The sequence below is a fragment of the Bufo gargarizans genome, chromosome 3 (genome assembly GCF_014858855.1).
Source record: "Bufo gargarizans isolate SCDJY-AF-19 chromosome 3, ASM1485885v1, whole genome shotgun sequence".
In the NCBI taxonomy this organism is placed as follows: Eukaryota; Metazoa; Chordata; class Amphibia; order Anura; family Bufonidae; genus Bufo; species Bufo gargarizans.
The window spans coordinates 450,876,246-450,948,334 of NC_058082.1; the positions used below are offsets into that span (position 1 = coordinate 450,876,246).

Genomic DNA, 72,089 nt, shown 5'->3' on the forward strand with positions numbered 1-72,089 from the left:
TGGAAGCCCTCGTGAAATCCTGACACCAGGAACTGTACAAACCCTGGGTTGTGGTGACCTTGCAAGTGTTTTTGTAGACGGCTAATATTGACCACACTCATGTAGTTTTTTACCGATTTTAATGAGCATGCTACTCGGGGGTGGGCCCTAAAACAATTGGTACAGATATGCAACAACCGGCATTGCCCAAAATTACAAGACGCGTAATTAAAGTTGTTGCATATCTGTGCCCTCCCTAGCTGAACGATGGGTCGGCCCAGCTTGTCTACTGAGTTGGGGGGTCTGAAGACTTCGAGTTGACCAGCTGCAGAGCTGGAAGGGTAGGACGTCGTGCTGACGGCGGACTTATCGCACCACTCGACAGAGTGGAAGATAGACTGACAGGCGGAACAGGAGGGAGCTTTCAGGCCTGCAAAGTGTCTGCAGAAAAGCTCAGTGTCCAGGTTGGACCAGTCAGTAACGTGTTGGAATTGGGAGAGAGCCGCTGCCGCCTTAGCTGCAAATGAACAGTGGTAGTCATAGAACGCGGTTCCTCCATACCTATGACCCAATTCTGTGACCCTAAAGAGATATAGGTCTAGTTCCTCCCTCCTGTCCGGCCTGGCAGTGCAAATGACATCCCTAAAAAGGCTAAACGCCATGAGGAACTCCGGGATGGACAATTTGCGGTTGAGCCGGTGGTCGCGGCTTCTCAGTACCACTGACACTTCCCCGCAAGCTATGACCTTATTGTCAGATAGGTCCCTGGAGGCTATCAGTAGAGATGCAAGATTGACATCCCTACCCTCTAAGATGTCTTTCCTGATGTTGACCGGGACATAGTGGGAGGGAGTCACGTTGGGGACGGACTGGACAGAACGAATGTCTGCTATGGCAGAGGTGGAGGCGACCGGAACCTCGAGGGAGGAAACTGGTAAGACTGCGCTGCGAGCCTCGATAAACTCCAATCTCGCCTGCATGGACGTGACGGCCGACATCAGACTGTTTAGCATGACGTGTATCTGAGTCAGTGATGTTTGCATCGTGGTTGCAGGGGGATCATTGGCACTGGGTACCAGGGAGTCTCTCCACAGCCGATATAGCTCCGCTTTTCTGGCGGTTGCCGGGAAAGGAACGCCCCGCTTTGTCAGCTCCGCCATAAGCCTGGGAATGGTCCAAGCACGTAGGGACGGTGTACTGCCCCTCTCGGATGTCTCTGCTACGATCTCGTCCACTGACGCTTCGACAATGTCTGATGCGCGTGACATTGCAGCTGTGAAAACAGTAACGTAATATGACCGACTAGCCTGGATGACCACTGGTATCCGTGCAGCTGTCTAACCACGTAATGAAAGGGTGAACAATCCCCGTGAGGTATGCACACTAACACCAGAAGAGCCGTGAAGGAGTGGCCAGGAACCGCCACCCGGAAGACCATGCAAGGACCTGACGTACTTACCAACTGAGAATCCCTATACTCTGACTTCCACGGAAGTATTTAATGAAAATAGAACAACCTGTACGTAAAAAAAAACATGAGACACAAGCCTGAAGGCAGCAACTTCCCGTCCCCCAACGTGTACCCCCACTACCTTGGTTGACAAGGAAAATCAATTGAGATCCAACCAACTTTTCTCTGACTAACAACTGTTTGAACCTGGAAAACAACAACAGAACAACACAAAAGAACCAGTCAATGCGTGAGGCTCAATTACCAGGACGTGGTCGTGAGTGGAGGTATGGTCGACTGGTGAGAGTGGGTGTTTTGATTGACGTTGACCACTACCTAACGTTGGTGATGAAAACCCCTACCTATCTAGGCGGCACGGCGGCCCGTGCCAGACTTTAATGTGGGCGAGGAGCAGGCCGTTGCGTGCCCCACCGTGCTCCACGGTAACCGCGTGGGGAACGCGGAGTTCCCTGGCACCATGAACCAAGTGGGGATGGATTTTTAGGCAACGGCTGACACCCCCCGCAAACATGAAACGGGTGCCACGTGGAGAGCTAACGCGTGTCCCTGACAGGGTGCTCAGTGCGGGGGCCCCCTCCGTCCCAGGGTAGCGCCGTCCGCCGGCTGAGCACTTCTGCCGTGTGGGGAGCAGCGCAGCCCTCTGGCATAAGGTCGACATAGGGGGGCCCCCGGCGACGAGGGCCCTATCTTGCCGAAACTAGAAATGCCACGTGGGGGGCCTCACCGGTCCCTGATGGAGTGCTCAGTGCGGGGGTGCCCCCCTTCTCCATGAGGGGCCGACCCACCGCCGGCTGGGCATCTCCACCACGTGGGGAAACGGCGCTGCCCCCTGGCATAGGGGGAGGCTTTACCAGACATAGCCTCCCCCCTCCTTGTATGAGAACGTGCCACGTGGGGGGCCCACCGCTCCCTGATGGAGTGCTCAGTGCGGGGGTGCCCCCCTACTCCGTGAGGGGCCGACCCACCGCCGGCTGAGCACCTCCACCGCGTGGGGAAAACGGTGTTGCCCCCTGGCAAACTCGAGATAGCGGGGGAGCCTGTGTCGCTGTCCCCTACTCTGCTGCGTGATGGGCGGAGCCGCGTGACGCCGTCCCGCTCCCCGGCAGGGCGCCCGTCACCGGGGTGCCCCCCCTAGCTAGGGGGCCGACCCACAGCTGACTGCGCAGCCCACCAGGTGAGGGAGCGGGCCAGCGCTGGCTGTGTCTGGGCAAAAAGGGGCGGAAGCGGGCGGGGAAGCGGGCGGGGAAGCGGGCGGGGAGGCGGGCGGGTCGGGTCTTCTAGTGACCACTGCCCCCGCCCCCCACCGGAGAGAGATGCCGTGCGCGGACCTGGGCGGCGGAGGAGGGGAGTGCCGTATCCGTGGGCTCCATCCCCCCCCCCTCCCCGGCGGCTGAAGAGGTGCCGCCGTTTGAGCAGGCAGGAGGGGTCCCCGTACTGTGGAGCCCCGTCCCCTGCTGTCTGCTGGTAACGCAGTGACCCGGCGTATGGCGGCACCTACTCACCAAAGGGCCGACCACCGCACGCACGCACATCCACTTACCTAATCTGCCGAATGGACTGCCAGGTACGAGCGCACGCTTCCTGCGGAACTCTGCACGTCGTACGCATGTGGGAGGGCGCCGGCCGTTGAAGTAGGTGGCCAAGCCCCTCCCACAAATACAGGCCAATGAATCTGCCTTTACACTTATCACTGTTGCTCAGGCTGGATGGTAAATGTGGTGCATGGCTAGACTCTTTAGTCTAACACTATACCAAGTATTGGCTGCCTTAGTTTGACACAGAGTTTCAGGTCAAAATTGTAGTGCAATTTTTGCGCTAAATGTTGCATATTAGTTTATGTCCCTTTCACAGTGAACCCACTCCCCCTTACCATTAAGCCAGACCTCCTTGTGGGGCTAAGCACAGATATTTCCTCAGCACATAAATGCGCTAATATTCCCCACATTGTGGTGAAATTTCCACCAAAATATAGGTGTACTCACATTAGTAAATGTGGGTCAATTTATCAAAACAGGTGCAAAGGCTAAATGACTTAATTGCCCCTACCAAGCAATTAGATTAATTCTATCATTTTCCCCCAAAAACTGTTTTGATAAATCTCCACCAATGTTTGTAAGGGAAGGATGAGGCAGAGGCGAAGTCAAACAGGCAATAGGTAAGAGCAGGCGGCACAGGTACAGGTCAGGCAATCCGGATCGGCAATAGGAGAGTGAAGGCAAACAGGCAGGGATCAAACAGGTAGCAGAGTCCAAGAATACAAGTACAAGTCAGGAACACAAGCGGATATCAGGAACCTTAGCAGAACAAAAGGACCTTGACACTGAGGCATCTGGGAAGGGGTCTGAGCCACTTATATATGTGCTGGAGGGCTAGCTATAGGGTAAGCAGATGTAACAGTTGCACCCAGGCTTGTGTTCCCCAGGAAGGGGGGGGGGGGCAAAAAGGACTCTCTGACACCAGTATTATACATAATATATGTCCTGTTATGGTGGTCCCATATAAAGACCAGTATCTATGAGCCACAGTATAAGCATATCATCATAGGAAATATCTGTCTGGTTTTCTCCATTAATATCACCAAGTGGTCTGTCTGGTGTCTTTTGAGAGTTATCTATTATGAGGTAGTACCTTTAAAGGGATTTTCTGAGATTTTTTTAACTGATGACCTATGCTCTGTATAGGTCATCAATATCTGATTAGTGAGGATCTGACACTCAGGACCCCCGCTGATCATCTGTTTGAGAGGGCCACAGCACTCCGTTGAGTGCCATGGTCTTCTTGCAGCTTTTCCTAGGTCAGTGACGTCACGTTCATTGGTCACATGATGGCCTAGGCGCAGCTCAGTCCCATTGAAGAGAATGGGGATGATCTGCGATACCAAGCACAGCCACTATACAATGTGCGGCGCTGTGCTTGTTGAGCGGAGAGAAGGATGTGGCGCTTACAGGAGTGTAACAGCTGATCATTCTGGGTGTCAGACCCCCCGCCCCCAGAGGATAAGTCATGAGTTCTAAAATCTTGGAAAAACCTTTTAATTATCACTGGGTATTTCCTTATGTATATTCATTAAAGCGTATTGCAAATGACTCCTTTATTCTCCCTTAAGAAAAATCTGGATAGACACACGAGCTGACTTCAAAAATGAACTGTCAACAGTAAAATGAGGACACAATCATTATATATTTAAAAGAAGCGGGACTGAAACCTCTACAAGTCTCACCAAACAAGCTGTGCCGAGAACAGAGGCATTTGTCATACCCAATGACTGTTATATAAAAAAAGACAGATCTTCCTTAAAAAAGCCTCATTCATCTTGCGTGTGTACAGAAAGAAGACATTTCTATATGTATTACTGAAATTGTGCATCAAAAAGCACAGTCATTAAAATGTGACTTATCCTTCTCCATAAAGCTGCTAATTAATAAACAGAGGCATAATACAGTAAAAATGCATGTACATAATTCATAATGATAATACATTGATTTGCATACAAGCAGCACAGTAGAACCGCTCCATGGGCTGACTCGGGGGGAGACAGCTGCCAACGTCTACAATAAAGAGATGTCGAAAGAATGAAATTGATCCTGAGGGGTAGACATAATGAAAATGCTAATTCCCTTTGTTGGGAAATTATTAGCATTTTGTTTCTTGCACACAAAAAATTTGCCCCATTTCCTGTAGTCTGACCGGATAATTAATTCCAGGAAAATACTACTACTTACTGGCCAAGATTTACTAATGTTTCTGCTCCGAATTTTGGTGCAGTGTAGCACAAATAGGGTTTCTACACTTTTTTCACCGTCTAGCTGGGAAAGGGGTGGAGCTTATTGGAAAGTTGCCGGGCTTCACAGGAAAGGGGCATAGCCTCACAATTCTGTCTCAGAGTATGCCAACCAACACGTGCTCTCATAGAGTTAAGGCGGGTTTGTCGGGATGGAAGTGTTCCTTCCGAACAGTCCGCTGCTTGTTCAGTGAAGGAGACCGCTAAAATTACACGCAGCAGTCTCCTTCACATTATGCGGATGAGGGATCGCTATTGCCATTGTTCATCCGCACACAGAATAATTATTTCTGCTGACCAGAAGACATGATTGGTGGTGTCTGCACGAACGACAGGATCACCCGATAAATGAGCGTTTTGCTCGTTCATCGAGTGATCAGCGGCACATTTATACTGGCAGATTGTCGGAAATGGGCGTTTGCAGGAAAGGTTATTCCCGATAATCTGCCCGAAAATCGGACAGTCTAAGTCTATCTTTAGACAAAAGTATCTATCTGTGCACCAAATTTATCATCCAGTCTGAGGCACAGTAATAAATCTGGTGCAAGTCTACACAGCCTATCTAGGTATAGTTATACTGCCTGACTGAACAGGAAATTATCAGGAACGGACCCTTCCTTCCTGATAACTGCCTGCTCATAAGTGGAGTTAAAGGTACATTTATATGCAACCATTACCTCCACTGTATGGGGACAAGAGAAGGCTACTGCCATTGCTAGTCCTCATACAGATTCACTGGCACATGATTGAGAGGCATCTATGGGGGGCACTTCTTACTGGCACATGATTGGGGGATACTTGTTACTGGCACATGATTGAGAGGCATCTATGGGGGGCACTTCTTACTGGCACATGATTGGGGGATACTTGTTACTGGCACATGATTGGGGGGCATCTATGGGGGCACATTTTACTAGCACATTATTGGGGGGCACTGTGGGGTATCTATGGGGGCACATCTTACTGGCACATTTTTGGGGGGCACTGTGGGGGCATCTATGGGGGCACTTTTTACTGGCACATTATTGGGTGGAACTATGGGGGCACTTCTTACTGGCGTAATCACTGAGTCTACATATATAGAAAGGGACCCTTGGTATCATAAGTTATAAATCAGTGAAGGCAACTTATATATCACTGAAGAAAACTTAACTTTTATTATAGTACTTCATATCAAATTGATAAAAAAAACTTGGATTGAAACATCCTACTTAGTGTGAAGAAAGCTATCAACGGTTATTACTAAGCGGTGGGAAGTAGTGATGTCGCAAACATAAAATTTTCCGCAAATGTTCGCGAACCGGGCGAACCGCAATAGACATCAATAGGAAGGCTAATTTGAAAACACACAGGTACTCTTTGTGGCCACGATAGTGATGGAAAAGTTGTTTCAAGGGGACTAACACCTGGACTGTGGCATGTCGGAGGGGGATTCATGGCAAAACACCCATGGAAAATTACGTAGTTGACGCAGAGTGTGGTAAGTTGAAATCGCAATTCGATTTATAGAACTTGAATTAATCGCATTGCGATTTAAACTTTCTCAAATCCGACAGTACATTCTAGCATGGAGTCGTTCCCATGGTGATGGGGACACTCCATGAGCACAGAAGTCAGCAGAAGTTCAGTTAAAATCGCAATGCGATTTATAGAACTTGAATTAATCGCATTGCGATTTCAACTTTCTCAAATCCGACAGTACATTCTAGCATGGAGTCGTTACCATGGTGATGGGGACGCTCCATGAGCACGTAAGTCAGCAGAAGTTCTGTTGAAATCGCAATGCGATTTATAGAACTTGAATTAATCGCATTGCAATTTCAACTTAGAGCTTCTGCCGACTTCCTTGCTCATGGAGCGTCCCCATCACCATGGGAACAGCTCCATGCTAGAATGTACTGTCGGATTTGAAAAAGTTGTAATCGCAATGCGATTAATGCAGGTTATATTAATCGCATTGCGAATTCAACTTAGAGCTGCTGGGTTCCTAATGGTTGTATTGCTAGAATATAACGAAGATTGAGAATGTAGTGCTATATTCGTTATATTCGTCAATTCTAGCAATGCAACCATTAGGAACTTAGCTTGCATTCGCTAGCTTGAATTCGCAATGCGATTAATATAACCTGCATTAATCGCATTGCGATTACAACTTTCTCAAATCCGACAGTACATTCTAGCATGGAGCCGTTCCCATGGTGATGGGGACGCTCCATGAGCAAGGAAGTCAGCAGAAGCTCTAAGTTCAAATCGCAATGCGATTAATTCAAGTTCTATAAATCGCATTGCGATTACAACTTAGATCTGAGTTCCTAATGGTTGTATTGCTAGAATTGACTACGAATATAACAGTATATTCTCAATCTTCGTTACATTCTATCAATATAACCATTAGGAACCCAGCTCTAAGTTGTAATCGCAATGCTATTAATATAACCTGTATTAATCGCATTGCAATTACAACTTTGTGACACTGCAGCTTCAGAATTAATCTAAGATGGATGCTGTCCCTAAGATGGATGCTGTCCTTGCTTTTTGATAGGAGGTGGGAGGGTCTGGGAGGGAGGGTCTGCTGCTGATTGGCTGGAATGTGTCTGCTGACTGTGAGGTACAGGGTCAAAGTTTGCTCAATGATGACGTATAGGAGGCGGACCGAACATCGCATATGTTCGCCTGCAGCGGCGAACAAGCTATGTTCGCCGGGAACTATTCACCGGCGAATAGTTTGGGACATCTCTAGTGGGAAGCTGAGATATTGGGATACTGGGTAGGGAATTATCTGTCCCTATTTTTACCCTCCACAATCTGCTCAGCCCAGAGCAAAATTAGTCAGTGCCGTACGCAGCCCTGCAGGGTGAGCGATGGTGAGGTCACAGGGGCAGTTAACAAACCAAGGGTTGCTATTGTTACTCACAGTTTTTATATACCCTCGGCAGGCGTACATCAGTGATGGAGAGGCTGGCACATGGATCCTCTGGGGCACTCTCTGTGTATAGGGACCAGGCCGGGTGGTAGGTGAGGTGCCCTGGATGTTGGAGGTTTAGTGTGCCGGTGGAAAGATCCCTTTGAGTTCGTGACACCAGTGCCGGTAACGGTGGCACACTGATTTATTGCAGGAATAATTGAGGAACACAATTTGCAGTGAACCAGAACTTCCTTTACTGAACAGTTTAACTATTTACAGTCTTTAGTCATTTCCACATGTAACAGGTTGTGACAGGCAGGCTTATATATAACCGGCAGGCAAAGTCCTTGCAAGATACTCAGAGGGATCGACACTTACAGATCAGGCTGTATTTTCCTCAGTTCCTGTCTGGCTTTCTCCAAGGCCCGTATGCCCTATTGCTGGCTTTATCCTTGGGTAGGGAAACCTTCCTCTGGTATATGTCTCCTTGCTGTAGAATATCCTTCTGCCCTTCAGCTCACTATTTGGCTGGATAAAACCTGGATCTGCACTGTACTTTTATAGGAACTTCAGGAGGCAAACTCTTCCCCTGGATGCACCCTTTGAGCTTACTTTTGCTCAGGAAACTCAGGCAGGCTAGACTGCACTAACTAGCCTCCTGGACTAAACTGCTCTGACTCTTTCCTGTCTGGGCCTAACTATATATACTAGGGGTTCCTTAGCTCCCTCTACTGTCTAGGAGGAGGAACTACCTCTAACAGGCCTGATACAGGAGATAACAGGAAAAACACATAAAAACATCATATAAAATACAATGACCATGTTCCACAGGAGGTGGAGATTAATGTGGCCATATTGACCCTTGTGTAGTGCCCACATTTACCTAGTGGGACACTACTTAAGCACATTGATATATGGGAAAAAACACACTGAAACATGGAACCACTGGTACACACATATACTACTGGGATACAGAGTGTAACAATAATGGTTCAGACAGCAGAATGGTAATTTGCGAAACAATGATCACAATCACTTGATAATAATAATAAGGATCAGTGTTGGGCCAGATATTACCTGCACCACAGCGACCAGTGTTGTCTCCATTAGATAATAAGTAAATCCTTACATACCAATCTGCTTGATGTGAGGATATTGCTGATACAAACTCACAGTCTGCCGGTTGTGTGACCAGAAAAGCGTTCCTGGGGGTCCCACACCGATCAGACACTGATGACCTATCCAGAGGATAGGTAATCAGTATATACTGTATGTCTTAAAAACTATTTTAAATGACTGGAATAGGTATTATCTTCTATACCAGTCAATGTAGATGGTTTTCTGCAGTATTATACAGTTAGCACCCGCTACATTAAGGGGTTAAGGTTACGGTCAGGATCCTCAGACTCAAAAAGATCAGCTCCTAACATACTCCCTTGGCTGGTAATGTTCAGTGGCTTTGGAAAACTTACTTTCCTTTGAGCGTGCTCTCTGAGGAGCGTCATAATTATTCTGGAGATCCTGCTCCTCCTGCCCACTTGTCACTCATTGACAATTTTTCTCCTAGATTTCTGTGGAAAGAAAACTGTCAATCAGCAGCGGATAGGCAAAAGGAGCAGGAGCTCATGAATAATTGAGAGAAGCACAAAGTGAATGACAGACCTAACAGGACTTCCTGACAACTAGTGTTACCATCCTCTTGTATATCAGGGAAATGCAGCATGTCCCCACACACTGAAAGGCTGGGTACACACACAGCATAACTATAACGCTGCTGAAGAGGACTAATAATCTGCACCAAAATCCACATCCAAAGGATTTCATTGCAGGCTTTGACTGCAGATTTTTTCTCGCTGCACTGTAATAGTAACATAGTACATAGTAACAGTTTATAAGGCCGAAAAAAAAGACATTTGTACATCCAGTTTGGCCTGTTATCCTGAGGAAGGCAAAAAAAAACTGTGAGGTAGAAGCCAATTTTCCCAAATTTAGGGAAATAAAAAATTCCTTCCCGACTCCAATCAGGTAATCAGAATAACTCCCTGGATCAACAACCCCTCTCTAGTAGCTATAGCCTATAATATTATTACACTCCAGAAATACATCCAGACCCCTCTTGAACTCTTTTAGTGAACTCACCATCACCACCTCCTCAGGCAGAGAGTTCCATAGTCTCACTGCTCTTACCGTAAAGAATCCTCTTCTATGTTTGTGTACAAACCTTCTTTCCTCCAGACGCAGAGGATGTCCCCTCGTCACAGTCACAGTCCTGGGGACTGGTAATCAGGTAAATCCACTATGGAAAAAAGTGCAGTATTTCTGCAGCAGATAGGTCTTACTGTAAAGATCTGAATATCCAAAGCATGCCCAAAATCTGCTGAGGATTTTTTACAAGGTCTTGTTCGCACAAAGTTTTTTCAAGCTGTTTTTCACCCATCTTCCGCTTGGAATCTGAGCCAAAAAATGGCTCTAGAAAGCCTCTCATTCATTTCAATAGGAGGCAGAACTTGCTTTTTTTCCACGCTGGAGAAAGAAGCAGCATGCACTGCATCTTGGAGCTAAATCTGAACTGGTTGAAATGGATGGGAAGCTAAAAACGACAAAAACGCACCAAAACCACGCAGAAAATCAGCATGGATTCTACGCTGATTTTTTCAGCACATTTTCAAAATGTGCCATGTGTTTCAAGTTCAGCATACAAGGTTCGGGTTATCTAACAATTCCATTATGGAATCCGCTACCACGAACCATAACTTTTGGTCTGTGGTACCGGAATCCATAACGGAATTTTTAGATAGCCCGAACCCTGTACGTCGAACTTGAAACACAAGTTCACTCAACACTAAACCTAACCTTACATTGTTCAATCGGTACACACCCTATTAACCATCAGCACTGATTTGAATACAATTCAGCCAAATTTATCACTCAGGAGAATACAGAAGTAGTTAAAAACTGAGCCGTCAGAGAGTTTGTGTGATGGATTTAGCGCTGAACAGCATTCCGCAGCTTGCTGAGTATTGTAATACATACAAGCTGCAGAAATAAAATGTTTAAACATTTTTAATAAAGAGTTCAGATGCGTCAAAGTGATCAGCAGCACCGGACAATATTATAAAGGTGCAAGCCTTGCAGGACTAGGTCCACAGTCCTTCACACTAGACAAATACAAGTTGAGGCAGCACTCCAATTAACACACACCTTCATCCATGCAATGTTTCAGCTCCAATGCTTGAGAAAGCCACTTTGAAACAGAAACGCTGCATGGGTGAATAAAGGCGTCAATACAGAACAGCACGTGGCAGGAAGAGCCGGAGCTGGAAACCTGGATTGGCGGCAGCGTCTGGAGCAGCAGAGGTAAGATGATTTATTGTTTTTGTGTGATCTGAGGTCTGAATGGGGGTCTTCACATTGGCGGTCTGATCTTAGTGTGTGTACAAGGGTCTTATTAACATGCCGTTCTGATCTGAGGTCTGAATGGGGTTCTTAACATTGGGGGTCTGATCTTAGTGTCTGAATAGGGGTCTTATTATATGGTGGTCTGATCTGAGGTCTGAATAGGGGTCCTAACATTGGGGGTCTGATCTGAGTGTCTAATTGGGATCTTATTAACAACGAGGGTCTGATCTGAGGTCTGATTGGGGGTCTTATTAAGGCCCCATGCACACGGCCGTGTTTCACAGCCGTGTGCGGGCCGTGGAACCGCGGCCTGGATCCCTCCTGAGAGCAGGAGCGCACGGCGTCACTGGTTGCTATGACGCCGTGCGCTCCCTGCTGCCGGCACAGTACAGTAATACACTGGTATAGATCATACCAGTGTATCACTGTATTGCGGCGGCAGCAGGGAGCGCACGGCGTCATAGCAACCAGTGACGCCGTGCGCTCCTGCTCTCAGGAGGGATCCAGGCCGTGGTTCCACGGCCCGCACACGGCTGTGAAACACGGCCGTGTGCATGGGGCCTTAGGCTACTTCACACCTGCGTTAGGTGCGGATCCATCTGGTATCTGCACAGACGGATCTGCACCTATAATGCAAACGCTTAGATCCGTTCAGAACGGATCCGTTTGCATTACCATGATAGTGCAAACGGATGCGTTTTGACTTTATAGTGAAAGTCAACGGGGGACAAATCCATTTGAAAATTTAGCCATATTGTGTCAACTTCGAACGGATCCATCACCATTGACTTACATTGTAAGTCTGGACGGATCCGGTTGCCTCCGCTGCAGCGTTCGGGTGTCCGCCTGCTGAGCGGAGGACAAACGGTCCACTCAGAATGCATTAGGGCTGTACGGATCCGTTCGGGGCTGCTTGTGAGAGCCTTCAAACGGAACTCACAAGCGGAGCCCCGAACGCTAGTGTGAAAGTAGCCTAACATGGGTGTCTGATCTGCGGTCTGATTGGGGGTCTTGTTAACATTGGGAGTCCGATTAGAGGTCTAATTGGGGATCTTATTAACATTGAGGGTCTGGTCCGAGGTCTGATTAACATAGGTGGTTTGATTGGGGCTTTGAGCTGAGGTCTTATGAAAAAAAAAAAATAATTATTTTTTTCTCCTCTAAAACCTAGGTGCATCTTATAGGGTGAAAAATACAGTAACATAGTAACATAGTAACATAGTACATAAGGCCGAAAAAAGACATTTGTCCATCCAGTTCGGCCTGTTATCCCGCAAGTTGATCCAGAGGAAGACCCCTCTCTAGTAGCTATAGCCTGTAATATTATTAAGCTCCAGAAATACGTCCATGGCCCTCTTGAATTCCTTTATTGTACTCACCATCACCACCTCCTCAGGCAGAGAGTTCCATATTCTCACTGCTCTTACCGTAAAGAATCCTTTTCTATGTTTGTGTACAAACCTTCTTTCCTCCAGGCGCAGAGGATGTCCCCTCGTCACAGTCACAGTCCTGGGGATAAATAGCTGATGGGATAGATCTCTGTACTGACCCTTGATATATTTATACATATTAATTAGATCTCCCCTCAGTCGTCTTTTTTCTAAAGTGAATAACTCTAATTTTGATAATCTTTCAGGGTACTGTAGTTGCCCCATTCCAGTTATTACTTTAGTTGCCCTCCTCTGGACCTTCTCCAGCTCTGCTATGTCTGCCTTGTTTACAGGAGCCCAGAACTGTACACAGTACTCCATGTGTGGTCTGACTAGCGATTTGTAAAGTGGTAGGACTATGTTCTTATCACGGGAATCTATGCCCCTTCTGATGCAACCCATTATCTTGTTGGCCTTGGCAGCAGCTGCCTGACACTGGTTTTTGCAGCTTAGTTTGCTGTTTATTAAAATTCCTAGATCCTTTTCCATGTCAGTGTTACCGGGTGTTTTACCATTTAGTATGTACGGTTGACTTGCATTTTTCCTTCCCATGTGCATAACTTTACATTTATCAGTGTTAAACCCCATCTGCCACTTATCTGCCCAAGCCTCCAGTCTAACCAGATCCCTCTGTAGTAGTATACTGTCCTCATCAGTGTTAATTACTTTACACAGTTTAGTGTCATCTGCGAAAATTGACACTTTACTATGCAAGCCTTCTACAAGATCATTAATAAATATATTGAAGAGAATAGGGCCCAATACTGACCCCTGAGGTACTCCACTAGTGACAGTGACCCAATCTGAGTGTGTACCGTTAATAACCACCCTCTGTTTTCTATCATTGAGCCAGTTACTTACCCACATACAGATGTTTTCTCCCAGTCCGAGCATTCTCATTTTATATACTAACCTTTTATGTGGTACAGTGTCAAATGCTTTGGAGAAGTCCAGATATACGACATCCATTGATTCGCCGCTGTCAAGTCTAGAACTTACCTCCTCATAGAAACTGATTAAATTAGTCTGACATGACCGATCCCTCACGAAGCCATGCTGATATGGTGTTATTTGCTTATTTCTGTTGAGATGCTCTAACATAGCATCTCTCAGAAAACCTTCAAACAGTTTACCCACAACAGATGTTAAACTTACCGGCCTATAGTTTCCAGGGTCTGTTTTTGGCCCCTTTTTGAATATTGGCACCACATATGCCATGCGCCAATCCTGTGGGACATTCCCTGTCAGTATAGAGTCATTCCCTGTCAGTATAGAGACAGTAATTATTTTATTTTATTTTTTTCACATGCCTGAGACCGTTAATTAAAGTCACATATTCTTTTTATGGTTTTATGTGATATCTTCTTCGGGGTTATCTAATTTCTCCTGCCCTGTTCTTGTGAATACTGGTCTGGTCTCCTTGTGAGGTGGAATGTGAGAGAGTTTTTACTCCGCCATGGACTTGCAGCTATGCTGACATGTCACTGCTTTGGGGATGAGGGCATTCCATAATTGGTAACCCTGTGTCTTCTAACACTAGTAATTATCAGCTAACACTGACATTGTGAGCCCATGTGAAACTTTTTGATATTGCTACTTGTTTAGGGAGCCAGTGGACTCTTCTGGCTTACATTTATTTATAGAAGTGTTTCCAAATGTATTTAATTTGTACGTGTACCCAAGAGGTATATCTTTCCAATTCAAAGGAGATTGCTGCTTTTTCTCCCTGTTGGTTTGCTGCTTCTCTGAAGTTTTATCTTGGAAAATCCTGACACCTTTTGGTAGTCAATGTTATTACACTTATGCCAATATTTTCCTTTCTAAAAGGGAATTATAATATTTATATTTTTCAGTAATATAGTAAATTAGTAAAGTAATATATATAATATTTTATTTTATATTTTATTAACTTTTTCACATTTTGTACAACATTTTTATTTAAGTCTGGAAGCCACAATATAGAAGTGCAGCAAATGGTGACTGAGCTTCTTTACCGCCTGAGCATTTTTTGGGAGAACCAAAGGACAAAAGAAACATAAGGGGTCATTATTATCCAGAAATACGCCTATATTGAGCGTATTTCTGGCGCAGATTGTTGTGCAACGGTTAGTTTTCCCCTCTCATGCCAGGTTTAAAAAAGAGGGCACCTATTTTAGGTGTAGAAAATAATATAGGAAGCTGGCTTATATTTTAGACTGGCCAGTGCCTCTTCATAACTTCAGTGGATCCTCCGATATAGGGGTAATTAAGATCGGCGTCTAAAACGCTGGTCTTAATAAATGACCCCCATGGTTTCTTCTGTGGGCAAAAGCATGTCCTGTTCAACTACTAGTAAAGTAGCACAGAGTGGAGGCAGTAGAGATGCTTCTCAGCAAAGTACATCAAAACAAGGGGTTATTCCATGCTCTGAAAGGAATATTTATTCCAGAGGAGCATGTATGGCCTATAAGTCTCCTTACACTGATTATGGTGCTCTCTCCCTAAGGACAGTTAGTTCCCCCCTTGCTCGGACACAGGCCTTCTACCCAGTTAAGCCAGTACTCTCTGCTCTGCACTGATGAGGGGCAATCACCCCGAAACAGCTATCTGCAGATAAGGTGCTGGCTTATTTAATATTTTAAGTCAAGTCTCAAGGCTTATTTTAAGAGCTGAATATTGACTTATAGGATAACTGCCTTGCATCTGGTGGCAATAGAGGCAGAGCTTGTTAAGAGCTCGTTTGCATTTCTTCCCTCCCTAACCCTGCTTTCACACCTGAGCGTTTCCCAAACGCGCGTTAAACGGGCGTTTTTAACGCGCGTTTCTGACGCGCGTTTTTTGTAATAGTAAACGCGCGTTTGACGCGCGTTTGTGTCATTGACTGCAGTGTCCTATGGCCACAAACGCGCGTCAAAACGCCCCACAGAAGCTCAAGTACTTGTTTGAGCGTCGGGCGTTTTACAGCGCGATCGTACGCGCTGTAAAACTCCCAGGTGAGAACCATTCCCATAGGGAAGCATTGGTTTTCATGTGTTGAGCGTTTTACAGCGCATTTGAACGCGCTGTAAAACGCTCAGGTGTGAACTTAGGGTAAAAGGAATAAAAATTATCCCTGAGAGCTACATCAAAGGTCTACCACTCAGCCAACCTTTAACCTGTTCTGCACTGAAGAGGGCAAGAACCAAAAATAGCTGACTACAGATGGGTATCTCATCATTTTAGTCGTGTTTCAAAGCTCTTTAATGAAGTGGACATTTACTTACAAAGTATCTACCTATAGGCTGAAATAGAGAGACAGTTTTCTCCCTTCTGGAGGATAACTAATTTGCATACCTTCTCCCAGAGAGCAATATCAGTAAGGTTGGTATTACACCAGTAGATGAGGCAGACGATTGTCGGGAAGCAAGAGTTCCTTCCCGACAATCGCCTGCTTGTCAGTGGAGGAGACCGCTGCTATTACATCTTCTCCACGGTATAGGGAGGAGCGATTGCTAATGCCATTACTCATCCCCACACAGAATCATTGTTTAGCGGCCGCAGATCATGATTAGACGGAACAATCAGCTGCTGGCAAACAGTGACGGCACAATCAGCTGCCGGCAAACAGTGACGGCACAATCAGCTGCCGGCAAACAATGACTTTTCTAACCTGTTTAAAAATTGTGATTGTCTGATGAAGAAGTTTTTGCTCGTTTATAGGGTAATAATCATCACTATTACACAGGCAGATCATCGCTAACGACCATTCCTACGAATGCTTGATAGCGATGATCTGCCTAAGTATCACAGGCTTAAGACTCCCTATGCAAGCTGGTGTCTCTACAAGGAGAAAAAGTACCCTGTGAGAACCTGTTGCAACTGAACAATGACAGACAGAAGGGAAGAGATACACAGTGCGGCAGAAAGAGGAGTGACCCACTCTGCCCCTCAGACATGCGGGGTGTGTCTGCAGCCCCTTGATGTAAATGTTTATTTTCCTATGTCAAGTGCCAAATTATATTGCATTCCCGTTAAAGGGACATTTCCAACAGAAAATTTTATTTTTTAAATGTAATATTCATATAAAATATATATTACATTTTTGGCAGTTTTTTCTTTTTTAATTTTTAGAGGTAATCTAATAAACACACAGGAGTATACAGCATTATATACTTATTATATTCAGTGAGGTCTCCTCTAATGTAGATGTTCTTATTCTCATCTTCTCCATTGGGAGCAGATCACCATGATGACGTCTTTCATCCATGTCTTAGTTCTGCAGTTTGCCACAAAGACATCTTAGATTCCTCACTTTTCCATCATCCCCCCTTGTTGCCTCAAGTGTTATACTGCTGCCACCCCAATACTGCATCCACTGTGCCCCCTAATATCCTACTATACTGAAGAAATGACAGTACCATGCAGATAGCCCCCTACATACTAATAGTGCTCCCAAAAGTCCCACCATAATTCTCTTCCAGAGTGCCGTCATTACTAACAGTGTCCCCTACGGTTATAATGCTCCCTGTGAGAGCCACCTGTTTGTAGTATCTTTGATATTGTCCCCAATAATAATAATAATACCCCCCACAGTACCATACAATCCGGCATTCTGGTCACCGTCATCCTCTGCAAGTTGCGGCCTGCATGCTCCTGCAGTCTTCCAACCTATGTCTCCTTAGGGCGTGCTCATACTCACGTCCAGCATCTTAAAGGGCCAGTACGTATGCTTCCAAGCACCCTTTACATCCAGAGGGTGCCTGAGCTTTAGGTTCCCTGGGGACCACCCAAAAAAGTTGAGTTGAATTTAGATTTTTTTCCGTTTCGCCATTTGCAATAAATAATTTTATATTTTAATAGTACGGGCGTTTCCACACATGGGGATGCTTGTTTCTCTCATAGAGATTGTTTCTCTCATAGACTCCAATGCATTAGCCACACACAAGGGTTCCATGGGAATTAATGTGTTGCAGCCTTGTATCATTAGGCAATACAGAGGCTGCCATTTGCTATTTTTGTAAAATCCAATTCTATGAAAAACCTACAGCCATCTTTTCTCTACAGCCACAGTGACTCTTTATTACTAGATTAATAGGTTTAGAATATGTTAGACTTCACATTGTCTGAAAAAGAATGAAAATACATCAAAATCCACATGTGGAGTGATACACTGAGGGTGGCTTACACCGCTTACACCGCTCTGGCAGCGACCAGCAACCAAAACTCACCCAAAAGATATCAATAAGATTTTAATGGACTTCTACACCAAACTTTATGAAAGCCCGGAATGCTACTCTTTAGGGAGACAATTATGGCTGGGTAATAACACAATGCCAAAGTTAGAAGAAATAGACAGGCAACGGTTAAATGCGCCAAGCAAACCAGATGAGGTATCTAGTGTCATCAAAAATATGCCCCTGGGAAAAGCCCCTGTTCCGGACGGGTTCACAGGAGAATTCTTCAAAACATTATCAAAAGATATAGCCCAACGCTTTACCAAATTTACAACGGTTACTTGCAGGGACAACCACAACAAACCAACACTGCATACATTAAAGTGCTACCAAAACCAAACAGAGACCTCACCTCTGCATCCTCATATCGCCCAATATCTCTGATTAACATAGACCTTAAAATTGCCTTGAAGATCCTTGCTGATAGTCTAGCAAGCATTCTACCAAAATTGATCTCACCAGCACAGGTAGGGTTCATACAAGGAAGAGCTGCTGTCACGAATATACGCAAAGTACTGGCGGTCCTAGACGAGGTTAAGATACGCCCGGCGATCCATCCATCCCCAGCCATAATATCCATTGACGCTGAAAAGGCATTTGACAATGTTGACTGGGGATGGATGGATTATGTTTTGGACAACGTGGGACTAACAGGTTCCTTCAGGGTATTTCTCAAGGCATTATATACATGTCCAAAGGCTAGAATAAGTACACCAGGTTATATCTCGGCACCATTTGCACTACAAAAGGGGACGAGAGAGGGATGTCCTCTATCCCCGCTCCTATTTAACCTGGCTATAGAACCCTTATCCCGCAGATTGGCCTCACACAAAGCAAGTAAAGGTATAAAAATAGGCAATTCACAGATAAAAAATGCCCTCTTTGCGGATGATCTATTGTTATTCTTGGAAAATCCTCAAAGCGACTTAAAAACTACCTTTGATCTTCTTGAGGAGTTGGGCTAGGTGTCGGGTTTTAGGATCAACCAATCTAAATCAGAGATATTGTTACTCAACGGAAACATTGCTAGAAAGGATACCCCACACCTAGAGGTCCCTATCCAAATCGCACAAGTATCTAGAAAATACTTGGGTATTCACATAGGCAAACGTCCCGGATCTCTCTATTTGTTAAATTACCCCCTGCTTTTTAAGAAAATACAGTTGGAAATAGATAGATGGATGAATCTCCCGCTGTCGCTGAGAGGAAGATGTCAGCTTTTAAAGATGATATCTATCCCAAAATTATTATACCCCATCCAAACCATACCCCTGCTTATTAAACATGCAGATATCAACAAGCTTGAGTCAGCATTTAGAGCTTTTCTTTGGGCAGGAAAAAAAATACAGAATAGCTCTAAATAAACTACAGCTACCCAAAAATAAGGGGGATTGAATTTCCCCAATGTACACCTCTACAATTTGGCAGGTGTCGCCCGACATTGTATAGATTGGATCTTTTATTCCGGCTTCTACTGAAATAACACACTGGAATCTCACTTGGTTCACCCATGGTCACTAGGGGCACTGCTGCATACGGAACTGGCGGCAATACCTATATCTGTAAGAAACAGTCTATTAGTAAAAGATACACTTGCCACATGGAAAAAGATATGCAAAATATGCCATCAATCTTCTAGGCTATCAAATCACATGAGTATATGGGGACACCCAGAGTTTCTGGCAGGATTGGAGTCACAATTCTTTGTGCAATGGCGGGGAAAGGGGGTGAGAACGGGGGGAGATATGTGGAACTCTCAGGAACGACGACTCTATTCCTATCTCGAAGTCCAGGAAAAATACATCTTAAGCCACACGCAACACCTACTCTCCTATCTTCAACTCACTGGTTTTCTTAAAGGTAGGGCACAAGACATGCGGGAGATTTTATCCTCTAACAAACTAAATGAGCTGATAGGCAGGGGTGAGCGGAGACGAACCCTTTCAGAAATATACCAGGGACTCAGGGAACTCAAACTGAAAAGGTTTAGGAAAACCTCTGTCGCCGCTGGCAGAAATATTTTCCCCACATTACAGTCGAACAAATTATCCCACAAGGATGGGACAAAATACGAAGGTTAGTCTGAAATGAAGTATGGAGAGAAACACATTTTCGCATTATCCATAAAGCTTTATATGGATTCCAATTCTCTAGTCACAACTCTGATCAATTAAGAATTAAAGGCTGCCCGAAATGCAATTTAACAGGGTCAGATATGCTACAGGGAATATGGTCCTGTCTGGAGACACAAAGATTTTGGAAGCAAATTAAAACCCAAATTAAGAACCACCTGAAGGTGAACATACTATTGTCACCTGATCTCATTCTATTCCATGTTCCCATGAAAGGGACTTATTTCCCTTCGGCGGTCCATATAACGTTACTAGCAGCCAAGAGATGTCTCTTTAAGGAATGGCTTCAGCCACGACTCCCATCCATGACAGAGGTGTTTAATAACCTAAAAAAATGTTTTGATATGGAGAGAGTCGAGGCGGAACAAAATAAAGGGAGACAGATTTCAATTTTTTTGTCAGATGGGAAAACTTTATAAAGGCAGTCTATTCGGGTGCAGAATTGGAGAAGGTGATGAAGCCTTTCATACATTCGGAATGGTATCTAAAAAGAAAAGTGTCAGTAACACTAGATAAACGCCAGATAGATTGAGGATGTACCGAAGATTTATCTATTTTTGTTCAAATGTTGATGAGATAGCATAATTTGGGAAATGGGGGATGGGGAGTGGGGGCTTATACAGTCCTGATCAAAAGTTTAAAACGACTTGAAAAATGGCAAAAAATCATATTTTACATTGTTGGATCTTAACAAGGTTCCAAGTAGAGCTTCAACATGCAACAAGAAGAAATGGGAGTGAGACAAAACATTTTTTGAGCATTCAATTAATTGAAAATAACAATTAAACTGAAACAGGCTGTTTTTCAGCTAATCCAAATTTTAGGACCATATGCCTTTAAAAGGCCAAATCTGTGCAAAGATGTGGATTCATTGTCATTTTCTGTCAGGTAGTCACACGTTGTGATGGCAAAGGCAAAAAAACTCTCCCTTTTTGAACGTGGTGGGGTTGTTGAACTGCATAAGCAGGGTCTCTCACAGTGCGCCATCGCTGCTGAGGTGGGACGCAGTAAGACAGTCATTTGGAATTTCTTAAATGATCCTGAGGGTTATGGAACAAAAAAGTCAAGTGGAAGACCCCAAAAAATTTCACCAGCACTGAGCCGGAGGATCCAATTGACTGTCCGTCAAGACACTGGACGATCCTCGACCCAAATTAAGGCCCTTACTGGTGCTGACTGCAGCCCCATAACCATCAGACGGCATCTGAGACTGAAGGGCTTCAAAAACAAAAAACTTCTTCAAAGACCTCGTCTCCTTGAACGCCACAGAACTGCTCGTTTGGACTTTGCAAGAGAGCAAATCCACAAAAAAGGAGACCTCACACAGCTCCATAGACATAAATATAAAAAAGTTATAGGGATCATAATATGGTGATGCAAAAAAAATGATTTTTTTTCAAAGTTTTATTTTTTATTAGTATTAAAATACAAAAAAAGTTATAAAAATGTGGTATCACTATAATTGTATTGACCTGCAGAATCAAGGTAACATGTAGATTTTATCACATAGGAAGTGCTGTAAAAACAAAACCCATAAAACTTTGGTGGAATTTTTTTCCAAACCATTGTAATTCCAATCCATTTGGAATTTTTTTCCAGCTTTCCACTATACCATATGCAATATAAATGGTGCCACTAGAAAAAACAAGCCCCCATACGGCTACGTGAACAGAAAAAGTTACGGCTCTGGGAAGGCAGAGATTTAAAATTTTAAATGCAAAAATGCAAAAATTTTGGGGTGTTTCCATTGTAGTGGTATCTCAGGGTCTCCTCAAAAGTGACATGGTGTCCAAAAACCATTCCAGCAAAATCTACCGTCCAAAAACTATAGTATATGGCTACGGATCGCAAAATACATATAGTCATGTGCATGAGACCTCAGGGAAATTGATATTGAGGTTTGTTAATCCTTGCTGGAAAAATGAATTAAAATCGAAAATCTGGAAAAATGCAATTTTTGAAATAAGCTCCACTAATTTCTGTGGCCAACCCCTTCCTCGCTGCTTTGCCGCTGCCTGGCCCTGTCAATCAAAGCATTGAGTGAGGGGCTTGCCACAGAAAAGAATGAAGCTTGGGTGCAACAAAAGCAACAGTGACGCACTCATTGCACCTAAGGACTAATTTGCATATTAAGAAAAGGTATCACTCGTGAATAGAGCCTTGGATCAACAAAAGAAAAAGTATTTTAATTAGATGAACCACAGCTATGTGTCTATGCAGACAACTTGGTAGGGAGGTCATTGGTGACAGATTCCCTTTAAAGGGGCTATTAGTTATGGTCGTGGAAGCACCAGGATTTATAGATGTAATATGGGTGTAAAAATGCTGTTCGGCTTAAAGGGGTTGTCTCACTTCAGCAAATAGCATTTATAATGTAGAGAAAGTTAATACAAGACACTTACTAATATATTGTTATTATTAATATTGCTTCCTTTGGTGGTTGGATTCATGTTTCAATCACATAATACATGTCTTGTTTCCATGGTTACGACCACCCTGCCATCCAGCAGTGCTTACACGCTATAGAAAAAAAGCACCAGTCTATGTGAGTTCCCACGGTCCAGGCCACCAGAGAGGCCGGAGCTTTTTCCTATAAGCAAGGGCTACGTGGTAACACTGGTCGCATGAAACCTGTCGCGGCCAGGATCGCTGAGTAGCGGTGATCCCATAGAAATGAATGGTGTCACGCGACCAGTGTAGCCCTTACCTAGTCTGCAAGCACGGACACCACTGATGAATTGCAGGGTGGTCGTAACCATGGAAATGAGAAGTATATAATGTGACGGAAAAATGAATCCAGTTAATAAAGGAGGCAATATGGACATTCACAATACATTAGTAAGTGCCTTGTATTTAAAAGAGTCTGTCACCTACTTTGGACATATTAAACTGTTATCACTGCCCTGTAGGTGACCTAATTCACAGTTCTGACCAATTACCTGTCAGAAAGTCTTAATAACATTAGTGGTGCAGACAATTACTATATCCCAGACCGCCACCATTAAGGCTTAAAGGGGTTCTGCACTTTGTTTTAAGTTTTAACTGATGATTTATACTTTGGATAGATCAGCATCTGATCGGCGGGGGTCCGACACCTGGGACCCTCGCCGATCAGCTGTTTGAGAAGGCAGCGGCGCTCCAGCAGCGCCACAGCCTTCTCACTGTTTACTGCCAGCCCAGTGACGTCACGACTAGTATCAACTAGTGTGGGCGGGGCTAAGCTCCATTCAAGTGAACAGAGTGCTGCAGGAGCGCCGCTGCCTTCTCCCGGGTGTCGGACCCACGCCGATCAGATGCTGATGATCTATCCAGAGGATAGATCATCAGTTTAAACAAACCGCAGAACCCCTTTAACCTTTATTGTATATAATTAAAAATACCCATATGTAAACTGTAGGCAGCGTAGGGCACTGGAATAACCGGGAAAATATCAGGCCCTAAATATTTCCCTATGTTCAGTACCCTGCCTAGGAACGGAATGGCTACCCCGACAGGGGCGATGCCGTATCAGGGACCTCCTATATGCCCTAGGATAGCCCTGACACAGGGATAGATAACCACCACCATATTTAATGATAAAAGCTACTAATATACCAAAAACAAAAAATACATGGACTAACAAGCCCACAATTAGCCAAAATCCTGTATTCTAAGGCACATATGGGTATTTTTAATTATATACAAAAAGGTTAAATCTTAAAGGGGTTGTCTGGGTTAAGTCAAAACCCGGACATACCCCTAATTTCACCCCGGCAGCCCCCCTGACTTGAGCATCGGAGCAGTTCATGCTCCGATGCTCTCCTTTGCCCTGCGCTAGATCGCGCAGGGCAAGGGCTCTTTTGTTTACAATAACACACTGCCGGGGTGTGTTTTCATTGACGTCACCGGCTGTGATGGGTGGGCTTTAGCGCTGCCCTAGCCGTTTTACTGGCTAAGGCAGTGCTAAAGCACCCCCATCAGTGCCGGTGACGTCACCGGGCTTTCTGGCAGCCCAATGGAGAGCCCGGTACGTCACCGGAACTCCTGAAAATGCATTTGCCTGGCGCGATTTAGCGCAGGGCAAAGGAGAGCATCGAAGCATGAGCTGCTCCGATGCTCAAGTCAGGGGGGCTGCCTGGGTAAAAATGGAGGTATGTCCGGGTTCAGCTCTGAACACGGTCAACCCCTTTAATGGTGGCGGTCTGTGATAGTGTAGGTGACATAAACAGTTAACAGATCGTATCTATTTCTGTATATTTGATGTTGATGCTGTTATCGCTCCTCCCATGTTTCAATGTAAACCAGTTCAGTGCCCTGACACAATGGACTCTCTGAAATCCCGCGGCAGTGCCGGGCCCGGGAATGCGCAGTTTACTGATACAGCTGCCCACAGTGGGCAGTGTACAGCACCTATAGTGTCACCAACTTTCTCCACATGATAAATGCCACTTGCTGAAGTAAGACAAACCCTTTAACTGCAGTACCAAAGACAGCCAGTGGACATGGGTGGTGCTCTTTCTGATTGAAATTTAATGGAGTTCTCCGGTCATTTAGCTTAACTGGTATTTGGTGCTGACCTGTGGAAGGAAGATGTTTTATATAGTACTCACCCATCCCTTGCTGCGCCAATGCTGCCCATCTTCACTGCGCTCACACACCTGATGTGGCCGCTCCTTTTCCTGTTCAGCTGCATTCACTACTATGAAGGTCAACAGTTAAAGAAGCGGCCATGTCCAGGCAGAAGAGCCACATTCAATGGAGACATTGGCAGAGTGAGGGACAGGTAAGTACTATGTAAAACATATTCCACAGGTTGGTAGTGAACACCGATTCACGAGCTAAATAACCAGCGAACCCCTTTAAATAAAAAAGCCTACTGGGCAGATATTTGAAACTTATCTGAAAGTTATTGGGGTAGATTTATCAAACCTGGTGTAAAGTAGAACTGGCTTAGTTGCTCAGAGCAACCAATCAGATTCCTCCTTTCATTTTTCAAAGGAGCTCTGAAAAAAGAAATGCGGAATCTGATTGGTTGCCAGTTCTACTTTACACCAATTTTGATAAATGTCCCCCATTGTCTATAGCAACCAATCACAGGGCATTTTCATCACTTGTTGTGCCCTTCTCTTTCATAAATCTGCCCCTTTGTCAATTTTATTTTGCCGCAGCTAAAAACCATATTTAATTTGATTGGTCCACCGTCCATTCATCTCTCCATAAATTCTACTAGCAATCGGCTACCATGTGACAAGCTACCACGTGACATTTTGACGTCACTCGCGACTCTTCTAACATGGACCCGCCCCTTCCTGAAGACGCGCTCTCTGGTAAGGAGTACCTGACCCGCGCAGGCTTCCATACGAGCAATTTGCCAACCACTGTAAGCCAGTGATGGCGGGCGGAAGAGAGAGAGAGGAAGATTACTTCCAGGTTACATGGAACTGGAGTGACGTGTTCCATGATGGCAGAAGACCCCGGCGGATCTCACTTTCTTTTTCCTCCGCTCTCATCGTTCCCCCGTGGTCTGTAGCTATGGCCTGGACCGATTTTCCCTTTCCTAGAGTCTGTGTGACGTCTGCCCTTACTAAGCCGCAACCATGCCCCGGAGAGGGAACAGAAAACGGCTGAAATTTCGGGCCGATGATGTGAGCTCCCACAGAGGTGAGAGGCGGAGAGCACGCTAGCAGCTGTACGTTCACTGAAGCTCACACAACCAATCACATTTCAGCTTTCATTGTCGGGTGGATCTTGGGAAAATAAGATGGAATATGATTGGTCGCTATAGGCAACTGCTCCCTCTGGTAATGTCGGGTTCTCTTGTATGGATTCTGTACCCGTCATACATAAGGGTACGTTCACACCACACAAATCAGTGCAGTCTATAGGACATGTTTTGTTCTCTGTTTTCAGGGGCAGACAGCCCCCCTGCAATACAAGGGACCCTTTTTAATGGCCATTTTTCAGAAATCCGTCTGTGGAAAAAAAGTGACTATTAAAAATTGTGTGGTGTGTGTTTTTTTTTTTTTTTTTTTGTGCCTTAGGCTACATTCACACTGGTGTTAATCATTCGGGCAGGGGAACAGCCTGCCGGATCCGTAACTACTGCCGGAAGTCCTCCCGGCCACAGTCACTATAAGGGTCCATTCACACGTCCGTTGTTTCTTTCCTGATCTGTTCCGTTTTTTGCGGAACAGATCTGGACCCATTCATTTTCAATGGGTCCTGAAAAAAAATCAGACATTGTGCTGTCCGATTTATTTATTGATTTTTTTTTTTTTTTTTTTCAGGACCCATTGAAAATGAATGGGTCCAGATCTGTTCCGCAAAAAACGGAACAGATCAGGAAAGAAACAACGGACGTGTGAATGGACCCTAATGGGAAGCGGCGTAGATCTGGCTGCAGCACGATAAATATGCCGAGAGGCGGTCGGACAAATACCGCTGCATGCATAGTGAATGGGGCCAGGCAGACTTCCAGTAGCTCACCGATGTACACTGTAGTTACGGATGAGTAGCGACCAGTGTGAAACAGGCCTAATAGCGTATGCAGGTCACACTGAGATTTCTGCTCGGTATCTCCCCTCTGTAACTGGAGGGGGAGCAGCAGGATGCCAGATGTTGACCCCTATCCTCTCCTGCACTGGTGTCCTAACCTCAGGGGGGCGGTGTGCTTTCTTAGCTGGTTCGTCCACTGTGTGTGGCTCAGTATAAGTCCCCTTTCAGACTCGAAGCGTGAGTATAACACAGCTCCCGTCCTGACCTCCCAGCACGGCTGGGTTCACATAGCATCATAAATCAATATAATGCTATGTAACCCTTACAGTTCTGGAATGTCAGTGTTATACCATATATTCCAGACCTCTAAGGGTTACACAGTAGGGTTGCACTGGGTATCGAATAATCAATACTTTTGTACTGTATCAATTCGATACCGGGATTTGCCATTTACCGATACTAGGCTGCGCTACTGCTCTCAGCGCGCTCCATGTTCCCTCAGCAGCACAGAGGAGAAGGAAGCAGTCTCTCCCTCCCTCTGTGCCGCTGCCACCAATGACAGGGGAGGGGCTGTGGCCACTGCGCTACCAATGAAGATAAGTAATCTATTAATACAAATACAGGAGGCGGGTGCGGGCAGCAGTATCACATAGCCGGCACCCGTCCTCTATGACGGGGAGCTGCGATCCACGGCAGCTAACCCCTCAGGTGCCACACCTGAGGGGTTAACTGCCGTTGATCGCAGCTTCCTGTCATACAGGCCGCGTGCCGGATATGTGATTCTGCTGCCGGCACCTGCCTCCTGTATTTGTATTAATGATTTAAAAACATTGGTGGCACAGTGCGCCCCCCCCCCCCCCCAGTATTATATCATTGGTGGCCACAGGATCTCCTTCCCCCCTCTTCATTGGTAGTGCAGTGGTAGTTGTGATCGGACCCCAAGCAGTGTAATCCTGGGGCTCCGATCGGTTACCATGGCAGCCAGGACGCTACTGAAGCCCTGGCTGTCATGGTAATCTCCCTGCTGCTGTGTGTACAGAGCAGCAGGGAGAGTGTGAAGTCCTATTCACCCTAATAGAGATCTCTTAGGGTGAATAGGACAAGGGATCAAACGATCCCAGGTTCTAGCCCCTAAGGGGGAAATGGTTATTAAATAAAAATTTAAGAAAAAACACAAATATGAAGTATAAATCACCCCCTTTCCCAATTTTATATATAAACAAAAAAATAAACATATCACATATCACCACATCTGAAAATTCAAAACTATTAAAGTATAAAAAAAAATCTATGCGGTGAACGCCGTAACAGAAGAAAAAAAAAATGCACGATTCGCCATTTTCTAGTCACCGTGTGCCCCCCAAAAAAATGGGCCAGACGTTCCATAAAATACGGAATGCACGTGGCTTTTTTGGTGTGTGTGTGTGTGTGTGTGTGTGTGTGTGTGTGTTTTTTTTTTTTTTTTTTTTTTTTTTTTATGATATCAAGTATCGCAATACTTTTTTTATGGTATCAAAATTTTGGTATTGTGACAACCCTATTACATAGCATCATAAATCAATATAATGCTATGTGAACCTGGCAGTGCTGGGAGGTCAGGAGCTGCTGCGAGTCCGGAGCGTGACACTCGCTTGTCTGAAAGGGGCCTAACGGTATCGGCACACATGGGCACACAACTGCAGCGCCTGTCACAGTTTCTTGTCATTTTCAGCTTTGTGCCTGATAAACTGTAAAAGTGTTATATGCTCCTGTCCGCAGCTGGCGACAAATCCTCATTTCACGGCTTTCTGTGCCAAATGTGCACCAAAAATCCCGGCAAATTACGGTACTCAGCCTCATCATTTCTGACTTGACTGATAGAATTATTATTTTTATTTTTCTAGTTACGGTGGCGGATTTTGCCAACTCGGATCCGGCTGTTGTGAAGTCTGGACGTGTGAGAAAGGCGGTGGCCAATGCTGTTCAGAAAGAAGGTTAGTGCTGAAGGCAAAGATGATCTGAACCCTGCGACTTGTATATAAGGAATCCATTCTGATAGTGTTATACCATAAAATACATGTTGGAGTTCCACGTTAACTTGTATTTTAGGCTTCATGCTGGCGACCGTATATATTTTGTTGCCTGCGTTGCATCCGTTTTTGTTGACCTTGTCTTCAATAGGTTTATGGACTACATTTTACGGCCAAGTATGAAACATTTGCTATCTTTAGCAAGACAGACTTACAGATGCAGAAAGATCACGGATCATCTGTGTGCTGATGATGTCCTATACATGGTCACATGAACCCATTGAAGTCAATGGGTCCACACAAAAAAGGAAAACAGACGCAACATGGACGTCGTGTGCATGAGGCTTTACAGTATGACATTAACCCAGACTAGGGTACATGCTCTGGTGGACATGGTGTATGTCAGGCATCCTCAACCTGCTGTTGTAAAACTACAACTCCCACAATGCCCTGCTGTAGGCTGTTTGGGCATGCTGGGAGTTGTAGTTTTGCAACAGCTGTGGGGCCGCCGGTTGAGCATTCCTGGTGTATGTAATCGGATTGTTCCTCACTTCTCAGCAATGGAATAGTAAACTAGGGCTCTTTCACACCTGCGTTCTTTTCTTCCGGCATAGAGTTCCGTCGTCGAGGCTCTATGCCGGAAGAATCCTGATCAGTTTTATCCTAATGCATTCTGAATGGAGAGACATCCGTTCAGGATGCATCAGGATGTCTTCAGTTCAGGACCGGAACGTTTTTTGGCCGGAGAAAATACCGCAGCATGCTGCGCTTTTTGCTCCGGCCAAAAATCCTGAACACTTGCCGCAAGGCCGTATCCGGAATTAATGCCCATTGAAAGGCATTGATCCGGATCCGGCCTTAAGCTAAACATTGTTTCGGCGCTTTGCCGGATCCGACGTTTAGCTTTTTCTGAATGGTTACCATGGCTGCCGGGACGCTAAAGTCCTGGCAGCCATGGTAAAGTGTAGTGGGGAGTGGGGGAGCAGTATACTTACCATCTGTGCGGCTCCCGGGGCGCTCCAGGGTGACGTCAGGGCGCCCCACAAGCATGGATGACGTGATCGCATGGTACGTCATCCATGCGCATGGGGCGCTCTGACGTCATTCTGGAGCGCCCCGGGAGCCGCACAGACTGTAAGTATACCGCTCCCCGCTCCTACTATGGCAACCAGGACTTTAATAGTGTCCTGGCTGCCATAGTAACACTGAAAGCATTTTGAAGACGGATCAGTCTTCAAATGCTTTCAGTTCACTTGCGTTTTTCTGGATCCGGCAAGTGGAGTACACGCCGGATCCGGACAACACAAATGTGAAAGAGCCCTAAAAAGCATAGAATTTAACGTGCTTAACTAAAAACGATACCTTTTATTATTCGACTGGGTTATAGAGCAAAAGGGTTTGCTCCAAGTGATATCCCGAATATGATAAATACATTAGGACAAGAACTCCTCTTAAAAAAAGGGATAAATTCTTACATGTGGTCAATAAAGTGCTGACTAGGTAAGAATTGGGGGTGGTGGGTAGATGGATGGGAAAAAAAACTTTTTAGGGCAATAAAGAGACTTGGGTACGGGGGCAGGGTGTCTCCACCATCAGGGGACATCCCTGGGCACAGGATTTTAGATCTTGAGGGTCATCTAGGGAAAGTTTCTTTCCCATCCATCTACCCACCCCCCCCCCAATTTTTACCTAGTCAGCACTTTATTGACCACATGTAAGAATCTATCCCTTTTTTTTTTAAGAGGAGTTCTTGTCCCAATGTATTTATCATATTCGGGATATCACTTGGAGCAAACCCTTTTGCTCTATAACCCAGTCAAATAATAAAGGTATCGTTTTTAGTTAAGCACGTTAAATTCTATGCTTTTTAAAACAAAAACTTGGTACGTGTAGTCTATCTTTAATTGTAACTTTTTCAAGTCTAGGCCTAAAAAGCAACTGCGCTGATGATGGGTAAACTAGGTAAATGTTTGGTTTTCTTCTTCAGTGAAAGCGCTTTGTGGCTTGGAGGCCTCTCGGGTGCCCAGTGAGGATGGTCTGTCCGGATTGTCTGAGAATGGGAATGATGAGAGCTGTGATGAACTGGAGGAAAATGAGACCTCGTTCAGGAAAAAGAAAAGTAAGAAACAAAAAGGTAAGGAAGGAAGAGATTTTTTTTTTTTTTTTTTCCCTTGCTTTGGATTTCTTTTCCCTTCTATTTCCATAATGTTTAAATCCCCCTCCTTCATAGAAAGTTTGATGGTCAGATAGCAGCACTCGGGTTCGGTATAAAAGGGCTTGTCCTGTGACTAAATAATAACTTATTTTGCTGGCTCATTGAGCTAAAAGTCCTGCATGTCCGGCGGCCTCTCACCGCGAACTGCCGTACTGCGCTGGAGCTCCGCCCGTCCCCATTATAGTATATGGAGACGGAGCGGCGGCACGGCGAAGTAACGGAAGGACGGATCCGACAGGGTGAACAGCCTGTCGGATCCGTCCTGCCGCAAGTGTGAAAGTAGCCTGAAGCCTCTTTCACACGACCGTTTTTTTTTTTTTCAGTGTTTTGCAGTCTGTTTTTCACAGGTCCGTTGTTTCTTTTTTTTTTTATTTCCATAGTGTTTTTCCGTATGGCTTATACAGTAATTACATAGAAAAAATTGGTCTGGGCATAACATTTTCAATAAATGGTTCCGCAAAAAAACAGAACGAATACTTTTTTTTTTTTTTTTGCTGAACCATTGAAATGAATGGTTCCGTGTACGGCACGCAAAAAACGGCCAGTAAACGGGAAAAAATAATTTAAAAAAAAACTGTCGTGTGAAAGAGGCCTTACTGATCAAAATCACTGACCAAGTAACTGAAGTGTGAACTAAGCCTTACATGTCCTAGAGGCTGATATTCACAGCCCGTGTATAACATAACATATGAATGATGCACCATTTTTAGGGCAGTCTTATATGGAACAGGGAACGAGCATGTGAGACATACTGAACTGCTGTCCTTAGCTTTTCTTCCCCAGTCCCATAGAATTGAATGAAGCACCAGCACACATGCATGACAATTGCTCCAGGGACTTGGGAACACAAGTTCTTGTGATTGGTAGGTTCCCAGTGGTTGGACCTCGGATAGGGGATATGTTTTTCTGGTGGGACAACTATTTTTAAATGGGTTGTCCCATCTCGCTAGTTCTAGGTGGCTGGGCTTATGGAAACAGCCAAGCGGGGCGGCGCTTCTCTATTTCCGTAACTCCCATTGTAGTGAATAGGAGCTACACACACAGGATGGAAGAACCCCCAGATTTCTGGTAACAAAGTCACTACTACTGTTCATTTTTTGTTCTCATCCCTTACGTGCCATGTATGTATATCTACGTATAAACCTTTCTTTCCTGTACTAGTATTTGCTATGTGTTCTCTGAATATTGGGACTCTATTAATGAGGTTACGTTCCTCTCCAGAGAGCAGCCCTGCAGACGGAGTCGACTGTCCCATTGACATCTGGCTTGTACTCTCCTCCTACATCCGACCGGAAGATATTGTGACGTTTGCTCTTATTTGTAAGAAAGCTTGGACCGTTACTTGCACTGCTGTCTTTTGGATGAGATTGTACAAAAGGTGTGATAAGCAGTGTAGAATATTAATGACCTTAATCATAACCTCACATAGTAATGATCTGTGGACTGGCTGCTTTATGGGAGCTTCTAGAATTGCATTATTGGCCTTTTCTGTGTGTGGTACTTCTGTGCAGTGTACAAAATGTATCGCTATATGGTAACCATACAGGCTGTCATTCTGGGCACATGAGCACAGATCCTTCAGGGTATGATTATACAGAATGAAATGAGAAAGTGCGGTTCAGTTGTGCCAGATCTCTTCTCTGGGAGGGTTTTGTGTGTGGTTTGGGGGTCTCCTTATTCTCTTGTATTGTTGGGGGTCCCTACATCCCGTTTGATCCAAGTGATATGCCATAATTTGCCCTGGCTGGAATGTACCTCTTCTTTTGTTGTAACACTTGCCAATAAGCTAATGCATGAAAGGAGACATTCAGCCGCAGGATTGATGTAAACGATTCATCGATTTGGTTTTAATACTCCATTTCTTGTTTTTTCAGACATTATCACACAAGCTCCTACCTTCCTGTTCGTTTGCTTCCAGGGTGCATGTACAGGCTGCGCTCTCTGCGTGCATGTGTTATTCGTTCCTTATTCCACATGTACGAGCCGTTTTGTTCCAGGGTGGCTAAAAATCCTTCATTACCGGAATCAACTCCTAACACTTTGTTAAATTCCAAAGTAAGCTGAGTGGTTTTGTATGTGCTCTTATCGTATGCCTCAGTGCATTAGAGGATGCTTTAGAGAGTAAGGGCTGAGACTAATTTATTGGGGGTTGTACATGGGCTATAAGAGCACAGATCCAGGATTTAGTGTCAGTCTGTACTTGATTAAAGGGCTTTCATGTGACCTATTGGAACCCTAGCTCCTAATAATTGTCCCGATCCTCGGACACTGTAAAAGGGCTCTTAGTCTGAAGGCAAGTGTTAAGGTGCATTTACACAGGTCGAGGAGCAGAAGATTGTCGAGAAGGAAGCGTTGTTTCCTAACAGTCCGCTGTTTGTTAAATGGAGGTGAAGCTTTGCATTTACACGCAGTGATCACCTCCACAGTATGAGGACAAGTGATCGCTGCTGCTATTGCTCCTGCTCGTGCAAAATCATTGCTCCTGGGCAGCAGTGTTCTGATAAGGGTACTTTCACACTTGCGTTTTTCTTTTCCGGTGCTGAGTTCCGTCCTAGGGGCTCAAATCCAGAAAAGAACTGATCAGTTTTATCCTAATGCATTCTGAATGGAGAGCAATCCGTTCAGGATGTCTTCAGTTCAGTCTTTTTGACTTTTCTGGGCGGAGATGATACCGCAGCATGCTGCAGTTTTATCTCCATCCAAAATTCCAGAACACTTGGCATTTTTTTCCCCATTGAAATGCATTAATGCCGGATCCGCCCCAAGTGTTCTGGCAAAACGGATCTGGCATTGCGGTCTGCTCATGCTCAGACCGCAAAAAAGGTGAAAAAAATTAAAATGCTGGTTCCGTTTTTCGGATCCGACATTTCAATGCATTTGTCATATGGATCCGGATCCATCTGACAAATGCCAGCAGTTTGCATACGTTTTGACGGATCCGGCAGGCAGTTCCGGCAACGGAACTGCCTGCCGGAATCCTCGTCCGCAAGTGTGAATGTACCCTTAGACAACATGATCTGAAGACTGAGGTGTCCACACAACCAATCACTTCACCCGATGAACGTTCGTTCGTTCATTGGGTGATCTGCAGGCAGATTCTTACGAACGCTTGTTCCCAATAATTGGCCCATATATTCAGGCAGTGTGAAAAGGCTTCATGCACACAACCGTATGCATTTTACAGTCTGAAAAACGCAGATCCCAAAAATACAGATACTGGCCGTGTGCCTGATTTTTGATGATAGAACTGCGTATTCCTGTCCACAAACTGGACAAGAATAGGACATGCATAATTAGCAGACTGGTCGTGGGGATGCAGGTCGGACCCAAAATACAGTCGTGTGTATGTAGCCTCATATATATATATGAGATCTTGGTTTACAGATGACCTTTTCTGCATATGTGACATTACATTTCTTTGTCATAACTGGTACATTTGTTTGTTTGAATTTCAGTGTCTACTTTTCTGGTGTAAAAAGGTGGAGACTGGAAGCAGACCTCAGCCATTGTGGGAATTTAACTTCAAATTTAAGAAGCTGGTATGCTAGTTTACTTACTACATACAATCCAACTTGTGTCCATTTATGAATTAATGAAGAGTGCTGGCAGTGGTCAGGACTAGGTCCATCTAATAGGTAGAGTGGCATAGGTTGTTCGTTGTGAGACACGATCCGTGTGATTGTGAAGCTACATCCATACATACTGCAAAGGTGTACAAACATGGTGTCGGGCCACATTTTGCTTATTGTAGCCTCATGTGACATCAGCCGGATAGAGTTAACCCTTTGAGGACCATAAGATTACGGTCATCAATATAAAAATATTTTTTTTTTCCATTTAAGAATGTATTTGAACAATAAATAAAACCATTTCCACACTTGTCATTTTTGGGGGAGGAGTTATGACATGGGAAAAAATGTGACTATTTAGGTTACTTTTAATGGAAATCCTTTTTTTTTTTTTTTTTTTTATTTGTTACGGCAACTGAAGTTCTTACACTTCAGTTGCTGTAACTAAGCCATTTCATGAAATAACTGGCAAAAAGCTAGATCCATTTGTTGATAAGAACTTATATTTCTCGCCCAGTTTCCTTGGGGGACACAGAAGACCTTGGGTATAGCTCATCTCCATAGGAGGCGTGACACTAAGTGAAAACTGTTAAGCCCCTCCTCCACAGCTATACCCTCAGCCTGGAGAGAGAGGCTGCCAGTTTTTGCTTAGTGTCCAAGGAGGCAAGACACTCCCTGCTACTGCAGGGCTGTTTTCTCCTTTGTTGTTTTTTAAAATTTTTTGATTTTTACTTTATTTTCTTTTGTTCCAGAATACGGGACAACAGAGACGCACTAGACCTCTCTGTTTCTCCCGGGGTTGAGCTGCGCCAGTGCCGGCATCCGCACTGCTGCCTCCCCCACAGAAGGCAAGGTGGACCAGGGCAGCCCAGCTCCCCTGCATCCCGCCAGCGTAAGGGTCGCCCGCACGCCAAGTCCCTCTTCCAGCGTCCTGCCACTACGGTGCCAGTAGCTGAAGGGGCGACCCTGCTGGAACGGACCGAGGGTGAAGACTGCTGTGGTGAGAGAGTGGCTTCTCCAGCCCTACGACCCCCTCCCCCCCACCCCGGTCTCCTGCTTGACTGACCCCCATACTGGTCTGGCCCCCATACTGGTCTGGCCATCCTAGTTTGTTTCATTAGTTCCCTCTCCTCCCCTCCACTATATGCTGGCGTCCCTATCATGCCGCCCAGGGAGCTGCCTCTCTCCTTGCAGGGTCCCCCATCCCCCCCTATCGCCTTACCGGTGCGCAGGCATCCCTCCTTGACACGGCTCAGGGCCTGGGCCCTCTCCTGACTGCTGCGGCGTAGGGCCCTTGTTTCCGGTCCGCGGGGTGGGCTCCCGCGGCCGGCATGACTGCGGTGTTCAGCGGACCCCGGCCGACCGCAGGTGCTCTGAGAGGCTGTCTTCCGGTCGGTCGGGCGCCGCAGAAAGGTTCTATCCCGGGCTCCTTCTTCCAGGCCCCCTGAGTCTCCGGCCCGCGGGGTGGGCTCCCGCGGCCGGTATTGTGCATGCGCCGCTTCGCTCCCTCCAGATCCCGGCCGGTACCTCCGGGCACCGCAAACTTTAGGCCCCGGCTTCGCGGCCTACTAGGCCGCAATATTCCGGCCTCGATTGGAGGGGGCGGGCATTCGCAGGCGCGAATTCTTCCCGCCGGAGGTCCCCCCGCCCCCAGGGGATCGCTGCACCGCCCTCAGGTCCGATCTGTATTAACCTCTTGTATGACGGCTGCCATCTGGAGGAGACCCTGGGATGGCTAGCCTCTCAGTGAGGCTGTGCTCTTATATGGTGGCCCCTTCCTGCCTAAAAGAGGCTGTGTTTTTACAATAATAAATAGAAAAAAAAAAAAAAAAAAAATATATATATAAATAAATAAATTAAAATAAAATAAAAAATATAATAATATTAATAATGAAGTGTGAATATATATCATATATATGAAATATCTGTATTTTATGTTGGCTGCGCAGGATACTGCAGCCTGACCTTAGAGCGCTGGCCGTATGCCTGCCCCTATTCTATAGGTGGCATGTTGCGCTCCGTGGCACTGGCCAGGTATACATGTTTCCCTTTCTAGGCGGACCCTTGCCCTCTCCTGGGGTACGGCGCTGGCCAGGTGCAGGCCGCCTTTTTCTATAGGCAGAATTAGTCGCCCTCTCCAGTCGCGGTGCTGGCCATGTGCATGACCCCCCATTGTAGGCGGCATACTGCACTCTCTCTGGCTGCGGGCTGGCCTTGTGCATGACCCCCTTTCTGTAGGCGGAATACTGCCCTTTTACCGCATACGATGCTGACCATGTGCACGACCCCCTTCCATAGGCGGAACGCTGCACTCTCGCTGGATTTGCTACGGCCATATGCGTGACCCCCTTCCATAGGCGGAACGCTGCACTCTTGCTGGATTCGCTACGGCCATATGCATGACCTCCTTCCATAGGCGGAACGCTGCACTCTCGCTGGGTTCGCTACGGCCATATGCATGACCTCCTTCCATAGGCGGAACGCTGCACTCTCGCTGGGTTCGCTACGGCCTTATGCATGACCTCCTTCCATAGGCGGAATGCTGCACTCTCGCTGGGTTCGCTACGGCCTTATGCATGACCTCCTTCCATAGGTGGAATGTTGCACTCTCTCTGGCTTCGCTGCTGGTCATACGCATGACCTCCGTCCAAAGGAGGACTGCTGCGCTCTCTCTCTCTGGATTCGCTGCCGGCCATATGCATGACCTCCGTCCATAGGCAGAACGCTGCACTCTCGCTGGATTCGCTGCCGGCCATATGCATGAACCGGCCATGTGCATGACCTCCTTCCATAGGCGGAATGCTGCACTTCTGGATTCGTTGCCGGCCATACGCATGACCTCCTTCCATAGGCGGAATGCTGCACTTCTGGATTCGCTGCCGGCCATACGCATGACCTCCGTCCATAGGCGGAATGCTGCACTCTCTCTGGATTTGCTGCCGGCCATGTGCATGAACTCCTTCCATAGGTGGATTGCTGCACTATCATTGGATTCGCTGCCGGCCATGTGCACGACCCCTTCCTTGGGTGGTGTGCTGCACTCACTGGAATCGCTGCCAGCAATGAGCATGTATCCTTTCCTCAGGCGGCATACGCACAACACCACTGACTGTGGTTGTTTTCTCGCCAGTGCGTTGCTGGCCATGTGCATGTCCCGCATCCTTGGCGGGGTGCTTGCATTTTTGCTGGATGCGGTGACGGCCGTGTGCATTACCCCGCCCCTTTCTGGGTGGAATACTGCTCTTTCGCCGGATGTGTTGCGGGCCATACACGGCCCTCCTCATCCATGGGCGAAAAATTTGCACCCTCACGTGACCCATGGCTGTCCGTGATATGCTGTGCGGGATTCTTGCATGTTCTCCTTCATTGTGGAGTAGTTGCACTCTCACAGTATTCGGTAGTGGGTGGGTTATTGCGCACTCGCTTAATGGTTGGATAACCCCGTGCATGTCCCCCTTTCACTGGGCGGACCTCCCTCCTGCGTTCCCGCTGGGTACTGTGCGGCCATGTGATTGGTCACCTTCTGGGCAGACTATGGTATGTTCTACTTCTCTGAAGTTGTTACTGGCCTTGGGCATCCCCCCTTTGGGACGGGCCTTTGCATTCTTACCAGCTGCAGTGTTGCCAGATACGTTTCCCCCTTTTCTGGGGGGCCTGCCTGCATTTCCATCGCATGCCATACTGATGTCTTGTGCATAACTCCCTTTCAGGTTGCACTTTGCACTTCCGTTGATACTGTTGGACTCTGTGGCTGATCCCCTTCACTGGGTGTCTATTTTTTTGCAGTGAGCGGTATTTCTGGTGCACTCTGTCCGTTGTTTGGGCCGTGTATGCCTTCTCCTCCCATAGGTGGGTTGGCCTTCTCACTGCTTGCGGGGCTGCTCGTACGTATGCCTCACTTCCTCCTGCGACATTCCCTTTTTTTCTCTTGGGATGTGGTGCTTGTCACGGGCCTTGCACTCTTCTCTAAAGAGATCATTCTGTCCACCTGTATAACCCTTGGGTGCTGTCATACAAGCATTAAAAGAATGCCATTGTATTCAAAGGTGTATTCTTTAGATATGAGTAGATGGGCTCTACTGCTCTCTACTTCGCCGAGCTGGGTGGTGCTCGTTTCTCTGGTTTGGCCTGTATATTGTGGTCCCGTTGGTCGGCATCCACCATGTCCGTTGGCCTTTCCACCTGGGGAGTGTTCGTGGTTCTTTGATAGGTGCCCTTTCGTTCTCCCGTGCACTCGCTTCCCGGCGCCAGTGGTCACTGGGTCGAGAGTGCTGTTTGCAGTGCCACTCGTTTTCGGCGTTGGCTCTGGCGGGGCTGCTGTTCCCTCGCCTGCTACTGTTTCCTCCTCTTCGGGTGTCGTGCAGTATGAGTCTTTTCTTTTGGCGCCCCCTCTGCGCTTCAGGCTGGTCCGCTACCGGGTTCGGGCCGCTTTTCTCGGGATGGTCACCCAGCTTCTCTTGGGTGTTCGCTTACCCAGGTCCGTAGGACCTCCACCTTGGGTTCTTCAGGGTACTCGCCTTCTGCGTGGCAGTGAACCGGGCGTCTCAGTGAGCGGGGTTCTGCCTTTGAGCTGTCCTATGGCTTCCCTGTTGCCCACTCCTCCTTTCGGTTGGAGGGTGTTATGCCGGCCTCTGTCTCGACTGCCTTTTCTCGCCGGCTCTGCTTGGCTCCCGCTCGGTTCGGCTCGGCTCCCTCCGGTGTGGCTTTTGCCCCGGCCGCGCTTCAGTGGCGGTTCCTTCGCTGCCCTCCCCTCTGGGGAGAGCTTGGTTGTTCATGTGGATGGTTCTGGTGTTCCTCTTGGCCTCGTACTGTCTCCCTTGTTCACTCTGGCTGTAACTTGGGAGGAACCCCCATTCGGTCGAGATTGTCATTAGATCTCCCACACCGGGACTGTAGGACGTCTTCCTGTGGTGGCTACATCGACATGGACTTTAGCCTGTCTTGTCCTGGCGGTTGCTGGGCGGACCCTTCGGTTCCTTTCCGTCTGTCCTTCTGCTCCCCCACTCCGGGTGGTTACAGGACAACGTTGCTCGGGGGCTGATGGGACCAGTTTTTTTGCCGACCGTTCTGCCCGTGTTTCGGGTCTGCGCCTGTTCGCATTGGGTTTTCACCCGCTTGCCCAGGCGACTCTTGCGTGCTCGCTAGTGTTCGCTCCTAATGGTTCTGTTTTTCTCCAGTCCGACCTAGATCTGGGACTGGGACTCTGTTGCTTGAAGTGTCAAGTGTCGGCGCTGTCCTTCCCCTTTCAGCGTTCCCCGGCCCTCTGGGCTTGTCAGGACCCTCTTCCATGGAGCGGCTTTGGGGTTCCCTTGTACTGCCCCTGGGTACCGCCCTGGGCATTGCATGCTGGGCTCTTGGCACTCCAGTCTTTTCCTTGGAGCCGTTACAGATGCTCTCTCTACTCCTTCTGTCCTGTACGGTTATGTTTCCGTGTCTCTGGCGGGTGCCTGGGTGGCGGCCCTTCTTGTTCCGGGCCTTCTCTTTCCTCAGGACAGGGCTGTTCTCCATCCCGTCTCTTCCTTCCTTCTGAAGGTGGTGTTTGTCTTTCATTTTGACGAGGCTTTCGTCCTCCCCTTTCCACCCCCGGGAACGGACTCTTCTTCAGATTTGGGAGTTGTTTGGGCCTTGCGGTTTTTACTTGGAGATCTCCGGCTCTTGTCGACGTTGGGTCACTTGGTTTTCTAGGAGGTCCGCGCAACGGGTTGGTGGCCTCCGGGGTGGCTTTCCTCCGCTTTCTCACTGTGGTTATTGCTGTGGTTACCGCACCAAGGGCAGGGTTCTGCTTTTGGTGTCTCCGTTCATTTCAGAGTTGTCGGTGCCTCCTGGGCCGGAGGCATTTGGCTTCGGCCATGCGTCTGTGCGAGGCGGTCACTGGTCTGCCTTACAGCGTTCTACAGGGTGCATACTCTGGCTTCGGCAGGTGCTGCCTTGGGCCGCCTGGTCTGCGGGCGGCGGTTTCTTGATGCCTTCGGGTGCTTCGCCTTGGTGCTGTGGTCCCTCCCCCTTTTGGACTGCTTTTGAACGTCCCAAGGTCTTCTGTGTCCCCCAAGGAAACTGGGCGAGAAAACGAGATTTTTGTATAACTTACCAGTAAAATCTCTTTCTCGCTCTTTCCTTGGGGGACACAGCACCCACCCATTCTTTGTTTTTCTCTACACGGTTTCCGAGTTGTTTTACCCGTTGGGTAGTTGGCTTGTTGGTTCCACTTTTGGACTTTGCCTTTTTTCACTACTTGGACACGCAACTGGCAGCCTCTCTCTCCAGGCTGAGGGTATAGCTGTGGAGGAGGGGCTTAACAGTTTTCACTTAGTGTCACGCCTCCTATGGAGATGAGCTATACCCAAGGTCTTCTGTGTCCCCCAAGGAAAGAGCGAGAAAGAGATTTTACTGGTAAGTTATACAAAAATCTCGTTTTTGACTCGAACAAAAAAAAAAGTATTTAGTTCTTAATCAGACGATACAGGCAATTAAAAAAAAAAAATGGGACAAATACGTCCCTTGGTCCTCAAAGGGTTAACTGTATAATTTTGCATAAAGCTGCTTATGTCTAACAAACTGTTAGGGCCCTCAGTACGCTGCACATGCTGAGCAGTTGTGGTCTGTTTGAGTCTTTATCTTCCCTATACTTATATGGAGAGAACTATCACCAACAGTTAAGGGTATATTAGACCGGAAGATTTTCTGCCCGGTAATCGCTAACGAACATTGATAGTAACGCTAGTTAGCGATCATCTGGCGGTCTAATACTGCCTCGGATTGCCCGATGAACGAGCTAGTTTATCGGGCAGTCCAGATCTGTCTGCATCCTGAAAGATCTAGATTTGCCAGCAGCAAATTGTGCTGTGTAATCACAATCTGCTGCCGGCACACCGCTGTCCTTCATGGGGACGACTGATAGCGTAGCGATCACTCCTCCCCATGCTGTGGAGGACAGCGGTGTCTTCTGCTAGCTATCTGGCCACTGCCCGGAGGGAACGCTTTCCTCCCAACAATCGCTTGCTGCATCAGGGTGTCTAATACACCCTTAAAGGGGTTGTCCGGGTTCAGAGCTGAACCCGGACATACCTCCATTTTCACCCAGGCGGCCCCCCCTGACTTGAGCATCGGAGCAGTTTTGCCCTAATGCATTCTGAATGGAAAAGGATCCGCTCAGAATGCATCAGTTTGCCTCCGTTCCGTCTCCATTCCACTTTGGAGGCGGATACAAAAACGCTGCTTGCAGCGTTTTGGTGTCCGTCTGACGAAACTGAGCCAAACGGATCCGTCATGACACACAATGTAAGTCAATAGGAACAGATCTGTTTTCTATGACACAATAGAAAACGGATCCGTCCTCCATTGACTTTGGTGTTAAAGACGGATCCATCTTGGCTGTGTTAAAGATAATACAAACGGATCCGTTCTGAATGGATGCAAACAGTTGTATTATCTGAACGGATCCGTCTGTGCAGATCCATGACTGATCCGCACCAAACGCGAGTGTTAAAGTAGCCTAAGTCCTGCATGCACTACTTTAGTCTCCGCTCCAAAATCATCTTCTGAGCGTAAACCTAACGGACCCCATTATAGTCTATGGGGTCCGTAGGCTGCGTTCGCCTCAGTTATGTGCCCAATCTGTCAGTTATGTGCCCAATGTGAACTCAGCCTTACCACTGTATATGACCTAGGCTGTGAATATGCCATGAGTAAACCCTATGACATACTTTCTTCTACAGCCACAATATTGTAATAGTAAGTATGCTGCCTGCATAAGTGACTTGTGTAGCCTCTGAAAACTGTTGTAGTTGCAATGTCAAGGAGTCCCAGAAATGACAGGCACATTGGCGCACATTTATTAAGACTGGGCGTTTTAGATGCCAGTCTTAATAAAGGCCCATAGCTGGCGGTGGATCCGGCGGAGTCATGAAGAGGCGCAGGCTTCCTGGCTATCTTACTTTAGGCCATTTTCTACACCTAAAACGGGCATAGAAAATGGTAAATGAGATGGGCCTGCCAGCCCGTTCCCTTGCCCTCCCACCCCACTCCCACAGTTTTAGTAAATGACCCCCATTATTTTAGTTGGAAACAACTTTTCTTCCTATTGTCTTAAGTGACCCTAACTTACTACCCCAAAAGGTTACCTTTTCCTTTTATATGCAAAGGCCCTATTCCCAGGGGCAATGATCTGGTACAATGTCTGACAAATACACAATTGCTTATTTGTCATTGATCTCCTCTTTTATGCAGAACTAAAAATGACCATTTGTTGGCAGCACATCCCCTCGTGTCCATAGCTGATGTTCTGGTAACATACAGATGATTCTCACCATATAAATGGTTAACTTGCTCAGTCTTTTGTTACGGGCAGATCCTTAGGCCTCATGCACATGACCGTTGTGTGTTTTGCGTTCCGCAATTTGCAGAACGGCACGAACAGCCATTAATATCTTGTCTGCAAAACGTGGACAAGAATATGAATAAATATATATATATATATATATTTTGTGAACGGGTCCGCATCCGAGCCACCAAAACAGCTGGCAGAAATAAAGGAGGAAATGCCGCAAAATGCTGGTACCTGCTCCACAGCTCCTTGTAGTGAATGGGTTCTGACGGGTGCTGGCGCAGTCCGGCATATGCCAGATCCGTCGATTCAGGTAATTCTTTTCCTATGCCAGAACAGAATACCAGAATCTAGGTGCACTAGCCAAGCATGGAGTGTTTAGCCCATGAATGAGGTTTATAGTACAATTAACAACTGTTTTCTTTGTTTAGCCTCTGAAGCAGAAGAACCATTGTCTTAATGGACTACAACCCCCTGCAGAGTACAAAGAAGTCCATTTTAACCCAGACCAGGACTGTTTCCTTTTTCAAGTTACCACTTTAAATTTTATCTTCATCCCTGTGGCAATGGGCATGACACTAACTTACGTAAGTAATAGTCATATGATTATTTTTCCATGTTACCCATTCTGTTCCTAAAAATTAATAAAGGCTACTTAGCTGCATGTGTGGTCATGAGCCTTATGGGCTGTGTCATTGTCATCCATGTTGTTCAGCATGTGTGCTGTCAAAGGGAAGCTGTGACTGACGTTGTGCTCCCCTCACTAGTGGGAGCATAAAGTAGTGACGGCAATGCGGATTTCAGTGGTGTATCACTCATGAGCGAAGGGTAAGTGTTTGGTGAGAACCTACTTTTATAATCATTGCAGCATGGACTTGGAAAAGAGTCGTGGACGCCTAGAAGATTGCCATTTATTCATACTGGCTGTCCCCAGCCACCTACTGATGGCATTTGTTTTCACCCTAGGAAGCAAATGGCAAAGGAGTAAACTGTCAGTCATCAGCAGGTGGGCGGAGAGAGCAGGAGCATATCAATTACCATGACTCTTCTCAGGCATCCGTGACTCTTCTCCAGGCCTAGGCTGTGATGATTATGAAACTGGTTCTCGACATTTATTACTTACTTTTTAGCTCATGAGTGGCTCACCACTGAAACCAGTACATCTGTTAATGCTTTGAAGGGGTTTTCTGAGACTGAAATACTGATGACCTATACTCTGGATAGGCCGTCAGTATCTGATTGGTGAGGGACCCCTGCAGATCAGCTGGTTGGGGCACAGCATTGTACATTATATAGCACCTGTGCTTGGTATTGTACTCTGCCCCATTCACCTCTATGGGGCTGAGCTGTGCCTAGACCAGTGATGGCAAACCTTTTAGAGACCAAGTACCCAAACTGCAACCCAAAGCCCACTTATTTATCACAAAGTGCCAAACGGCAATTTAACCTGAATACTACATACCGTCCAATACAGTAAATCTTCCATGTACTTTATCATCTAGCTATAATAGCCTGCCTATATTTAATGCTCTGCTTGTGGCGTTCATTGTGTGCCTTGTGCTAATGAATAGCAGGAAAAGTCTAAGGCATATTGGCATACCATAGACTTTTTCCAGGGTGCGGGTGCCCACAGAGAGGCCTCTGAGTGCCACCTCTGGCACCTGTGCCATAGGTTCGCCACCACTGGCCTAGACTATGTGACCGATGTCACCTGGCCTAGGGAAAGCTGAGAGAAGGCCACGGTGCTACTGCGAGCACCACTGCCTTCTCGAAAAAGTTGGACCCCCACTAATCAGATACTGATGCCTATCCGGAGTATAGGTCGTCAGTATTTTAAGTGTCAGAAAACCCCCTTTAAGCTGCCATCAGTGAGGGAAGGCTAAACTAGATGACAGGTTCCCTCTAAGATAATTCTCTAGAAGCACTGCAGCAGGTTCAATATAGGCATGCCATGGAACATGTTACAATCTATTTATAGTTTTGTTTATTTGTAAAGAGTTAAAAGCTATGGACACCTTTTGGGGACAATTGTTTGACTTCATTTTACTCATTTTGGCTAAAAATTATTGTTCAGTGGTATTAAAGGTTTTCAGCAGTTATTGTCCTACAGGGTTAAAGGATAACTGTCATGTTTTCATAAAAAAATCCATTTTAGAATGTTACTGCTGCAGCAGCATTATGCATAAAGCAATCTTTAGTTTCTTCACATACTACTGTTTTACTTGGGTTTTTCCCTTAGTTACGACTGTTTAAACATTTACAATATGAGGACCTTCTCAAGTTCTGAGGCCAAAACTGCTTTCCCTCACTTCCCATAACACTTGCTGTAGCCAGCAGCTCCCTGCCAGCCAATCAGATTGGATTACTGAGAGACACTCCTCCTCACTCTGAAGCCTAATGCAGGCATGCAGTGTGATGGACCGCCCCTCCGTCTTCATGTCTTCTTAGCCAGAGACAGACGAGCTATAGCAACGGTCTTTTAAGGGAGCTGTGGAAAGGGACAGGGGACATTAATGAAAACTGTTATAAGGTTTTACAGATCTTAACAATCATTGACAGACTAACTCAGGTAAGTGAGAGCAACTATATGTTTTGTTTATTTTAGCTTTCATTTCTAGGTTTAGGGTTCCTTTAAAAGAATATCCTATGAATGTACTTTTTTTTTTTTTTTTTTTTCTCTCCAGTTGACTATAAATGTGAGTACGGATATGAGGCACCACCGTGTAAGACTGGTCTTTCAAGACTGCCCAGTGTTAAATGGCAAGAAACCTCGTGGAGAACAAGGAGTGCAGATTGTTTTGGATCCTGTACACAGCGTCCATCTCCTAGACTGGTGGCATCCACATTATCCCTTCTCAACCATGGCCTAGTGCTGGAACAGCTATTTGTTTCTGTGAGCCACCTGAACAGAGACCAAAGAAACTGAAATATTAGACTGGAGACAGGGTGTGGTTCTCAGTATACTAGCGGACACTTATTTAACTGCCAAAGTTCAAGAATAAATCTTTATTTTCATGTCGGGATTGAAAAGAGTTAATATCTAATGATTATCATGATCAAATATTGGTTTTACTTTTTCCTCCCAAAAAGTATTGAAACGTTATTTTAAGTTTTAGCTACTTGTTGCATTGTGTGTGACCAAGTGATTGATGCTAATAGGTTTTACTGCTGTAATATTCACCATGGAGAATCCGGGGTAGTCCTCCAGATTCTTTATGATCAGGACAAGAGTAGTGATCTCCAATGTGGTTTTACTTTACAAGGACCATAGTTTGTGGTGGCCTTTTTACCTAGGATATGACAAACGGCAAGTAGGTTATGTTGGAAAAAAAAAACTCCTACCCCAATGTCTCTGTCTATAATGCTGCAAAAAAATGACCTGTCAACCTTGGTGGTATCACTGCTGTGGGCACATGTAGCAGCGATTTATCATCGCTTCAGTATTGTAAGCCTAGGTTAGTAAATTATTTTATCATGTACTTACCGAGCAATTTTATAAATCATGGGAAAATGGCTGTAAGTGTTTAAGGCCCCTTTCACACGGGCGATAATTCCGTGCGGGTGCAATGCGTGAGGTGAACGCTTTGCACCCGCACTGAATCCGGACCCATTCACTTCAATGGGGCTGTTCAGATGAGCAGTGATTTTCACGCATCACTTGTGCGTTGCGTGAAAATCGCAGCATGTTCTGCATGCTGCATTTTTCACGCAACGCAGGCCCCATAGAAATGAATGGGTCTGCATGAAAATCGCAAGCAAGTGCGGATGCGGTGTAATTTTCAGGCATGGTTGCTAGGAGATGATGTCAATTTACTGTCTTATTTTCCCTTATGGTTATAAGGGAAAATAATGGCATTCTTAATACTAAAATGTGGTTTAGGGGTTAAAAAAAATGAAAATTAAAAAATTTACTCACCTCATCTTGTTATTCGCGCAGCCGGCATCTTCCTTCTTCTTTCAGGACCTGCCAAAGGACTTTTGATGTAATCAGCGCAGGTACTGCTGAATAAGAGAAAAGATTTCTATCTTTATTCAGCAGGACCTGCGATGACCTCACCGCAGGTCCTGAAAGAAGATGTCGGCTGCGCGAACAACAGGATGAGGTGAGTATTTATTTATTTTTAACTCCTAAAGCCACATTTTAGTAAGAATTCTGTATTAAGAATGCTATTATTTTCCCTTTTATAACCATGTTATAAGGGAAAATAATAAAAAATACAGAACACCGATCCCAAACCCGAAGAAGTCTTGGTACCACAGTTATTTTATTTATTTTTTTATCACGCGCCTGCTAAATGCATTGTACCCGCGTGATAAAAACTGAACATCGGAACTGACTGCAATTGCGTACCCACTCGCAGACGCAACGCATCCGGACACGCTTGTCTGCAAGGGGCTTAAGGGTACAGCCACAAGTGCCGTAAAAGCTGTGAATTCTCCATTCCAGGAGTTTACAGTACAAGCAAAGTGGAAGATATTTTTAAAACCTTATCGACACGAGATTAGAATTTGTGACATGACTAAGGCCCCTTTCACACGAGCGTGACGGATTAATCCCGGATGCGTTCAGGGTGCGTTCAGTGAAACTCGCACTATTTTGCAAGCAAGTTCAGTCAGTTTTGTCTGCGATTGCGTTCAGTTGTTCAGTTTTTTCCGCGCAGGTGCAATGCGTTTTGATGCGTTTTTCACGCGCGTGATAAAAAGCTGAAGGTTTACAAACAGCATCTCTTAGCAACCATCAGTGAAAAACGCATCACACTCGCACTTGCTTGCAGATGCAATGCGTTTATCACTGAAGCCCCATTCACTTCTATGGGGCCAGGGCTGCGTGAAAAACGCAGAATATAGAACATGCTGCGATTTTCACGCAACGCAGAACTGATGCGTGAAGAACAACGCTCATGTACACAGACCCATTGAAATGAATGGGTCAGGATTTAGTGCGGGTGCTATGCGTTCACGTCACACATTGCACCCGCGCGGAAAACTCGCTCGTGTGAAAGGGACCTAAGGCCTGTTTCACACTTTCGGTGTGGCTTTCAGGTTTTGGGATCCATTTGTCTTAAATCTAAACAATACAGATCTGGTATCAAAATCATTGTAAGACAATGGGCGATAGATCAGGTGTGTTTTTTTTTTTTTGTTTTTTTTTTTTCCCTAGCAAAAAAACCCACATCCATTGACATACATACATTGATTTTCATACTGGATCTGTTTTTTTTTTTTTTTTCTGTTTTGCAGATTAGACACAAAACCACAGCTTGCAATAGTTTTGTATCTGGTCAAAAAAAAAAGGGAACGTAATGCATCCTGATCAGTTTTGTCTCTGTTGACAATGGGGACAAAACTGATCCATTTTGACTTCTGCCAGATCTTAAATTCGGAATGCCACAACACAGGTGTAAAACAAGCCTAAATAATAAAGTCCCTCTGCCGAAGTCATGTCCACTTCTTTTTGCTCTTTCAGTCTAGAATTTTTCACCACCATAGTTGATCAGTAGCCAATGCCAGAAACCTTCCCTAGTCATGGCGCATTAACTTTTTATACACAGACACTGACTGTCTATAGACATGACTGGGGAAAGGATTCTGGTACCACGTACTGACTGCCTATGGTGGTGACGGACTGTGGGTCGTAAAATAGGAAGGAAGTGGTACATGTGATTTAAGCAGAATGAGCCTCTTGTTTCGTGGAGAGGGGTCATGTGTTGGTGTTTTGCTCTGAATATATAGACCACACAAGTAATTAAACTGTATTACAAAACTGACAGGTAAAGGGGGTGTTCCTATCTTGGACATTGGGGGCGAATCACTAGGATATGCTTCCAATATCTGATAGGTGCAGGTCCCATCTCTGGGACTCTCACCTATACTTAGAACTGAGCCTGCAAAGTGCCGGAGAATGCATTGCACACGCACGGCCACCCTCCCTCAATTCATTCCTATGGGAGTGTTAAATACTTGAGCAGTGCATTAGGCTATTTTCAGAAGACCTATTGAAAATATGGCCACCCCTCCATTCATTTCTTTGGGGCTGACTGAGATATCCAAGCCAGTGCTCGGCTATTTTTGGCGCTCCCATAGGGAGGGCGGGCGCATGTGCATGGTGTTCCCTCCAGCAATTGGCAGGCTGCATTCAAAGTATGGATGCTTGTTCCATACATTGGTGGCATATTCTAGCAATGTGCCACTAATATCTGAGATTGGAATACCCCTTTAAATGCATATTAAAATGAATGACCTGTAGTTATTGCAGTCTGGAAATCCTCTTTTTGTTTTGAGGCAAAAAATACTCAAGACCAATCAGTAATGGGACCATGCGCCAGGCGTTATGGTGCTGCTTTCTTGTTGCTCTTTCCCATAGCATCCTTTTTCCCATTGACAGGCAGGTATAGGGTCATTAAAATGCATAATTGTTGCCAACTCTTCCTTCAATAGGAATAAAATTTATCTTTTTATTTTTGTCTTGCCTATTCATTTTTATCCACTTTAACCATGTTCATTGGAGCACATTAAAAAGATGTGCCAAATTTATCGAACTGTCTCATGGTGGAAGATAAATCTGGTACATTTTTAGACACGTTTCTCTATCTTTACATCATTTATTGATTTACCTGCTTTTCTCTGGAGTTTCATCGTATGCGAAGTCATGTCCCCTTGTCAGACTAGACACAATGAAGCAAAGCATATACGGTACTTCTGTTTTTATGGCACATAAGTGAGGAAGAATTTGCAAATATTGTACATGAGGAGCAACCCTCACTTTATAGATGAGTTCAGAACCATGATACAAGAGCAAATTAGATCTTTGTCTAACATGTCTGAAGCTTCCCCAGGGCCGCTTCCACCAAAATGGCAAAAAGCAATAGCTCCTTCATGCTCTGATTCATAGTGATTGGGGGATGACCCTTCCTCCTCCAGACAGTGGAATGAAGAGGACCCCTTATCAGACAGAGAAATTTCTGAAGGAAGTAAAAAAGTTCTACTTTGCTGCGGACGAAATGAATGATCTTTTGAAAGCTGTTAGGGCCACCATGGGGCTAGAGGAAGGTTCAAAAAGCACACTCCATCAAGAAAGAAATGTTTGAGGGTCAAAAGAGCTAGAGTATTTCCCAAGAGTGATTCAGAAGATCCAGCGGGAAAATTCGACAATTATTCTGATTACCCCCTTTTGACCCCCCCCAAGAGGCTTTCTGTCTCCAACCCTTGGATTCTTCCTCTCAGGAAAGACTTCTTCATCAGGGGCCCATTCTACATTCTCACCCAGAGTTCCATTAAGGCACCAGGGACTTTCCGATAAGGTGATATCCATGCTCAGATCCTGTAGAAAGAAAGTGACCGCCACCATTTACTTGTAAATTTGGAAAAATGATGTAGGCTATGTTCACACTAGCGTTAATATTTTCCAGTATTGAGATCCTTCATTGGGTCTCAATACCGGAAAAACGCTTCAGTTTTGTCCCCATTCATTGTCAATGGGGACAACATGTAACTGAACAAAACTGAATGCTCCAAATTCCAAAATGCATTCCGTTCTCATACCGGAGAGCAATTTGCTTTCCGTCCAGGGATGCGGAGCAAGATTTTTCTGTCATGACCCACAATGCAAGTCAATGGGGACAGATCAGTTTTCTCTGCCACAATAGAAAACTGATCCGTCCCCCATTGACTTTCAATGGAGTTCATGACGAATCCATCTTGGCAATGTTAAAGATAATACAACCAGATCCATTCATAACGGATGCAGATGGTTGTATTATCAGTAACAGAAGCATTTTTTGCTGAACCCTGTCAGATCTAGCAAAAACGCTAGTGGGAAAGTAGCCGTACTTGGTCGGGGGAGCCATCTCCAAATATTGAGACCGAAGATTAAGATTATCTTAGAATTCCTGCAGCAAGGAATGGAGCTTGGTCTCAGACCATCTACCTTTACAAGTCCAGGTGTCAGCGCTCCGTTGTTTCTTTGACTTCTGACATTTATGAAAGAAGCATCTAGACCAGGGTTTCTCAACTCCCGTCCTCTAGACCCACCTATCGGTCAGGATTTTAGAATATCCCACAGAATAAATACCTGTGGTAAGTCCAGATGCATGAACACTAATTATATCACCTGCTCAATACTAAGGAAATCCTGAAAACATGACTGGTAGGTGGGTCCCGAGGACCGGAGTTGAGAAACCCTGATCTAGATTAAGACCCACGCTGAAGTCACAGGACCCTTCCTGGGACCTTAACACAGTACTAAATGGCCTAACTATGAGTCCGTTTGAACCTCTGGACGATCAAATTACTATCAGCCTTTTTATTAGCAATCACTTCAGCAAGAAGGCTGAGTGAGAGTCAGGCAATTTCCATTAGGGAGCCTTACCTTAAAATTTTAGAAGATAGAATAGTTCTTAAATTGGACCCGGAGTTCCTCCCTAAAGTAGTGTCTGATTTTCATAGGGGTCATGAAATCATTCTTCCTCCTTTCTGTAATAATCCTAAAAAATAAGAAGGAACATGATTTTCGCACTCTAGAAGTAAGATGTACTGTCCTGAAGTACTTAGAGTCTACTAGATGTTTTACGAAGTCTGATAAGCTTCTTATCCAGTTTTCAGGGAAGAATAGAGTTCATAGAGTTTCCAAATCTTCTATTGCTAGATAGATACAAATTAAAATTCAGGGTCTTTCTTGTCCTAATAATTTAAATGCTTACTCCACTAGGGCTATGTCCTCTTCTCAGGCGGAAGATGCGGGAGCTTCTTTGGACAAGATATGCAGAGCTGCAACCTGGTCCAATGAATATACATTCATAAAACACTACAGATTAGATTTTTCCAATGCTTCTGAGTTGTCTTTTGGACGTAAAGTCCTCTAGGCAGTTGCGCCCCCCCCCCCCTTAATGTTATAATTTTGTATATCTCCTTGGCATGCCGTAATCGGAATTAGACTAACTGGTAATTCGGTTTCCATGAAATCACCATGATGGCACATTAATCCCTCCCATTTATATTTTATATGCCTGCCCAAGGTTTTTTGTCTGTATGGAGAAATACCATCTTATGCCTATATCTTCTTTTAGTGACACTATATTTGTTAGTTACCATGGAATTGCTCTGTAGTAATTTTTAAACACTGGTGTATGGTAGAGGGAGGGGGCAGCTTAACCTTTCTCTGTTCCTGCCCCTACAGAGGTCGGGGGTCAATCTCCTTGTCATGCCGTCATGGTGATTTCATGGAAACTGAAACTACCGGTAAGTCTAATTCCGATTTTTGTCCGCATCTGATCCGCATTTTGTGCAGGTCAGATGCAGACCCATTCATTTTAATGGGACTGCAAAATATGCGAACAGCACTCTGTGGGCTGTCTGGATCCATTTGTCCATTCCGTTACACCCGCAGAAATATAGAACATGTCCTATTCTTGTCCGCCTAACGACAAGTATAGGACAGTTCTATTATAGGCTGGATGGTCCATTCCGCAAAATGCAGTACCGCAAAAACAGCAGTGTGCACGAGCTGTTATTTCGTAGATGTGTGAGCTCTTTAGACTAGGCTTCTGACCTGGGAAAGGACAGGCTGTGCCAAAAGTCTGATGAATGAGATCCATAAGGGCTCATGCACTCGGCCGTCCCGTGCAATGGGGATTATAATTTGCGGTCCCCAGTGCACAGGCAACATCCATGCGGATTCTGCAGACTAATCCAGACCCATTTAACTTGAATAGTTCCGTGATTTGTCTGCACCACAAAAAAATTGAACATATTCTATTTTTTTGAGGTGCGGAGGCATGGAGAGAAACCCCATGGAAGCACTCTGTAGTTCTTCTGTGTGGTTCCGTGCCTCTGTTCCAAACCGGACTTTCCAGATTGCGGACCCATTCAAGTGAATGGGTCCACAACCGTGATGCAGTGCAAAAACCGGTATATTGCTGACCCGCTGTTTGCAGGCCGCAATACAGGAACGGCCAGCCAATGGCCATGTGCATGAGCCTTAAGGCTGGTGTCACCTGCACGGCGATATATGTTGTGTGAGATGCTGCAATTATGACACGACAGTCGCAAAAAAATCCATCCAAGTTTGATTTTTGTGTGACAGTTACAGCTTGTCGCAGTGCGACACCATTGACTATCTAAGGGTACTTTCAGACTAGCGTTATTCTTTTCCACATTGAGTTCCGTCCTATCGGCTCAATACCGGAAAATAACTGATCAGTTTTATCCTAATGCATTCTGAATGGAGAGCAATCCGTTCAGGATGTCTTCAATTCAGTCTTTTTGCTTTTTCAGGATGGAGATAATACCGCAGCATGCTGCGGTTTTATCTCCATCCAAAATTCCGGAACACTTGCCTGAATGCCAAATCCAGCATTTTATACCATTGAAATGCATTAATGCCGGATCAGGCCTGAGTGTTTCGGCAAAACGGATCCAGCATTGCGGTCTGTGCATGCTCAGACCGCAAAAAATGTGAAAAAAAAAAATCCGGATCCATTTTTCCAGATGACACCGGAGAGACGGATCTGGCATTTCAATGCATTTGTCATACGGATCCTGATCCGTCTGATAAATGCCATCAGTTTGCATAAGTTTTGACGGATCCGACAGGCAGTTCCGGCGACGGAACTTCCTGCCGGAATCCTCTGCCGCAAGTGTGAAAATACCCTAATATGTAAAGCTGAGTGTATGTATGTATGTCCGCTAAAGGAATCCTCACCGTCGCATTTACAATCACTAAATTTGGCAAACAGGTACATCAGGTGTCTAGGATGGTTTTAGACTGGGTGTCAGCTCTCTAGCATGTGCCATTCCTGAGATATTCCCAAAAAATTTACATTAGCCAATAGAAGCCTGCAGGTCTTTCTCATTCATATCCCAACTGCCATACACACGGTCACATGTCCCTTATCAGCCAATAGAAGCTCGCAGGCCCTTAGTCTCCACATACACACAGTTTTACACCAGGTTTCAATAACAACCCAGACATTTTTCTTCACTGCTGTAGGTCATCTTTAAAGGGGCAGGAGGCTGTGGATGACACTGTTAAGGGAGCGGAGTGCTGTGGAGGTCACAGTTAAGGGGACGGTCCACCGTTCCACTATGGAGGTCAGTGTTAAGGGGCAGATTGCTGTAGAGGGCGAGGCCACTGTTAGGGGGCGGGATGTTGTGGAAATCACTGTTAAGGAGATGGGGTACTGTGGAGGTGACTAATAAAGAGGCAGCCGCTGTGGAGGTCACAGTTCAAGGGGCGGGCCACTGTGGAGGTCACTGTTAAGGGGGCGGGATGCTGTTGAGGTCACTTCTTAAAGGGCTTCTGTCACCCCACTAAAGTCTTTTTTTTTTTTTTTTTTTTTGGGCTAGTTAAATTCCTTATACTGAGATATATGAAAATATAATGGTGTTACTTACTTTCCTTCAGCAGTTTCTTATAAAAACTAACTTTTATAATATGTAAATTAGGTCTCTACCAGCAAGTAGGGCGTCTACTTGCTGGTAGCCGCTGCAAAAAAACACACCCTCGTCGTGTTAATTGACAGAGCCAGCCGCTATCTCCTCCTCCGGCCGGCCCTGTCAGCATTTCAAAAATCGCGCTCCTGTGTTCATTCGGCGCAGGCGCTCTGAGATGAGGAGGCTCGCCTCCTCAGCACTCCCTCAGTGCGCCTGCGCCGATGACGTCTTCTCTTTCGGTGATGTCATCATTTTTTGTCACAAGTTAGTGGAATATGAGACTTTGTTAGAAAAAAAAATAAAAAATCATAATTTTCCACTAACTTGTGACAAAAAATAAAAAATTCTAGGAACTCGCCATGCCCCTCACGGAATACCTTGGCATTCTAGGGTCCCTAATGCGTGAGAAGTAGTTTGAAATCAAAATGTGTAAAAAATGACCTGTGAAATCCTAAAGGTGCTCTTTGGAATGTGTGCCCCTTTGCCCACCTAGGCGGCAAAAAAGTGTCACACATGTGGTATCGCCGTACTCAGGAGAAGTTGGGGAATGTGTTTTGGGGTGTCATTTTACATACACCCATGCTGGGTGAGAGAAATATCTTGGCAAATGACAACTTTTCCCATTTTTTTAAACAAAGTTGGCATTTGACCAAGATATTTATCTCACCCAGCATGGGTATATGTAAAATGACACCCCAAAACACATTCCCCAACTTTTCCTGAGTACGGCGATACCACATGTGTGACACTTTTTTGCAGCCTAGATGCGCAAAGCGGCCCAAATTCCTTTTAGGAGGGCATTTTTAGACATTTGGATCCCAGACTTCTTCTCACGCTTTAGGGCCCCTAAAATGCCAGGGCAGTATAAATACCCCACATGTGACCCCATTTTGGAAAGAAGACACCCCAAGGTATTCAATGAGGGGCATGGCGAGTTCATAGAAATTATTTTTTTTGGCACAAGTTAGCGGAAATTGATTTTATTTGTATTTTCTCACAAAGTCTCCCTTTCCGCTAACTTGGGACAAAAATGTCAATCTTTCATGGACTCAATATGCCCCTCACGGAATACCTTGGGGTGTCTTCTTTCCGAAATGGGGTCACATGTGGGGTATTTATACTGCCCTGGCATTTTAGGGGCCCTAAAGCGTGAGAAGAAGTCTGGAATATAAATGTCTAAAAAATGTTACGCATTTGGATTCCGTGAGGGGTATGGTGAGTTCATGGGAGATTTTATTTTTTGACACAAGTTAGTGGAATATGAGACTTTGTAAGAAAAAACAAACAAAAAAAACAATTTCCGCTAACTTGGGCAAAAAAATTTCTGAATGACTCCCTGATCACCCCCCTGTCATTAATCACCCCCCTGTAAGGCTCCATTCAGACGTCCGTATGATTTTTAGGGATCCACGGATACATGGATCGGATCCGCAAAACACATACGGACGTCTGAATGGAGCCTTACAGGGGGGTGATCAATGACAGGGGGGTGATCAGGGAGTGTATATGAGGTGATCACCCCCCTGTCATTGATCACCCCCCTGTAAGGCTCCATTCAGACGTTTATGTGTTTTGCGGATCCGATCCATGTATCCGTGGATCCGTAAAAATCATATGGACGTCTGAATGGAGCCTTACAGGGGGGTGATCAGGGAGTCTATATGGGGTGATCATGGGTGATCAGGGGTTCATAAGGGGTTAATAAGTGACAGGGGTAGTGTAGTGGTGTTTTGTGGTACTTTACTGAGCTACCTGTGTCCTCTGGTGGTCGATCCAAGCAAAAGGGGCCACCAGAGGACCAGGTAGCAGGTATATTAGATGCTGTTATCAAAACAGCATCTAATATACCTGTTAGGGGTTACAAAAATCGCATCTCCAGCCTGCCAGCGAATGATCGCTGCTGGCAGGCTGGAGATCCTGTCTCTTACCTTCGGATCCTGTGTACGCGCGCGCCTGTGTGCGCGCGCGTTCACAGGAAATCACGGCTCTCGCGAGATGACGGGTATATGCGTCACTCTGCGCAGAGCTGCCGACTCCGGACCGCGGATCTGCGTTAGGCGGTCCGGAGGCGGTTAAAGGAGCAGGCGCTGTAGAGGTCTCTGTTAAGGGGCCAGGGAACGGTGGAGGTCACAGTTAAAGGGACGATCCGCTATGGAGGTCAATGTTAAGGGGCGGAGTGCTGTAAGGGTCACTGTTAAGGGGGCGGGGTGTTCTGGATTTTACATTTTAAGGGAACAAAGCTTTGTAGAGGTCACTTAAGGGCGTGGGTTATTGTGGAAATCACTGTTAACGATGTGGGGTACTGTGGAGGTCACCAATTGAGGGCTGGCCGCTGTGGAAGTCTCTTTTAAAGGGGAGGGCACTGTGGAGGTTACTGTTAAGGGGGCGGGGGACTGTGGAGGTCACTATTAAAGGGGCAGCTGTCGTGGAGGTCACTGTTAAGGAGATGGGGTACTGTGGAGGTCACTAATAAAGGGGCAGCCGCTGTGGAGGTCATTGTTAAAGGGGAAGGCACTGTGGATGTTACTGTTAAGGGGGCACGCCGCTGTGGAGGTCACTGTTAAAGGGGTTGGCACTGTGGAGGTCACTGTTAAGGGAGGAGGGGACTGTGGAAGTTACTGTTAAAGGGGCAGTCACTGTGGAGGTCTCTGTTAAGGGGGCTGGAAATGGTGGAGGTCATAGTTAAGGGGACTGTAACCTATTGTCAGTGTTAAGAAGCTGGTGTTGGATAGGTCACTGTTAAGGGGGAGATCCCCTGAGGAGGTCACTGTCAAGGAGAGTGGAGTCCTGTCAAACTCACTGTTAAAGGGGCGGGCTGCTGTGAAGGTCAAAGTTAAGGGGGTGGGCTGCTGTGGAGATCCCATGTTAAAGAGGTGGGGGCACTGTGGGGGGGTCAGTGTTAAGGGGTGGGGGCTATGGAGATCACTGTTAAGGGGGCGGGGTACTGTAGAGGTCACTGTTATGGGGATACTGTCGATATCTTTTAACGACACAAAGAAACATTGAATGAAATAGATGAAATATACCCGTGCGAAGGTGGGTCCTTCTGCTAGTCATTATAATATGTAGTTGTACCCTTTTTTCATGTTGCCGTGTAGCCCTAGCGCTATGCTGGTGTTTTTTTGGGGGTGGAGAGTTAAAGGGTTTTAATTTTAAAAAATTTTGGGGCTGGTGTTTTTTTAGTCAAAAGTATTCTATTGGAAATATTAAATGGTGAGCAATCGATCATTCTTTTTGTAAAGGATGTGTTTTTTTTTGTTTGTTTGTTTTTTGGGTCCAGTGTTTTTTCCCCCAGACATTTTTAGCCTATAGACATCTGTTTTTTTTCTTTGTTTTTTTGCATTCTATTGGTCTGGTGTTTTTTGCTCTGATGGAAAAAATGCCAATGTGTGTTGTGTTTTTGAATTGTATTTTTGCATGGTCTTTATTTGTACCAATGTAACCCCTCTCCCCCAATTATGCATATATAATTTTTTCAGGGCAGTGGCATTACAAGGGAGTGACGCTGTCAAGCCTGCCATTTTTGCGGCGCTTTGGCCCCCATACAATGTAGAACACAAAGCTCTGAGTGGTAGAACCCTAATCATGGTATCAGACCAGGGTTCAGCAAATCGATTCTAACTAATCGATTAGCTTCATTAGCCAGAGCGCCCACCTACCTGGGAACATCTTGCGGGTAGTGGCGCATGAACAGTCGTTGCTGCTGCACCTAAATTTGAGCTTGAACTGCTCGGAGCAGTGGCACAGGGCCCACATTGTCAGGGCCAGGTGAGATGTCCCGCCATGTCTATCAACAGGCAGGTGGGCACTTCTTCACCTGTGGACACAGTCTGGCTAATGAGATGAATTGATTAGGTAGAAATTGATTTGTTCATCCCTTTATCTGACATGTAAACTGTTTTGAGGTACTGGATGTTAAACCCAGGTCCTGACAATATTTAGATGCCTTAGATTGTTTTAAGTATGAATTGGTTTTCTCTGTTCAAGGTCAGTTTTAATTTTTAAACCTATATCCACAGATTTGGACTGGAATTTCTTTATGTGGCAACCATATTGACCTCATGGCAATCTCAGGAGCTAATAGACCCCAAATTATTTATATGCACTATAATATTCATATACCCAGCATTGCCTTAGAGCGATGGCAAAAGTAAGGGGGCTAGCTGGAACTGCAAGACTAGGTCAATAGTGCCATTTTCATAAATTATACATTATAAGTCCCTAGACAACCCCTTTGTAACACCTGGGCATGTACCACACTGCATTATAATAAATCTGCTGCACGTAGCGGTATTATGTCCCGCAGAATTACAGTACTCATGCTGGGAACTCTGTGGACTCCATTATAGTGAATGGGATCCTTCGGGGATCACTACTGTCTGGCTGACGGATCTGGCAATTATGGTATTCTTCTCCTACGCCGGAACAGAATACGGGAATTTTAAATGGTGATGTGAACCTGATCTAAAGGCTCTTTTACATGGGTAATTATCAGCAATTAACATTTCTACAAACACTCATATTCGGCCTGTGTAAATGTGATGGCAGCCGACAAACTAGGTAGCTAGATCTTTTATGCTGCAGAAAATATCATCATTTGTTGGCACCCCATTGTCTTGTGTATACGGGGGTGTGCTGCCGACAAAATGTAAAACCGTAAATTATTGTTCATCTCCATACAGAAGCAACTGCCATATGCAGCTATGTTGTAAATGATAATTTATTGCCAATTATTACCTGCTGTAATGCCTCATTCACACGTCAGGGATTCACGGATGTAAGCTGTACGAGTTCTGCAAGGACAGCCCACGTTCCCTTTCATTTTCATGCATGTATTCACACATCAGTGTTTTAGCACTTTAGCATACTCTATTTTGCTCAAGGATCCATCACACCCATTATAGTCTATGGGTCTGTGAAAAACACGGATGCAATCCGTGTTTCATCCATGTTTCACAGACCATTAGGAAGAGATGGTATGAAAATTTCTTTTCAGCTGTGCAGTGTCAGTGAAACACGAATCACAAAGCAAATAACGGGCACACTGACCAAACATGGATCCTTCGCCAACATCTTTACAGATGAATCACTAACCAACCTATCATGGATGTCATCACAGACGTGTGAATGATGCATAAAGGTCCAGCCGCATGGTCAGTTTTTCTGATGCAGTTTTTTAAGCCAAAACCAGGAATTAATAAAAATAAAAATATATGAGAAGTCGTATCTGTTCTTTACTTTCTCTCTTTTTATGATCCCCTCCTGATTTTGGCATCAAAAACTGCTTAAAAAACCTGAACGTGTGGCAGCATCCTAACTGTCCATGTAAGGGTACCTGCACACGTGTGAGGGTGAACACACAGAAAATCTGCATGAATTTCTGTGCATTTCTTTACCCAAAACGCAACAAAAACTGCAATTTCTAATTGCGTTTTTGTATGTGGTCTTGACGCAGATCAAATGAAATCCGCAGCTAAAACCGCAAACATAATTGACGTGCTGCGGATTTCTAAATCTGCAAAGTGTACAGAACCATCTAATCTCATACACTTTGCTGGTACTGTATTTCCGCACTGAAAAAACTCACATAATCCGCACCATGTCCAAGCACCCTAAAAGGGCTCTTAGGATCAGCTGAGATAAAACTTGTTAGGCTTATGTATGTGTAAGGGGTACAAGCTCATAGTGGCAAACCCCCTTCAAAACAATATTGACTTGAGAATTCCAATGTCATTACTGGTGCTCTGCTGCCATCTAGGGGCAAGACCTTGCATCTATTTTGGACATTAATTGTAGGAAGATTCTTGATGATGTCACTTCTTGGAAGGAACAGGAAAGTTCTGTCTGAGAGGCAGAGAAGCAGAGAGGAGAGAGAGCTCAGAGAATAAGGTTGCATAAAGTCCTGCAAGGTTACAAATCAGGATTGTAGCGGAGAGCTGATATTCCACAGCCAATCTCCACCTAAGATCCCAGTGAGGCCCAGGAACAAGTATCATAAATCCTAGGGTAGTAATTCCAGCAGGCAAAATAGTCCAATAATATCCCAACAGCAATCCCAATGACTGGACGACACACAGCATCAGGAGCAGAACTAACTTTATTTGGACATGGCACACACTTTAAACCCCCCAACAGCCTTATTTACATACAATGGGGCACATAGATGACCATGGTACAAGGAAGGGTGGGAACAGACAATAGCAAGGGCTGATGGGAGATGGAGGAGGGACAGAACAGCTAGATTACTGGTCTCCCAGTGTCCCTGAGACCACACCCTGCTGGGAAAAGAATGGGACAGGAAAAAAAAAGGGGGAGGGGAGGAGGCACAGAAAAGCAATGCATCCAACACAGTAAGCATTACAGTTTACAATACATAGCCATACAATCAACCGAATGTCGTCCTACATGATCCAAACAGGCCAGGCTAAATACAATCCGCTACAAGGATGATATAAGTTGATCATCTGCATTGAGAAGAGAAGCTTCCTCAAACAAGTGCAGACTACACACAGAGACTTTATCCAAAGCAGGCCTGCACGTGGGCCTAATTTGATGCTATACACCTGAAACCTCATCACTGCAGGAGATACATCCTCTGCCCAGGAAGAACCAGAGGGAAGCCACAAAGTTAAAGGGGTTGTCCGGGTTCAGAGCTGAACCCGGACATACCCATAATTTCACCCAGACAGCCCCCCTGATGTTAACATCGGAGCATGTCATGCTGGATAGCGCAGGGCAAGGGCTCTTTTATTTACAATAACACACTGCCGAGCGGAGGCTTCCGCCCAGCAGTGTGTTCGGTGACGTCAGTTTTATGGAGAGCCTGGTTCGTCAACGGAACTCCAGAAAAAGCCTTTGCCCTGCGCAAACTGCTCCGATGCTCAAGCCAGGGGTGCTGCAGTTTGCCTGTGTTCCTGTTCGAGCTAGCAGTTTGCCAGTGTTCTCTCTCTCTATCTCTATCTCTCCTATAGCTCAGCTCTGGAGCTGCACCTCCAATACTGATTCCCAGAGTAGCCATGAAAAATGTACTCAAATATGACGGAAATAATATGTTGCTCCCAGACTGGGTAGAACGGCTGAGGACAGCGGCAAGACTGTATGAAGTACCCGCAGCCCATCAGACCAATCTGGCCTTAAATGCACTGGAAGGTGATGCCAGGCAAGCTGTGATTGTTTTGCCCTTGAAACAATGGAATACTATAGACGCTTTTTTGGGCCGCCTTGAGTCACTCTACGGGGATGTCACTTTCGCCACCGATCTGCAAAAAAAGTTCTATACTAGAATCCAGCAGGAAGGTGAATCGGTACAGCAATTCTCAGTGGCTCTACAGGTGTTGTGGAAGCAGCTCATGAAGAAGGATCAGGAAGGGTGCTCAGCTGTGCTGAATGCCGACCGCCTGCTTCGGGATCAGTTCATCTCCGGGCTCAGGTGCCGCATGACCAGGCGGGCTCTATGGGACTATGTGAGACTGGCGGACGATGGGTCCTTACAGGATGTTATGCGTGAAGCCATTGTTTTAACAAAAGATGAGATGGAAAGTGCCTGTGTGGCTGTGCAAGAATTACAGCACAGAGAGACTCCAGGAAACACATTCTATGAGTTTGCTAAGGACCTTTGTGATTCCCTAAGAGAACCTAAAGATGAGATCTCTCAACTGAAGCACTCAGGTGAGCTGACTGAGCGAAGGCGGCCGGAAGGTCGTACCAGGCTGGGTAACACTCGTAGGTGTTGGAGGTGTGAAGAACCAGGCCACTTAGCCCGTACCTGTACAGCTACACAGCCCCAGTCTCTTAACCAACCGCCTTTAAACTAAAGGTGCATGCTGCTGAGGGCCAAGTAGTGGGCTCTCTTCTTATGGGCCCTCCTTCTTCTCCAAGGAATATTTCTGGATGTTGCCCTGTGGTCCAGGCAAGAATACATTGGGCCAGATTTATCACGACTCTGACAGCTCACTCCACTTTCACATATGGCTAAAGTCAGTTTTAGCCAAGTCAGATTTATGATCGCCCCTTTAAGACTAATAAATGTGGTTTGACGGTAGCAGTTTATCCGTCAGTAAGCAGCTTTTCAAAAGTCGCACGTTTTTATGAAAAAGTCGCATGTTCTATTAAAAAGTCTCATAAGATAAGCATGGTCCTCACTGGAGTGAAGTTGCGACTTTTTTGCGACTTTTAAAAAAAGTCCCAATAGTAAATCTGTCTAGAGATTCATTTACATACGAAAACACGCCCACTTTCAGAAAACTGGCGAGCATAGTGCAGAGCAGAAAAAAGTCACAAATTTGTGCGCAGTTTTAGCCTTTGGGACTTTTTTGCGACTTTTCCACTCCACAAAAGTGACTTTGCCTAATGATATATCTGGCCCATTGACTATAGGTGGCATGTCTGATTGATACAGTGTCCAAGGTCTCTACAACCAGCTTTACCAGGCTTGCTACCAGCGTCAATGTGGACTTGAGCACCCCTGGGTTAATCTTACAGCAGCAAATAATTTGCCCATTATGGTGGTAGGAGTCACCTGGATGGATGTGGAGTTGTTGGGGAGGGTCTTTAAACAAAAGGGGATTGTGGTGGTCTGAGACTATATCCGTGATGGGGTGCATGTGATAGTGAGCATGAACATTCTGCAAGAACTAGATGGGTTGCTTATAAAAGAGCTGGGTGAGGGATATGATAAGCACATAAATGTCATCCAAGAGGTACGTCAGACCCTAATGCAGCTCCAGCAAACTGTCATGGTCTTACCTTCGTTTGACATGTGCTGGCGGCCATCTTGGTTTCTGGGTTTCTTGTAGCCTCCCACCCTGCGGCTTCTCCTTCCCACTGGGAGGAGCTGGATGCCTAGCTCATATATATAGAAGGTCTGTGGCTTCAGTTCCTTGCTTGGTCCTCCTGTGTTCACATGCTTCTAAGACTGCTGCTGCTTCTGGTTCCTGATCCTGGCCTCGTCTGACTACCCCGTTGGTTCCTGATCCTGGCTTCGTCTGACTACCCCGTTGGTTCCTGATCCTGGCTTCGTCTGACTACCCCGTTGGTTCCTGATCCTGGCTTCGTCTGACCACCCTCCTGGTTCCTGACCTCTGTCTACGCAAGACCCTGCTTCGGTTTAGCCATCCGTTTGGACTTTTGCTCAGGCTTGATTTCCAATAAAGCCTTCTTATTTCCACTCATCTCTGTTGTACGTCTGGTTCATGGTTCCATGACACAAACATGTGTGCAGCAGAGCAGGTTTGCTGACATGGTGGGCACAGCAGGAATAGTGCGAGTCCCCTGTCATAGTGCCGTGCATATTCACCCCTGGCAACAGGTCACCATACTCCTGACTGTGGGTACTCATAACAAGCTAAAGGGAGCCACAGTCCTAGTGGGGTGCATCGTGGAATGGTGGCAGTAGGGCTGATAAATGTGAGTGAAGTGGAGGTGTGCATTCCACCCCGTACTGTGTTAGCTGAAGTTCATGTGTTGCAGAGTGATGATATAGCCGCACTAGCTGCACCCCTGGATTTGGTGGCTCCAGGTACCGCCGAATGTTATCAGTGGGAGCCAGAGGAACTTGAAAGCCTGTGTGAACAGGTGGGTTTGGAGAGTCTTCCCTTAGAACATGAGTTTGTGGACAATGTGGTATGGGCGTACAATCACACCATCCATAGCACCACTGGCTACACCCCTTACCACACCACTGAGGAAGGGACCGGAACAGTCCCAAAACGCGTCTGGGCGACACTCTGCTATAACCTCCAGGAGAAAGATTTCCCGCATGGCCATGCGATAAGAGACATTTTTCATAAACTACTTTGCTGGGATAATCTAACTGCTGTACAACGTCGGAGCGGACATAGAGATCGGACGGAAGTCCCACTCACATTACCGCGAGACTAGACGTGATTGTCTCACAAGCAGTACTAACGAGAGCGTGGACGTCAGCGTATCTCGTATAGCGGACTGCCAGCATCCCTAAGTAGGAACAGAAACAGCGTGGATTTCAGCACACTTGCACAGCGGAAGCATACCACTGTAGGAGGTAAGACTCCTTTTTCTCAGGAAAGTTTATCCCTTAAGCAAAGACATTCATTGAACTGCCAGTATTGAACATATCACAGCCATTAGGCTGAGACATTTACTGCGGCTGATCCAGCAATTGGTTGTTGCGTATATTCAACATCACAGGAGGAACTTTGTATCAAGTGTTTGGTGCACAGGATTATCATCAGGTGTCCTATTACTTTGTTCACCCATCTTTTTGCAACTATTGTTCATGATATTATTGCATCATTCTTATGTTGATTGATTTGGAGCACGTTTTGAAACACTGAGGATTTTTTACATTTGGTTCAACTCACCATTTAATATCACTTTCATACTCACTTATTTTTATTCATTACCAGGATACCGCTCCAGCACCATTTACGTATGCCCCATTATTAAGTTCTAATGCGATATTATTTTATGGTGAATTGGTCGACCAACGATTTTATATATCATATGTTATTGACATTGTTTTATTTTATTGAATGATTATAGGTGTACTATTTTATCTTTATTTTAATTCCATTAATAAATCTGAGTATTTTGCCATAGAGTGAGTGCTCGCTCTCCTACTTTTTCAATTATCTTTCATATTGAGGTGAGGCGTCCTCAATTTAAGCTTGAAGCACCACACCACCCACTAACAGCAGTGAGCCACGCCATCTTTCTAATTTCCTTACCAATTGTTGTTTGGACGTTTTGGAAGGTTACCGCTAGACCTACTGATGGAGCAACCTGAAGAAGAAGTGGAGCAATGGACCCCAACAGAGTGGTTGCAAGAGCACCAATACCGTCAGAAGCGAACCCGTACTACAATAAGGGAGGCACATCAGTGTTCAGAGACCAAGGAACTGATTATGATAGTTGCCCTTCATCCTGGAGGAAGTTGGAGCCCAAATGGGAGTGGCAGTCATATGTGGCAGTCCGACAGATTGACCCCCATTCTCCAGTGAAGTAAAACCAGAAAATCGTGAAGGACCTAGTCGAAATCTCCACGGAACTATGCTGAGACCCTGCACCTTCCCAGCTACAGAACCTCTATCTCAGCCTACTGAAGAAGGCCCGGTACCAGAACAGTCAGAATGATGGATAGCCAACCCTAGCACAGGAGACTAGGATGTTTTAACCTAGGCCTGAGTCTGAAGGGGACACCCCTCCAGTTACAGAGGAAGTTGAAGGGCCAAGATACCCCCCTCGGTCAACACAAGGGAGTACAGCCTGGCCATCTCCGAGACTTTGAAGTTGGAGCACAGGGACTGCACTCATTAAAAAGGGGGAATATGTAAGGGGTACAAGCTCGATAGTGGCAAACTCCCTTCAAAACAATATTGACTTGTGCATTCCAATGTCATTACTGGTGCTCTGCTGCCATCTAGGGGCAAGACCTTGCATCTATTTTGGACATTAATTGTAGGAAGATTCTGGATGATGTCACTTCTTGGAAGGAACAGGAAAGTTCTGGCTGAGAGGCAGAGAAGCAGAGAGGAGAGAGAGCTCAGAGAATAAGGTTGCATAAAGTCCTGCAAGGCTACAAATCAGGATGATATAAGTTGATCATCTGCATTGAGAAGAGAAGCTTCTTCCAACAAGTGCAGACTACACACAGACTTTATCCAAAGCAGGCCGCACATGGGCCTAATTTGATGCTATACACCTGAAACATCATCACTGCAGGAGATACATCCTCTGCCCATGAAGATCCAGAGGGAAGCCATAAAGTTAAGTGTTATGTTACTTGGCATGTAAGGGGACTATAAATACATATATACAGGGAGTGCAGAATTATTAGGCAAGTTGTATTTTTGAGGATTAATTTTATTATTGAACAACAACCATGTTCTCAATGAACCCAAAAAGCTCATTAATATCAAAGCTGAATATTTTTGGAAGTAGTTTTTAGTTTGTTTTTAGTTTTAGCTATTTTAGGGGGATATCTGTGTGTGCAGGTGACTATTACTGTACATAATTATTAGGCAACTTAACAAAAAACTAATATATACCCATTTCAATTATTTATTTTTACCAGTGAAACCAATATAACATCTCAACATTCACAAATATACATTTCTGACATTCAAAAACAAAACAAAAACAAATCAGTGACCAATATAGCCACCTTTCTTTGCAAGGACACTCAAAAGCCTGCCATCCATGGATTCTGTCAGTGTTTTGATCTGTTCACCATCAACATTGCGTGCAGCAGCAACCACAGCCTCCCAGACACTGTTCAGAGAGGTGTACTGTTTTTCCTCCTTGTAAATCTCACATTTGATGATGGACCACAGGTTCTCAATGGGGTTCAGATCAGGTGAACAAGGAGGCCATGTCATTAGATTTTCTTCTTTTATACCCTTTCTTGCCAGCCACGTTGTGGAGTACTTGGACGCGTGTGATGGAGCATTGTCCTGCATGAAAATCATGTTTTTCTTACCTTGCAGACTTCTTCCTGTACCACTGCTTGAAGAAGGTGTCTTCCAGAAACTGGCAGTAGGACTGGAAGTTGAGCTTGACTCCATCCTCAACTAAAAAAGGCCCCACAAGCTCATCTTTGATGATACCAGCCCAAACCAGTACTCCACCTCCACCTTGCTGGCGTCTGAGTCGGACTGGAGCTCTCTGCCCTTTACCAATCCAGCCATCTGGCCCATCAAGACTCACTCTCATTTCATCAGTCCATAAAACCTTAGAAAAATCAGTCTTGAGATATTTCTTGGCCCAGTCTTGACGTTTCAGCTTGTGTGTCTTGTTCAGTGGTGGTCGTCTTTCAGCCTTTCTTACCTTGGCCATGTCTCTGAGTATTGCACACCTTGTGCTTTTGGGCACTCCAGTGATGTTGCAGCTCTGAAATATGGCCAAACTGGTGGCAAGTGGCATCTTGCCAGCTGCACGCTTGACTTTTCTCAGTTCATGGGCAGTTATTTTGCCCCTTGGTTTTTCCACACGCTTCTTGCGACCCTGTTGACTATTTTGAATGAAACGCTTGATTGTTCGATGATCACGCTTCAGAAGCTTTGCAATTTTAAGAGTGCTGCATCCCTCTGCAAGATATCTCACTATTTTTGACTTTTCTGAGCCTGTCAAGTCCTTCTTTTGACCCATTTTTCCAAAGGAAAGGAAGTTGCCTAATAATTATGCACACCTGATACAGGGTGTTGATGTCATTAGACCACACCCCTTCTCATTACAGAGATGCACATCACCTAATATGCTTAATTGGTAGTAGGCTTTCGAGCCTATACAGCTTGGAGTAAGACAACATGCATAAAGAGGATGATGTGGTCAAAATACTCATTTGCCTAATAATTCTGCACGTAGTGTATTGTGCACTGGCTGATAACTAGGAGTGCCTTGGTGGTTGATAAAGAACATTGGAATAATCTAGAATTGGAATAATCTAGAAAGAGACTGTCACCGTTAATAACTGTTTGAGCTGCCAGTTTGCCCGTGTTCCTGTTCATAAAGAGGCTATATTAGATATCTGTACTGAACCACTTGCTGAAGAAGTTCTTGAGCAAAATATCCAGTTCTATCATACTCCATTGTGGTCTCTCTCAAGCTGGTGTGAACCTAAAAGGGATTACTACTATACTCCTAACATATAAACGCACAGCTCTGCTACATCTGTATGTAGTTCATTTAATTTAAAACGGTCTTCTGTTCTGAAAGTGAGAATCTGCTCTATCTTACTTTGCCCAGTCCAATTCAATGATAGGTAATCATTAACCAGCTCATTATTGTCTTTCTGTTTACAGAAGTATATTAAATATTGTAATTTCATTGACTAGATGACCCGACGGGTAATGTACATTGCAGCAGCAGAACCTTCTAAAGACCACTTAAACATTTGGTTCCAGTGACTGCTGCAGAATGAAGACTGGGCACTGGATGGTAACGTTACAGAAGGTCTTCTACCCAATCTTGGCCATTGTTGGGATCCCATGTGAGTAAAGAGATATCGCTTTCTGCTTTGCCAGAATTAATAACTATAAGCTCTCATGCACATGACTGTATGTTTCATCCATGTGCTACAGTAGCTTTTGTGTGTACAGTAGCTACAGTAGATTTTCTTGGAGGGTAGCACACTGAGCCATTCATTTCTATGGGGCCAAGTGGCTCTTATGCCAGTTATAGAACATGTTCTACTTTTGTCCGTATTGCAGACAAGAATAGTCCTTTCTATTTATCTTCAATGGAGGCAGACTACACAACTGCTATGGAGCTCGGTGAAAATGGGGTTGGGCCTGATGCTGAACTTCTCTTTCCGATACAAAAACACAGCATTTTTATGCCGTTACCACTAGAGGGAGCTCAGTGCAAAAAGATTTTAACATCCTCCATTGAAGTCAACCGTAACTGCATAAATTCCTGTACTCTGAGCTTCCCCAGATAGTGGCTGCAGGCAGACAGTTTTGTAATAGATGTAAAGCAGGAGTATTTATGCCAGTTGAGATGTATGGTGTTCAGAAGGAGTACCATATTTATGAAGCATCTGCTCCATTTTACTAATATAGAAATCAGATAAAGCGGGTGACACCAAGGATGACTTTATTTATTGCAATTTTTTTATAAAAATTTTGTCCACTAAAAAAAACATAAATTCATCAAAAATCTGGAGCATTGAGCATCACATTCTGTATTGCCTTGGACTGAATGATGCATGCCTACTGGGAAATTGGATGGGTGGGGGGCCCATACTAAATCTTGCTATGGGGTCCTACGAGATTCGTGTACAACCCTGTTTCTATTAATAGGAGTGAGAAAAATACAGAATGCATACAGAACATATCTGTATTTTGAGGATCCATTGTTTGCCTAAGGGTCCATTCCCGCAGCGGATTTTGACGCTGTTACTATCCACCGCATTTACAGTGTCAGAAACGGCTGTTGCAGTTGTACACTTTGAATGCTGCTGACTCGCTTACGGCTCAGCTCCAAGCTGCATCTGTCTGCACCCCACTCCAAGAAGGCATATATCCCTTTTTGGTTCGTTTACGGCTTTAAACTGCCAGCCCATGAACTGCAGCATTACTTCCCACTGAAAACAGTGTCAGGCAGGCACCATGCAGATGCCACCGGAATTTTGGTGTGGTGTCCGAAACAAAACTATGACTGAAAATTCCTTCATCTGAACATACCCTAAGGTGTTTGAAGTCTTTCTGCTTCGTGTTTTGGAGCTTCTACATTTGTTAATTTATGCATTAGAGACAGTAATAGCTCAAACTTTCTATTGCAGAGTGAAAACTAAAATTCTTCATTTTCTGAATAAAATAGTCATTTTCCAGCTTGGAGTAGCTTATTTTTGCTATCCTAGTACTTGGTCGCTCATGTATAGACGATGAATATGTAAGTGGAGAAAAGGGTGAATCATGCAGAGAAGCATCAAATTGTCTCTCTGCTCTACATACAAAGCTGAAATCAACCTTCTAGATGACCTAGTCCCAAACCAAACCGACTCGTATAAAAGTCATTTCATGCTTCCCCTTTCTTGAAAAATGACTACAGTACATGAACATAGTAAAACTGCTTTCAGCATTCACATGACGGTGTTACTCTTACTCTGCTTCATTACAGATTTTTCTTAGGCCTTACACTAGGCAGAATCAGATTTTTATCGGGTATGAACAATCACCAATATACAGTATGCACTCAGTCAAGACTGCTGCTAAGCTAATAGAGTATACATCCCAACTGTGGCTAACTGGCTGTCCACTTTTTACAATCATTTTGTGTGAGAATAGGCTGCCCCAGTGTTCCTTTTAAAAGGGAGTCTGTCAGCAGATCTGACCATGCTAAACTGCACTTCGCAGGGATATAGACCGGCACTTCGCAGGGATATAGATAAAAAAGAATGATTTATTTGGTCACATATTAAAGTGGCATAGTGACGCGTTTCAGCACTGGTAGGCATCTGACCAGTACAAGTGTACCTTTTATGGATTTTTTTTTTTTTTTTTTTTTTTTAGCAGGAGTAGTGTGAACATGAAATTTTATTCTGCCAGGTTCTGCAATCTGCTACTCAATGACAGGTGTAACATCCAATCAGGAGACAGTTACAGCTGTCACTTAGAGCAGATAGGGAGGGCCCCGAAGAGGCAATGGTCAGCACTGCTACTAGGGTCTCTCAAGTAAATTGGAGCGGCACACTTGGCAAGAGATTCCTAGTGGTGCTCAGCATCCAACAGACCAACAGACCATAAAAGCATATCCATGGTACAAGCAGAAAATGCAGCACTTGCACACTATTTGAAATATCTGGCACTATTGTAGTTCACATAAAATCAAGCAGGCAAGATATGCGGTGTGCAAACAGGCAACAGCCATTTTACTCTGCCCACGCTTCCTCAGCCTTCACTCAATGCAGAGGGCACTTCATAGTGAAGCGTGTCCTCCTGGGTACTTGCAGGAACAGAACCTGGCAAAATGAATTAAATCGTCATTTAAGAATAAGGGATCTCTTGAGCACCTCATAAAAAAAATAAAACGGTTGCTGTGTTAAATGAAGTTGTTGTCAAACAGCAGGTAAATTAATTTTGAGTGTAGCCAAAATATATAAGTGTATTCTTATCTCAGGCAGCTATGACACATTCATAGCATGCTCTGTTTTTTTCTGTAACTCCCACAGAAGTGAATAGAGAAGGCCATGTACATGAGCGGCCTCCTCATCAAGCAGGGCATCAGTTGGGTACCACACCACACACACTGCACAGAAGTGAGTCCAAGAGGTGGGACCTGCATCTGTCAAGAATTCATGGCATAACCTGTAGATATGCTATAAATGTCTGACATGGAAATAGTCTGTTAAAGGAGTTGTCTGGGTTCAGAGCTGAACCAGGACATAATCCCTTCACCCCTCCAGCCCGTCTGAGTGGAGCATCGGAACATTTCATGCAGCACAGGGCAAGGGTTTTTCTTCATATCTGGCGACGTACTGGGCTTTTTCACAGTATGCTAGGCTGAAGCTTCCACCTATCAGTGAGCCCTGTGACGTCACTGGCACTAATGTGCAGTCTTTTGCGCTGCCCTAGCCTGTAACACAGCCCAGGGCAGCGCTAAAGACTGCTCATTAGTGCCGGTGACATCACCGGGAGCACTGCTAGGCGGAGGCCTCCGCCTAGCAGTGTAAAAATGTAAGCAAACAGCCCTTGCCCTGCGCAATCCAGCGTAGGGCAAGGGAGAACATCAGAGCATTAAATGCTCTGGGGCTGGAGCGGTGAAAAATGGGTTATGTCCGTTCCCCCTTTAAGAGTCCATATTTTTCACATTATCTACTTGTTTTGGTGCTAGTACAAACTTGCATCTTCTTGAAGAGGTTGTCCTACCTGGCAATGACTTTCCATATTGATTGTTAGGGCAAATAGACATCATGGGGGGGTCCGCTGCTATGGTCCCCATCTATAATCCAAATGGCAACCCACTGCAAAGTTCAGCTGCTGATCTGATGGACTCAGCATAGGCATGTCTTATGTAGATGCACATTCATTTGAATGCATGCCATCTAGTCCTATTTTTCCCCTGTAGCATTTGGAAATGAGCCATGGCACTGAGCCTCCTACTGGCAATAGCAGCTGATCACCCATGATGAGAAAAGAAACATCCCATTTATATATTTTAAATCTTGAAATTAAAAACATGGGGTATGCTTCATATCTGACACAGTGCTACTCTTGCCTATGGGCTATGTGTGTTATTGCAACTCAGACCAATTGAAGTGTATGGGGGATAAGCTGCAGTATCAAGCACAGCCCATGGCAAGA

General features: G+C 45.4%; 2 protein-coding genes across 2 annotated transcripts in view; both read left to right on the top strand.

Moving 5' to 3' along the window:
• Nucleotides 1-25,710: 25,710 nt before the first annotated feature.
• Nucleotides 25,711-46,522, top strand: TMEM183A (transmembrane protein 183A). The gene is made up of 8 exons (XM_044283550.1): nt 25,711-25,929; nt 28,647-28,736; nt 30,760-30,906; nt 32,209-32,365; nt 32,862-33,042; nt 34,443-34,526; nt 43,311-43,466; nt 45,564-46,522. Exons 1-8 carry the CDS (start codon nt 25,866-25,868, stop codon nt 45,747-45,749), a joined length of 1,065 nt encoding a protein of 354 aa, XP_044139485.1. The 5' UTR covers nt 25,711-25,865; the 3' UTR covers nt 45,750-46,522.
• A 14,803-nt stretch (nt 46,523-61,325) lies between these two features.
• The window catches only part of LOC122931662 (probable G-protein coupled receptor 139), a gene marked incomplete at its 3' end in the record, with an annotated part of 23,932 nt that continues 13,168 nt past the window's right edge, over nt 61,326-72,089 (top strand). Inside the window, exon 1 of the mRNA XM_044285736.1 lies at nt 61,326-61,977. Coding sequence (XP_044141671.1) covers nt 61,326-61,977 — 652 coding nt within the window. The remainder of the gene's footprint in view (nt 61,978-72,089) is intronic.

Coding starts and splice junctions, on each gene's coding strand:
- TMEM183A (XM_044283550.1), top strand. CDS start 25,866: ATGCCCCGGAGAGGGAACAGAAAACGGCTGAAATTTCGGGCCGATGAT. Junction 28,737..30,759: donor CAATGCTGTTCAGAAAGAAG/GTTAGTGCTGAA, acceptor TTTCTTCTTCAG/TGAAAGCGCTTTGTGGCTTG. Junction 33,043..34,442: donor ACACTTTGTTAAATTCCAAA/GTAAGCTGAGTG, acceptor TTTGAATTTCAG/TGTCTACTTTTCTGGTGTAA.